Source organism: Silurus meridionalis, chromosome 15 (genome assembly GCF_014805685.1).
Source record: "Silurus meridionalis isolate SWU-2019-XX chromosome 15, ASM1480568v1, whole genome shotgun sequence".
In the NCBI taxonomy this organism is placed as follows: Eukaryota; Metazoa; Chordata; class Actinopteri; order Siluriformes; family Siluridae; genus Silurus; species Silurus meridionalis.
This window is the reverse complement of record NC_060898.1, coordinates 8,358,327-8,423,434: the sequence shown is the minus strand read 5'-3', so window position 1 is coordinate 8,423,434 and position 65,108 is coordinate 8,358,327. Positions and strand designations below refer to the sequence as shown.

Sequence of the window (65,108 nt, the reverse complement as noted above, 5' to 3'; positions counted from 1 at the left end):
GGAGATTGGAATGTAAAAAACTACATGGTTATTGTAGTCCAAAGCCATCGTATCAAACTATTCCGTCTCTATTTTCATCATTTGGCTCAAATGCATGCACAGAAATGTCCTTTGAAATGATCTTTATAAACATTGCTGCTCCTTTCAGTAAAGCTTAAATGTCTGACATAATTAACAAGCACCCAGCCATACTTCAGGATCCATAACATGACACATTTAACCTCCTGGCTCCTTACATATATATATATATATATATATATATATATATATATATATATATATATATATATATATATATATATATATATATATATACCACCGCACCCCCACCCACACAATCCTACTAATACTATCTATTTGTCTGCATACCATAATACACGTGAGCACAAATTAGTCGTGTACAAGGCGCTTTATTAGCTGTTCCTATGTGTTGCATAAACTCACTCCTTTTGTATATTACATTAGAAGTATAAATAATTCTCAATGTATTCCAGTAGTCACTACATCCATTACTTAATCGACTGCTTTTTGTTTGCATGTCCTTTCTGTATACGAAAGCTCAGTAAATCTCCTCCTGTGGGTTTTTTTTCTCAGCAGCTGTTGCCATCGTCAACTGAATTACATCCTCTAACATGATACAAAAAAAATATTCCTCTAATCTCAGCACTGCCTCAGGCTTCCCTTCTGGGGGCTCAGTGAAATATACTGTGTAACAGCTATTCAGCCATAAAACATGGCTCTTGAATAAAAGATAAATGTGTGTCGAATCTGTCTGGATAAACCAACAAATGCTGAGCAGGCACAAAGCAAATTGGAAATGGAGAGTCCAAAAGTGCACACAGTGTTTGTCATGTGTTAACAAGTTAGCTGTGGCTAATCTGTTAATGTCACAGGGTATTTGTTTTTCCTCTCCCAAATAATTAGATGCCCAAGAGTAGCATCTTGGAAATTTTGAGGCTTGAACCTCCAACTTTCTGATCAGTAATTCATTACACCTTAATCAGAGCTACCACTTCTCCATTTATTTATTTATTAATTAAAATGTCGAAGAATGTCGGCTAGCTAATAAATAGTAGCTGTCAGTATTATTCTACGATCTTTTTCTGATAATGGTAAAACAGTCACTGTGTAGCCAAAAGTATGTGAGCTTAAGAAAGCTAAGGTGTTTCAGACACACCCATTGCAAACATGATAGAGAGCTTAGCTCAAATCCTGAGAATATATCCTGAACACAAACACCAACATGACAAGCAGTAGTATAATGATCTATTTGGCGATAACAAACTATCATTGGATGCTGCATTTGCCAGTCAGTTTATTACATTTCTGCCCTGCTGGATGAATCCCAGTCACCTGTTAGTGTTGTTATTGTGAGATGGAAGTGTTTAAGAGCAGAGGTGGGAAGTAATGAAGTACAAATACTCCGTTACTTCATTTTAAATGTATTTTTCGCTTTTTACTTTTATTCAATACATGTTTTACACTCTCAAATTTACTTTAGGTATTATTTATTTGATGATCCGCTGTGGCGACTCCTAATGAGAGCAGCTGAAAGAAGAAGAAGAAGGTGGTCACAGGACCAATATTTTCTCTTCTCGTTGTGCACCGTTTTCAGCCCATCAACCTGTTTCCTTTCATTACGTGGCTTTTTCCTACCACTGGTGGATCCTTTCCTGGCTCTCACACATCACAGACGTAGGCTAGTTTACGAAGCTCACAATGAGGGCTATATGGGGCTAACGTAGATGAGGCCGACTGAAAGACATTCCTGATCACCTGTTTATCATCTTTGCTTTGCGTGTGTTCTACTGTGTGTTGTTTGATCAGCCTGGATACGTTTATTAGATAACAAATTTCTTTCTTTTTTTGTATTTACGTATATATTAATGAGATATGAGATCCAGTTACAACCATGACACTAACACAATTAGTAGTAATGGCTACTTATTATTTAAGTACATGTCAGAGCCCAAACTTCTTTACTTTAACCTGTCTCGTCAGTACTCCAACTATTGCCAGTGTATTTTAAAACATGGTTATCTGTATTTCTACTTGAGTAAAGGATGTGTGTACTTTTGCATGCAGCACATAAAAGTCTAGTACAGAGTTTTTAACCTCTCTAGTTCCACTAAAGGGTAATGGTAATGTTGCAGCACACATATATATTTTAGACAACTGTATACTTTGTCAAATTGTTGTCAAGATGATATGCCCTTGTGTACAAAGCAAGATCCATAAAGTTGTGGTTTGGCAAAGGTTTGCATAAAATACCTTTCAGAAATGCAGGTTATTTAAAGTTTATAGATGTATAAATGTGTAAACGTGGGAATTCTTTTCTTTCTATAACTGTGTAATATATGTCAAAAAAGGAGATTTATTGTATTTTCGACATTAATTGTAGTCTGTTTATTGATAGAGACGTGAGGGCAAAACTATCTATTGTAGCAATTTCAGTCTTATACTATCATAGCAAAACTGTTTGTCAATTGCAGTTCATGTCTCACAGTAAACTCGTGTCTTTAGAGGAGGCCGTGTGGATTGATCCTCAGCAGCAGTAGTGTTTATTTAATAAGAACTCCAACAAGAAGTAGGGCAGGAATGGTCAGGATCTGAGGACTGAGAGCAAAAGGGACCGACTTTGGGACACTTGACAGTCACATGCGGTCACATTTTTCCTGCACAGCTGATGACTATTTGTCCAAAACTTTTTTACTGAAAGAAATGTGTATTTTAATGAATCGTATTACTGAAGTACACTACAGTTATTTCTTGGATTCTTGACTGGTTGTTTAGACAGCTAACAGGTCGCAAGTGGTTACTATAGCAACTGTACAGTATTTTATTGATGGTGACCTCCAGTGGCGAAACGTGGAAATGTCAGATGAGGTCGTCAATGTCTTGTTTACCTATAAGAAAAACGTTCAACCCTTTAGCCTTTATTATACTGTACCTAAAGCCCATGTGCTATAGGTATAATAAATATTATACTAGATGGTCAAGATTGCAATGGGTTCTGTGTGTGTGTGTGTGTGTGTGTGTGTGTGCGCGAGATGCAGGATTTGTGAGAGGTGTTATAAACCAGTGAGGAACTGTGTGATGTACTGGGTTGTGCTCCTACACGTCAAATAACCTAGAGGTCAAATGTTATTGTACAGTATGTAAAAAAACAAAAACACAAACACTTCCTGCATACGTCTCTACTACAAGTCTTTCCAAGACTTGGGTTTTCAAGTTTCAACTAAGAGCAAAACAGTCTCTGTAATTTTCATCACAATACAAAGAACATCATTATAACATGCACTTATGAATACCACAAGCCATTAAAATCCAATATATACAAGTAGAAGTCATGCTTTTATTACATTTCTGCTCTTTGGCTTTTATTGCTTGTTATATTTTTTCAAAGGTGACAAAAATGATGACATTATATATTGTTTGAATGCATTCACATTATTATCCTTCATAGAAACAAACATTTGATTGCTAAAAGCTGCAATAAAACTCCATTTGATTACTGCAGTGCAATTTGTAATTGTTAAATAATAGGCTGACTAGAATGTATCCTAAAGATTGAGTGTTTTCTTCTCGCATTAAAACCTCCATTAAAGACCTAATGTCCCTCACTTGGTGCAAACACTTAAGTGCCATTCTGGCAGGTGTTTTATGAGCACCTGGGTTTTTTTTCCCCCTGCGAAAAACCAGAAAGTGCTGTAATGGCAAAAAAGCTAAGAGTACACTCTCTCTAGTGTCTTAATTAGTGGCTTATTGTGCATTGAGATGTCTGAACTGGCTCTATTGGAACCATAAAACATGGCTCAGTTTGTTTTTATCCAGTGGAGAAAAGCTCTAGTTGGTTAATTAAAGGTAAACAGACAAATGCATATATAGACCTTAATGTGTGTGTGTGTGCATGCGCACGTGGCCGTGTGCACACATGCTAGTGTAAATTGAGGGCTAAAAAGAGGAATCAAAGTGAGTTAATATGGATTAATGAACTGAAGGGCTTGAGCGCCGAGAGTGGATTTGGGTGACATGCTTGACTGGTCTATTCAACCCTAATTTGGCTGTGTAAAGGTCGCCCTCGTGGTACACACGCGCACACACATACACACAGCTGTGCGTATCTCCAAGTTTAAGCCTAACAAAGACCTGCATTAATGTGTCCTTCTTCTTAGCCACCATTTCTCTATCTGAAGGAAAAAGCAGGCATCCAGCATTAAAATCCCTATTTGCACTCATTCTCCAGTCTTGGCTTTTTACATTAAGGCCTCTTTCATAAACAATTAGGATGCCGTCACTGGCTTAATCAAGTGGGTGCTTTCGAGAGCAGGCTTGTGAGAGGACTTTTCTGAATGGATGATGGTTAAAAAGACCAGATGCAGATCAAGGCATACAGGATACATTATTAAAGAATTCATCTTATCTCTGTGTGTGTGTGTGTGTGTGTGTGTGTGTGTGTGTGTGTGTGTGTGTGTGTGTGTGAGAGAAATCCATGAAGTATAGCAGTCATATTAGATGTTATAAAAATAAAAAATAACTTCAAAACCATAACAGTATATCAGATTCTCCATACAAACTGTTTACAAAATAAATGTTTTCAAGAAACGCACTACTACTCCGTAATACTGTATGGTGACTGCAGTTTTGTTATAAGCAGATTGTTGTATTCTGGGTCTGTTTTCATAAAAAATCAAGTTGTTAGGTGGGTTACAAATGCAATAAACAAGTTCACAATAAAAAACTAGTGTTAACTGACCCCTGTGTCTTCAACCTATATGACAGTATATAAGACTATGAGCAAATCAGCAATGATTTAACAATTTATCGTGTTACTCATTGGATTCTTTATCAGATAGAGCTACAGTAGGCCGCTTTGTGGGCCTAAAGCTAATGCGTGTAGTGTGTGTGTGATGTGCGTCTGATGCACTGCAATGTGTAAATCCAGCACTTTTTCCAGATCCACCAGAGAAGCACTGCTAAGCAGGTATTACTTGCATGAAATCCTTAAAAATTAGAGTCGTACGAATAGAAAAGGAGGTAAAATGTCGAAAATATCTAGAATATCCTAAAAATAATCATACTGAAAATTACAAAGAGTGTGTGCGCAGGTGCGCGGATGGTGGCCGGTGCTGATAGGAGAATCTGGATGAACAGCATTCAAGAAGTGCTCACCATGATGGAGGGAGGAAAGGTGGAAAACAAAAGCAGGCACTCTGCCCCTCCTCGCAATATGGATTACAAATTGGCTATTTGTGTCACGGCTCTTTAGGGGCCCAGGAAGCAATAGACGGACACACACACACACACACACACACACACACACACACACAGCTATCCTGTCTCCCATGGGATTAACGGTCTATATGGTGTCCTGGTTCGGGACGGGGCGTAATGATGTCACGGGAATGCGCACGCCTCCTAACACTCCTTTTACTCCGATTTCCCCACGCGCTCTCATCAGCATGCTAATTTCTCCATTTAGAAACATCCCCCCCCCCGGTGTAATTTCCAATGGATTTAAAAAAAAAGAAAAAAGATGATCAGGCACTGAGCCTTCAAATAATTAAGTGTCGTGCTAAAGGTGGGCCGGTACGGTCACGCGCGTTTAAATGCGCATCTGATTTTGCGCCACTTTGATTTGGGCCACTTTGGGGGAAAAAAAGAAAGACGGGACGTTTTGCAACACGCCCTCTATATATTTCTCATCCAACACGTCCCTCTAGGCTTCACGTGTGACTTAATAGACTGAAAAGCATCGAATCTAAAAAAAGACGCATTTTAAACGTGCTCCTCTTTGTTCAGCTCGGTGGTCCCGCAGGCCGCCGCGTCAAATGGAGGGAGACTGAGGCTCTAATTGCGCAGTTAAATGGAGAAAGTTGGACGGAGATTAAGGAGCCACTTCACGCTAATCCACTCCGTTTTATAGCTTTAAGACGAACTAAGGGTGTGTGACCGATGGGTGTGTTTGGGGTGTGTGTGTGATTGAGTGGTGGAGTAAAACCAAGGATAACATTAAATGGGATACACTTATCTAATTAACATTTACGCGACTCTGTTTTGCATCTAAATGACGTCGTTTTTGGCGGAGCTGGACGCGTCTCGTGCCGCATGTCTAATGCCAGATTAGAAAAGAACAGCCTACATCCGGTATGGGCGGAAATAATCGCATAGCACTATGATATTTATTATTATTATTATTATTATTATTATTATTATTATTATTATTAGAAGAAGAAAAAAACGAGCGCAAAGCCATTATGATGTCGGAAATACAACTGTAAGCAGTCTGCATGCAAATCTTGTGTATAGCCAAGAATAATGAGTATGTAGCCAGCCCTCCACTGTGTGTGTGTGTGTGTACCTCTAGTTTATGGAGTGCTATAGAGGTGTCTGTGTTAAAAGCTGGTATAGGGGATGTGTGCGTGTGCGCGCGCGCGTGTGTAAATGGCTTCACTAATCACTGCGTTTGCGCAGCACTGATTTATAGCGGCTGCTGAATGCGGTCCATGATTAGAGGGGCCGGCACTAAGTGCATTCTGGGGCGTCTCAGCGTGACGGCGGAGAAAATAGGCGCTTTATTTATCGTCCTTTTTTTCCTCTTTGCCGGGCGAAGAAAGTCCTCTCCAAATTGAAATATAGCGCGAGTTTACTCTCCTGATTAGGGCCCAAGGCTATCATCAAAGCGGAGAGTTACACCTAATTGTGGCCGGATTGATGCGCTCCGAGTGACAGCAATAAACCTCGCGAACGACTGGTGGCCTATGCGCGCACACATACACACACGCGCGCGCACACACATACACAGACTCATACACGCGCGCGCGCACACGCACAGATTGGTTGCGCGTATGTATGGTTGTATAGTTAGACACAATGTATGGTTGCGTGAGGTCTGAAGTAATGAACGTAATCTTTGCAGAATACCTCGTCGATTTCAGATGTGGATTATAATGCAAAAATATAACCTTAAATTCATTCTCGTTATATTTGAGTATTCAGGGTGGTATGTGTTATAAGAGGCTCGGGCTTAGAATTGTGGCTTGCGCACATTTGCACACAAAATTAGCTACCAACGCAGAAATGAGAGCACGGTCAAATAAATAGTGCACATCTCTTAGATTTGGGATCTTAAATAGTAAAATGACAAACAGAGAGAGTCTAACAGAGTCAACATGGCTGCCCACCATACATGCTTGTTTTATAGTTCTCATAGACACCGGTGCATAAAACTATTTTTTGATTTTTATTGACATTATTGTTTTTCTGCCCTAAACGAATGATGCAGACCAAAAATTTACATGAAACTAGGTCAATAGGTAGGACTACATCGTGCCACTGAGGCAAGTCAGGTGGGATGATCGGACTGATGGTGGCACTGTAGTACAGTGATTCATTGTGTGAACCATATCTTGTTCTGCACCATGAAAATAATTATTCCTCCTTTAATTCACTGTCTTTTGCCAAACAACATATCAGGAACCACTGCCAATTGATATATTCTGAAAATTAATTGCATAAGAAAATCTAATCAGTAAGGAATGATACAGCCACTTTTTGTACTTTTATTTTCACAGGCACCCCAGTAAATTGAACACTTGCCTAATAAGCACTTTCATGGCTAGTTGTGGCCTGTTCCCTCCTTGATTCCTAAAAAAATAGGAGCTAAAATGTCTGAAGTTAATTCCATGTGTTAAATTTGCATTTGGTAGCTGTTCATGGTCCAAATTGATGCAGGTCGAGGAGGCCAACATTTGCATGAAAAATAGATCTATCAGAGAAATATCAGAAACAATAGAAGAGGCCAAATCAACATTCTTAAAAAAAAACTGAATGCACTGGCAAGCTCAACAGCAGCTAAAGGCCTGGAGAACCACATAAATAACTTAAGTGGATACTCACAGAATTTGTTTCTTGTTGAAGAAAAACCCCTTCACAACACTAGGCCAAGTCACAAACAGTATACAATCAAGAGACACCTTAAATGTAAATATAGAAGGATTACCTCAAGTTGCAATACATTTGTAAACTCAAGGAAAGAAAGCACATATTAGGCTACATCTGCAATAAACATATCAATAAAAAACTGTCCCAATTCTGCAACAAGACTCCTTAGACTGATTTACCAGTATTATAGGACAAGAGGAGTTTCGTGAAGGAAAGGAAGGGCTCATGATCCAAAGCATATCACATGAAGGTAGCATTGTGTCATCCGTTTGTATGACAATTTTTTCTCAATTACTTTCAAATCTGTGAAAATATATACCATAAATAGTTTGAAATCACCTAGCCTTTTTATCATTTTTTAGACACATGCATGCTTATCTTTCAATATGCAACAAACTAGGTAAAAGGCAACAGCTGGCAAAAAGCAACTAAAAAGAAACAGCTGGGGGAATATCCTCCAGCCTAATAGGTTAATGGGCAACAGATCAGAAAGATAATTGGTTATAAAAATGTATCTTAGATAGGCAGAGTCTCTGGAAATTGTAAAAGAGTTTCAGAATCATGTTCCTCTACATCAAATTGTAAAGACTTTTAATGTCTGATCATCTACAGTACATAATATCTTGAAAAGATTCCAAGAATTTGTAGGGATCACTGCGTGCAAGGGATAAGGGTGAAAATCAATATTGGATGGCCGTGATCTTAGTGCCCTCAGTAGGCACTGAAAAAAAAAATACAGGCCTGAATCTGTAATGGAATTTACTGGGTGGGTTTATAAAAACCTCCAGCATTGTTTACACAGTTTGCCATGTCATACACAAATGCAAGTCAAAGCTCTTCTTTGCAAAGACTGAAAATTTACTAAAGCAAAGTGGAAAACTGTTCTGTGGTCAGACAAAATTGGGAAGCCAAGTCCTCCAAACTAAAGAATGAAAAGTACATTCTTAGCATACAGTTGCATCCTGCATTTCTGATGGCATAGTGGTGCATTAGTGTGTCTGTAATGGGCAGCTTACACAGGAAATTGCACCAGCAATGCTAAAATGTATACAGGTTTTAACAGCATGGCTTCAAAAGAGTAGAAGAGAGCCTGCGTGCAGTTCAAAACTTTCACCATTTGTAAACATTTGTCGTATCATGAAATGAAAAATATGACAAAGAGACCCTAAACTGTTAAGACGCTACAATCCTATATCAGATCCAAATGGGACAACATTCCTCCCCCAGAACTCCAGCAACTGGTCTCCTCAGTTTCCAGAGGACTACAGACTGTTGTTAAAAGAAGAGCAGATGTTACCCAGTGAGATACAGGGGTGGTAGCTTAGTGGTTAAGGCATTCGACTTCGGCTCCAAAGGTATTGAGTTAAAATCCCAGCCAATTCTGGGCCCCAGAGCAAGACCCTTAACCCCATATTTGCTCATAATGTGATAATTGTAAGTCGCTCTGAAACTACAGCTGTAGTTACCCAATTCATGTCCCTTTTGCATTATGGCTCAAATAAAAAAGCTTTGCAGGCGCACAAAAAACAGAATACATCTGATGAAATGAAATTATAAAAAGCATTTAAAAAATCCTGCTTGCAAGTAATATGCAGGATTTAAATACGCTTATTTAGAAAAAGGAGGCACTTCAGAAAGCAATGAAAATTAAGCATAAATTCTCAATAAAAAGGCAATGATGTGCAGTTGTGTTGATAATCTAGGTGGAATATCATAGATAATGTAGATAATGTTAATTTCTACAACATACTTATCATGTTATCCACTTATTTATTGGATATTTCTGTTATTAAAATATGGATATTTGTTATTGCTAACTTTTATACATTTCAGCATTGTAAAACCTGCATATTATGTACTAACAAGTCCCACAGATTTCGAGATATAAAATCTGAAGTAATATCATATTGTTCAGACTGGTCAGGAAAGATCTGCTTGTACACAGCTTTTTGACTGGTCATTACTTACCATTTTTGTTACTAACCATTCTGCAATCACTATTAAATCAATATTAACCATTCTGCAATCACTATTAAATCAATATTAACCATTCTGCAATCACTATTAAATCAATATTAACCATTCTGCAATCACTATTAAATCACTATTAACCATTCTGCAATCACTATTAAATCACTATTAACCATTCTGCAATCACTATTAAATCACTATTAACCATTCTGCAATCACTATTAACCATTCTGCAATCACTATTAAATCACTATTAACCATTCTGCAATCACTATTAAATCACTATTAACCATTCTGCAATCACTATTAAAAAACAGCTAATGAGGGCTTAAGAAATAGTTTACCTTTCTCTATCAGCTCCTCCCCTGTAATATACTCATTTAAATTAATCTTTTTCATTTTTTTCCATCTACTATTCTCTAATTCAATTCAGTTCAATTTATTTTTTATTTATATATCACTTTTAACAATGGACATTTTCTCAATGCAGCTGTTCACAGATAATGCGGTGATAAAGAATAAATAAGATTGTTCTTTATGTGTATGTCTGTCGCTAATGAGCAATTCAGTGGCTATTGTGGCAAGGAAAAAGTATTTTCTTGTTTATATAATAATTTTCTAATTGTAGATAATTTATATTATAATATTAAATTATTATATAATATTATTTTAATGTAGTTTATTTTCTGTTTGATCTAATGTGCAGCACTATGGTCAATAGAGCATATTTATTTTATCTATTTAAAAATAAGCACTGCTAACGTTCTGGCCCCTTTAAATGCTTTTTGCTTTTCTTCTTACTGCAGTTATTATTATTATTATTATTATTATTATTATTATTATTATTATTAATAAAAAATAAAATAATAATAATAATAATAATAATAATAATAATAATAATAATAATGATAATAATACTAAACAATATTTTATAAAATGTAATTGCAATGCAATTGAAGATTAAGTAAAAATACTTCTGGTCTAAGATCTCCATCAAGATCATGAACTTTCTCTTAAGTCATGCAATTTCACCTTTAATGTCATTAAGGAATGTCTTTTGCAGTCTAAAAATGTCACAGGCTAAAGTGTGCATGAAAACATGTCAATGTTTTATGTTACGTAATTCTCTTAACACCCCGTTACGGGAATTGTGAGATGGATTGGAAAAGATCACAGTATCAAAAGATCAAAAGATCAAAGATCTTAATAGTGACCTTCTCACTCATGCTCGAGGAAAATAGTGGATATCATTAGTTATCCTATAAGTTATAGGATGTTGGATTAATCACAAAATGGAATGAATGTTTAAAATTTTAAATGCAGACATTAATGTCTTTGCCTACAATTTCATTTAGAATTCTATATTTAATAAGTGTCACAATATAACACGCGCTTACACACTCTGAAGCACACAAAGAGAGAACCTGAATATAAATATTGTGCTTACGCAAGGGAAGCATTGCTCTCACACTCCAGTTGTATCCATTAGACTCATTTATTAAGCACAATTTGCCTTGTGTCATGGTGATGAGTGAATGCTGGGATGTTAAGAACAAATAGCAAGACACATGGAGCTGACTTACGGAAATTAAAAGCCAATTAAAGACTGATGGTTCCTGGACAACTCATTGGCACTTGCAGACAGGGTGATGTCAACTTAATTGCTATTATCTGATCGATCTTTAATGGCACTTAAACACACAACACAAACTACAGGTTCCTATCTGAGACTGGGCAACTGTGAAATGTGTAGTTGCATAAAGATGCCATGAAATAATCAATGTGGTATTTACTCAAAGAAATATATTAATAAAAGCACATAGTCAACTTTACACTTCATATTACATCTTATTTGGATTGATTTTATTTGGAACCAAATTGTTAGTCATTTAATTATTTGAAAGAAACCAATTGTCTTAAATCATTTTAATTCTTTTTTTACTTTATTAGTGGAGCCTAATGTAGTAATAGATTGCTGCTTCACAAGCACATTAAGCCTCAATATAAGCCAAGTCAATTGATTTAGGTAAAGTAGCCTTATTGAGTGAATTTAACAAATAGGATTTTAAACTAATGTACTATTTTGGTCTTCCACAATGTTAACTTACAATATAAAATTAAATAATAATAATATAAAATATAAAAAATAAAAACAACACTTTGGGGCATGTAATAATTTGGGAATATTTATTGTTGTCACACAGTTGTTGTAATTTACCTCCATACAAAATCATTATAACAAAAATATAAAAGTAATATGATATATATGAAATAACATTTAAATTACTATTTCATTAATTTATAAAAGCAAATACATTTATAATAATAATTCATTGTAATAATAATAATAATAATAATAATAATTGCCCCTCTCAGATATGCAATTAATACCAATTAATAATGCTGAATCAATATTTCAGTTGAATTAATCCATTTTAAATTAAAAAACAGTGGTGAATTTTTCTGCGGATGTGGCCAGCAAATAACGCAAAACGTTAATCGCTCACACAAACAAGAAACTCACAGCAAATAATTTGAGAACCTTCTAATCTATTGTGGGAAAAAAAATCAGGTCAGCCTATGTTTTGGTGTTCCAAAACAAAGAATTTTCCAGCAATCACTGACTTTGTATTCGCTGATAATTTATTAATAAAGCCTCTTGAAATCCCTTGTTTGTCTTACAGTCTAACTGACAGTTAAACCCAGTGGCAGGCCATGAATTTCACACCTAGTCCTTGAGTGTGTTCTACCTGAAACAATCCACATCTTAATATCTTTATTAATACACCTTGGCTATTGAAACAATCAGAATTATAAAGAAATGCAGTCTAACAGAGCGCTGCATCACAAATAGGAATCTATTCTATTCATTCAATTCAACATCTCCTTTCATTGCAGCCACAACTGCACTGCCTGCATACATCATCTCTAGCAGAAGCATCAGTATTTCCCTAATAAAAGGACCCCAAGGTTTCCACAACATTTTGTTATGTTTTTTGGGGAAAATATGTATATATAAATATCTAAATCTTTGTCTGGTTGGTTAAAGCAAAAGCTTCAGGTAATATAGAGTTTACAATAAAAGAAAAACAAAGCTTGCAGTGCTGGCAATTTGTGATGTGTTGTGATGTGATGTGATGGCTAAAATCTGATTGGATAGAAACTCCAACATAAACCTAATCTCAGTGGTGCTGCAGGTGCACCCCACCCAAGATAAATGCTATGTAATGAAGAAAATGGACTATTAGTAGAAATTTAATACATATTTATGGACAAAATATAATACAACATTAGTAATGGATTCTGATTCTGAGCCTGCCACTGAGAAGGAACATATGCACATCTTACCCCTTTGTAACTGGTCTCCTAAATTCACAAAGTCTAATGCATTATAATCCTGTCACCTCGTAACTCACCAAGACTGACCACCTTTGACAGACAAATCTTTTGTCATTGCAGCTCCTCAGGGGCCACACCTTCACCTACATGCAGCAGTTAAAGGATTCCTGTCACTGGTGTTTGCTGGCAGAAGACATGGAGGCAGAACATCTGTGTCTCTGTGGCAAAGCTGATCAGCCAGTGGAAGACTGATTTGTAGAAGTCTTTGGTCCATGCATCACCTATTACTTCCTTAATCTCGGTTCTCCTACTCCCATCCCAGTTCCCAGGATACATGGTATGAGTCTCTATACTTTTCCTCCCCCTTTCTTCAGTTGTTCCCTCATGGAAGTGACAAATATATCTGTCTCCTTGAAATGCTGCAGGCCAATCAGTGTTTCACATGCCAGTGAGTATTCAAGTAAGTACACATCAGGCTTTGGTGGAATCAAGTTGTAACTAGAGCACTGTCCATCAAACCCTGATTTAATGTGGGACTTTTGTTTTAAAAGCATGCAACTCTATAACAGTGCTAAAGCATGACAAATCTGAAAATCCACAAAAATAGAGCAATAAATACACCTTAGACACCATAGAGATTTTAACTAGAATGTACCATAGACATTTTTATACATTATGATATGTAGTTGGAATAAAGTAGTATGCAATGTTATTTAACCTCGTGATTACAAAAGTGTAAGTCATGCCTCCATTCATATATTAAAATGAATGGAGACAAGGGGCACATGTCCTTCCCTTCCTGTAAATACATCGATCGATCGGGACAATTAATATTTCAGTTTATGGAATTTATCTTAATAATATTTTTTTTAAAGAACGCAGGCTATTTAAACCATTTGAACAAAATTGTCCATTTGCTTAACTTTGAGTAGCCAAACTCTTATGAAAGAAAAAATTGTCTCAGAAGTCAGAACTGCTAAAGTTAGTCATTTGATGATTCATATTTTTTTTTTTACAAAGAATAAGATAGGAATAAGAATAGGAATAGGAAAGAAAATTAAACTGTGATGACTGTGTTTTAACTTCCCTCAGACGTGACAAATATACATACTCTATTACTGTATGTGATTTTCTATGTGTTTTTCAGAAAAAATGATGGTCAAAAAAAATAAATATACTTTCTTTTCCATGGTGAAATATTATATGGCCATTGCCATAAAATGCTGTTATTAGGCAATTTGCTGTGTCACACTATGTATGTTTAAACAAGTAATTTAACTTTTAATCAAAGGTGTGTACTCAAATCAAAATGCACTTTTTCATCATGCACCTCCTCCATCGTGTCCCGGTTTCCAGAATGTCCTTGTATATGTTTGCTAAATCTTAGTGCTGCATTCGTCACTATAGATCATTATCTTCTCCTAGATTACTTAAAAAATTACATCGACATTCAGGAACAGGCATTATGCTGGTTTAAATCCTTTCTATCTGATTGTTACTATTTTGTAGACTTAAATGGAGAGATATCCAGGTTAATGCAAGTAAATTATGGGGTGCCACAAGGTTCAGTTCTAGGACCCCTCCTTTTCACAATATACATGCTTCCCTTAGGAAATATTATTAGAAGCCATGGGATTAGCTTCCACTGTTACGCTGATGATATCCAACTATATATCTCATCTAAACCAGACGATAAAGTTCAATTGGCTTGGATAACTGAGTGTGTTAAAGAATTAAAAGATTGGATGACTGATAACTTTCTATTATTAAATTCTGATAAGACAAAGCATAACACACATAACATATCATAGCCTTGTGCTCCAGTACATCTGATTACATGCACATTATCAAATTGTGCTTGTTAATATCATGAACAGCAGCTACACTAATTCCTCTCCACTGCTTCTCTTTTTCTATCCATCCCGAGGCTTTCTGAGGTTGCGCCAGCCCCAGCCACGTTCCACCTCATGAAGATTATGGACCTTTAAAGAAGTAGATGTCGACCCCGCAAACATCCTGGACCATCTAGAGACCTACCAGTGCTAATTGGATCCCACTTCATGTGGAGTTTGGACACTGGACCTCCTTGAGTGTTTAAAGGCTCTTGCATGGAGAAGCTGGTGTTGGATCTGTGATGATCGCAAATGTTGAGCTATTTTATGATTTTCTTAGTAGCTCCTGGTTCCATAATCTCGATGGACTGTATAAGACTGTAGAATGGACATTACTCATAATCTCTCTCAGATCACTCTTCAGCGTTCTGTATTATTTAAAGATTTATAATCACACTCTTGATATCACCCAAATGAGAATGGGTTCCCCTTTTGAGTCTGGTTCCTCTCAAGGTTTTTTTCTCATAACATCTAATGGAGTTTTCATTGACACAGTCACCATGGCTTGATCATCAGGGATAAATACACATCGTTTACCTTAACCTTAACTTAGACAATGTCCATGGTGAAAAGTGCTATAGAAATAAACTTGACTTGACTCCTAAACACCCCACCCTACTCTATCTAATTTTCTCTCTTGTTCTCTAGTAAGATCTCATCTTAATCTGAAGAGAAACAAACTCTGCAAGAGTGATCATTTGAAGGAACACTTTTCTCTCACTTGTTGAGCCATACATGTTACTTTTGAGATTCCAGTGATCCTGAATCCCTCTGCCCTCTGAACCTTCCTGATCCATGCTGATGCCCTACTTCTGTTTGGAGTCTCCTGCCTCCTGATAATCCTTCACTGTGGTTGAAGATGGCCATCATCAATACTCTAAAGACCACTATTAAATTGCTGTGGGTTCTAACCACACTGACACCTTAAAGATGGCTATGGGTGTTCTAAAATAGACAAAAAAACTCTAGTGAATTCATCAGTGATTCTTATGTTTAACACACTTAGCACAGTTTGACGCTGATGTAAATAGTTAGGGTTGGCTAACAATAGCTAATATGGCCTATCACTTGACAGGTGTTATTGTATAAAGATCAGTTCTCTTAGTTAATTTGATGGAAGCTAGAAAATAGGCAAATGGACTTTGACAAGGCCCATATTGAAACGATTAGATGACTGGGCCAGCGCATCCCCCCAAAATTGGAGGTCTTTTGGGCTGTTACTGGTTGGCAATGGTTAATATCAATCAAATGGTCAAAAGAAGGAGAACTGGTGAACTGGATACAGAATTCAAGACCTAATAATGTGCATCAGATGCAAAGGCTAGCCCATCTGGTACAAACCAAGCCTACCTTGTGCTAGCACCATGAAGTAGTGTTGGTATTCAGATTGCAGGCTGAATAAATTTAAAATCAAGCTTAGCATTCTAGTGTTTCAGCTCAGGACAATATGACACATGAATAACTTGTCCTGGAATTTCAAAAGGTAATTTTATTAAATCTTTTTGAGCCATGGGATGTTTATTCCTTGTTTAAATTATAAAAAACATAGTAATACACTGTTTAACATCGGGTTCAACAAGTGCAGAGTTTCTTATCTGTGCCAAATTGGTGGATGTGTAATCTCTTCCACAATTGTTCAGCTATCCATTCATCCACTGCTGGTGCACCCATTCCAGGGCAATAAAGTTGTCTGGTACCTAAAGCAAACTGAGGGATCAGACTGTTTTATGTATACTCAGTGAGTATGAATCTAAACAAATCGGTCTGACAATTATGGCAGTGGTTTGTAAGAATCCCCTGGTTGGTTCTCTTCTCCTTTTATTTGCATTCAGAGTGATTGCAGAATATTAGGCTACAGTAACGTGTTCAAACAGCACCTCAGCTATCTGAGTTGTAAGAATGTATGAAGAAGAGATTTACATGAGAGACAGTATTTTGAGCTACAGTTACTATGATAATGATAAGCCCAATAAAGGGTAACTTGGCAGGATTGTTTTAATTTAGCTATTGATCTACAGGGGAGAAATAATGATACTAGTTTTGTTGTGCTGCACGATCTGTGAAAGCATGTAATGCCTTAAATGAGTGTGGGCCACCAGCAGTCTTGCTGTAATTGTTGATATAGGTGTGAAATACCACAGTGTCTCATGCAACAGCAGTATGTGCTTACATCAGTAGTTGATTTCAGCTGATTAGCGGAGTGTAAACCTGCCCATGTGCGTATGCATAGGGGAGTAAGGTCTGTGTTGAACTTAATGGATCATTTTATTAACCTCAAAGATGATGGGGCTCACCATGCACACATCTGGAATTATAAAGCATTTTTTCACTCATAGAACACACCTTCTTGTAAATAGATGAAAATTCAAGAGTTTTTCCATTCTTTGATCCTGCACAACAGAAGATTGAAATGTTAATAGGGGAAAAGCACAGTGCCCACTTGCATTGTGAATTGCTGCTAAATTAGCTTAGAAACCAACAACAGAAATGAAACCCTAGCAATCAATGGAGTTCCTTTTCACTTAAGAGTTAAGGGTCATTCTAGCTTCTAGCTGCTTGGCAATACAGTTTGACACCTTATTTACTGATTAGATCAGAAAGGTAAGTGGAAGTTTGTTGGAATCTGCATTTATTTGCTTTTACAAACAATTCTCTGCAATATAATAGCTTACATTATCGCTTAGAAATGGTATCAAAGTGTAGCAGAGTATCATAAATATATTATATATGTCTGTCTTTTCAAAATGTTAAAGAAACCATTTTATAGAGACCATAATTGACAAATGCCTGTGTTTAGCCATGTTAAAAAGGCCCACACTGTATAAAGCTCATGGAAATAAAACCTTCTTGTAATGTGTAATACCTAACAGCATACTAATACAATGGGGTTGATTGATTATTGGTACCTTTTCTTTTGGACTGTTACTGACATAGACAAAATGGGGTGACTGCACAGAATTGTGATCAGGTAAACGCTCATGAATTTTCTGCTTTGAAAACTCTGCTAACTCTAAAACATGTGGATTTATATGATAAATATATGCAAGAAAAAAGCAATCAAACCATACACACCAGCAAGTAAACAATAGCATAGCAAAATATTTCTTAAATACCCCTAAATTACATTTACGGCAATAGGCAGATGCCCTTATGCAGAGCCATTTAAATGTATCTCATTCATACAACTGAGCAGCTATAGGGTTATGGGCCTTGCTCAGGGGCCCAGCAGTAACAAATTGGTGTGGCAGGGATTTTAACTCATGGCCTTTATATAGATACCACTTCCCCATACTTAAGGACTCGAGCTGCTATAGCTGTTTGGCAAAAATTATTTCTCAATCATGATTGACTATTGATGTACATCAAGTATAGATGTCAGGAAGTTTACCATCTCTATGTCTCATTGAGTGCAGCAGTAAATTCTCACAAAGCATATGCCTGTAGTGTCTGGACCCATTCAAAAGCCATCTCAGCTGACTGCTGCACTAGATATTTCAGATTCATTTACATAAATTGTAGGCACATAGCAAAATAAATTATTCATATAGAATAGTATGATGACCTATCTGTAATGCATTCTTAAATGGAAAATGAAAAAGTTGGGGTGTCTAAATTACAGTGATTTCTTGTAAGCACATTTGTTAGTGCACACCTTAGACACACACCTCCCTTATCACTTGCCATAACATCTCTTCTGCATGCCTCATCGTCAGCCTCATCTGACAAAATGCATTATTGCAACATCTGCAGTGGCAAATAAAATTTGTTTTAAAAAACATTTTGTGAATATTCTCACAAATTATTTGTTCTTATATATGGACTGGGTCAAATGTTATTAAAATAATGTCATTTTGCTTGGAAAATTGACCTAATCAAAAGTAGCCCTCCTTGTACTGATCAAGTTTGATTTTCTTATAGTACAGTATATTACAATAGTATATTAAAATTCGTATTCACTAAACTTGGGAAAGTTTTTGTTAAACAAACTAGAATATTGTGGTTGCAGAGACGATCAATCTTGCTGTTTACTAAACATTTTATTCAGACAATTTCTGTTGGTGCCAGACTCAATTTTTACAATAAACAGGTTAGCTCTCTGATAAATATTTATTTTAACTATAGCGTGAGAGCACCAACAAAAGATGGCTCAGCCATTTACTGCGAAGTAAACACTAAGCTCACCAAAACGCTAAGACCTCAAAACAATAAAAAGTGAATTCTTCCTTAGCCTTGATTTGTGGGTGACATTTCCTGGAACACTGACAGCACAAGCCCAATCACAAGAACAACCCAAACCAGAGTAATGCCTCTTGGAAAAAACATGTGCCCTCCCAAACTGGACAAAAACTAATCACCTGGGCTCATACATCCCACCACAGGATACCCAGGGGTCCATACTTCTGCACATGTCTGTAAACCTGCATGTAAGCAGTCTCACAGACATCAATAGGTTTGGCCTGCTGTGGCGTTTGACCTACCGAGTTTCTCCCATCTTCAAGCATGATCTCACTGTACTCTTGTGAACTTTTAATACAGCTTTTTTGTAGCTTTCTGCAGATCATATCTTATATTCTTAATATTGGATATACATATTTATATTGCTTTAGACTAAAATGTGCTATATGTCACCCAGATGTTGACAGCAGATCCTTTAAGTCCTGAAATTAGAGGCTCCATGGATCAGACTTTATTTATCCAGCACAATTCTCAGAGAAGATATGGGAAATATGCCAAAATAGATTCATGAATAGATTCATGAAGTCAGTGCACCTACTTTCTCTACCCAGCCTACCACCTGCCTTTACCACAGCTGAGAGTCTTTTCCAATAGAAGTTCAGAAACTTTGGTACCCTGGTCTAGTGGTGCACAGTTTACATCCAGAGTGTGGTCTCAGTATCAGTCAGCCTTACCTCAAGGAACCACCCACAATCCAACAACCAGGTCAAGTCAAGGTAGGTATCTGAGAAGCATGACCTGCCTGGATCTGCCATAACACTTGCCTTTCCAACCTAATCAACCTATCAACCTAAATCTACTATCGGACAATGTTTTCCCTGCCCCATTTCACATTTGGCTTAAATATTCAAGAAAATCCTGAATACTTAATCCTGTAAGAATCCTGTAAATCCCTAATCATGTAATAATCCGGTAAACTCCAGTGCTTCATTCAATAAAAGGGATACAGAGAGAATGTACTGTCCATATCCTCCAGACACTCCAGACCCTATCCTTGCCAATAGGTTCAATGACTTTCCTCCAGAACATGCCACTTTATGACTTAGAGTCAGTCTAAACAAAAGTTCAGTACCCAGTGAGTACTTAAGAGTGGAGCTTGTCACATCAGTTTCAACTTTAATGCTACACTGTATCTTACAAACCTGGCTACTCAAGAATAAACTGCCCACTGCCATTTTATTTGTGACATACACCTACATACAGAGTACGACATGCAGTGAAATGGTTTTATATGCCTGTCCAACATTTAAACATGAAAAAGAAATAGAATATAAGGATTAAAAAAAGTAGATAAATTAAAAAAAAGTATAAAGTATAGAAAAATATGTATATACATCAGTGGAAGCGCTTCCCCGAATGTAACAGAGAAAAGAGTTGATTGTTAGGATGGCTGAGGTCCTTCACAATCTTCCTGGCCCTGTTCTGTCACCGCGTGCTGTAGATGTCCTTCAGGTTAGGGAGCTCGGTATGGATGGTACGTTTAGCTGACCGCCCCACCCCATGAAGGGATCACCTGTCCTGCATGGTGCTGTTTCCAAACCAGGAAGTGATGCTACCCATCAGGACGGTCTCAACGGTGCAAATGTAAAAGGTCCTTAGCACCTGAAAGAGGGTAGTTTAAAGTCCCTTAGACGTCTCAGATGGTACAGACGCTGCCAGGCCTTCTTTACCAGGGTGTTTATGTGACAGGACTAAGACAGGTCCTGTGTGAACAGATAGGTACCGGAAACTATCCACTCTCTTCACTGGGGTTCCGTTGATGTTTAGCGGTTGGTATGTATAAATGGTATATGGTATGTGTTCTGATAAGACTGAGATTTTGCTCATCGGCCCAAAAACTAGTATACAGACGCTCCAGCATCTCAACCTGCATTTAGACGGATGTTCTGTAACCACTAGTTCAACGGTAAAAGACCTGGGTGTTATTTTAGACAGCGACTTGTCTTTCAAAAATCACATCAATCAAGTTACAAAAACAGCCTTCTTTCACCTTAGAAATATTTCTAAGTTAAGAAACATGTTATCTATATCTGATGCAGAGAAGCTCGTCCATGCGTTCATGACCTCCAGAATAGACTGCTGTAATGCGTTACTAGGTGGATGTCCTGCATCATTAATAAACAAGCTTCAGTAAGTCCAGAATGCAGCAGCCAGAGTTCTTACAAGGTCAAAAAATATGATCACATAACCCCGATCTTATCGTCCCTACATTGGCTTCCTGTTAAGTTTCAATAGACTACAAACTATTACTTCTCACTTATAAAGCACTAAATGGTTTGGCTCCCATGTATCTATCCAGTCTTTTAACACGCTACAATCCGCCACGCCCCTGAGATCTCAAAACTCTGGGCTTCTAGTAGTTCCTAGAATAGCAAAGTCCACTAAAGGTGGTAGAGCATTTTCACATTTAGCTCCTAAACTCTGGAATAGTCTTCCTGACGGTGTTCGGGGCTCAGACACACTCTCCCAGTTTAAGTGTAGATTAAAACATATCTTTTAGCAAAGCCTACACATAACACACATCACATCATAACCTTGTGCTCCAGAACATCTGATCACATGCACATTATCAACTTGTGCTGTTAATATCATGAACAGCAGCTACGCTAATTCCTCTCCACTGCTTCTCTTTCTCTCCCCATCCCGAGACACCCTGAGGTTTGGCCAGCTCCAGTCACCTCCCACCTCGTGATGATTACGGACCTTGAAGAAGTAGATGCCGAACTCACAAACATCCCGAACCATCTAGAGACGTACCAGTGCCATTTGGATCCCGCTACATGTGTGGAGTTTTGACATTGGACCTCCTGGAGTGTTTAAAGGCTCTGGCATGGAGAAGCTGATGCTGGATCTGTGGTGATCACAAATGCTGAGCTCATAAAACTCGGAGCTACTAACCATATAGACTGTATAAGACTGCAGAAAGAACATCACTTATAATCTTATACTCCAGTAATCATGTTAGTTCTCACTGTCCAGTGTTCTGTATTGTTGAAAGATTTATGATCAAACTCTTGATGTCACCCAGATGAGGATGGGTTCCCTTTTTGAGTCTGGTTCCTCTCAAGGTTTCTTCCTCATAACATCTAAGGGAGTTTTTCCTTGCCACAGTCGCCACGGCTTGCTCATCAGGGACAAATTCACACCATTCACCATCACTGTTGATTTGTGTAAAGCTGCTTTGAGACAATGTCTGTTGTGAAAAGCGCTTTACAAATAAACTTGACTTGACTTGACTTGACTATGTTGGTATGGTATATAATCTAATTCAAGTTTATCATGTCTAATCATGCACATCTGTTTTCAATTACGTTAAACACACATAAACAATATTAATGGATTTCTAACAACCATACAATTTGCCATTTATGTTGCCCTTCCTGACATGCCAAGCCTGTACATTGCTATGTATTCTTGGTTTTTGTAATTCCTTGGTTTCTTTTTGTGATTCTGTTGTTTCTAGTTTGCTTTATCTAAACTTTTTGCTTCTTTTCCTACCTAATTGGCTGCCTGCCTATTCCTGACTATTTTGCAACTTACACTCAAAACCCAATTTGGTTGTGGTGTTTTTGGCTGAAAACATTTTTTATTTTATTTTATTTTATTTTTTTTACGTTTTTACAGGAGATTCTATAACTCCAAAAATCACAAGCTTTCTTGTAAAGATGCTGATCACATTTCTTGCAAGCCTCAAAACCTAAATGTAAAAGTCTGAGATAGAGATGGGGAGAGAGAGAGAGAGAGAGAGAGAGAGAGAGAGAGAGAGAGAGAGAGAGAGAGAGAGAGAGAGAGAGAGAGAGAGAGAGAGAGAGAGTAAGAGGGAGAACATCCATAAAAACAAGTACGCACCCAAAAGAGAATCTCTATTTGTTAGCATGCTAAACAGCTTTGTGCCCTAACCAGAGTGTGTATGCGTCTGTATGTTTGTTCAGGCAGCTGGCTTGTTGCAGTAATAAAGAAAGAGAATCAATAGGGCATGCAGTGGAGTCGAGGGCTACTATTCATCATTGCTTCTCCTCGACTCCCATCATTCATCAAGCTCAATGAGGCAGCAAATAGGAAAATGACTATTTGTATCAAACACATCTGCACTCATCTACCCAGGTATTTTATTTCCATTAGTTCCTGCATTAAAATATGCATAGCATGAGTGTGTGTTTGTGAGTTTGCACAGGATACTTACAGAGAATCGTCTGAAGAAAATGCAAGAATATGTGTGTATTTGGGAGACATTTTTATGAGTGGACACACTTTTAGACATGCCCATTCCAGCCCCTTTCCCATGTTTTGTCCTCACCCCATAATTGTTTATTGGCTGTCATTTGAGGATTTTAGTGGATGTCTTTATCTAGCCATTCCTGTTCTGCCCTCCCTCTTTTCATTCTTTTATCTCTTTGTTTTTGCTCTAATCCACTATTCTTTCTCTGCTCTCTACCTTCTTGTCCTATATCTTCTTTATGTCTCTCAGTTTATTTTATTGTTATGCTGTCCATTCTCTATTCCATTCCCCCTTTCTTTTACTCTCTCTTGTTGCTTCTCCATCTCTCCATCTCTTCATCTTCTCTTTTAAAGTCTCTTTCCTTCATCTTTTATTTCATGGGTCTTTACAGATCTATGTTTTTATTTTGCATTCTCTCCATTCTCCTTTTTTATCTCGTCCTTTTTGGCCTGTCTTTTGGATCCTCTCTATATTCTCCTTCCACCACTCCCTACCATTGCATCTTTCTATCTCCTCTCTACAGCTTTCTCATTTCCCTCTTACCTCCAATTCTTCTCTTTATATTGCCATCCCTACTGTAAGTCTTGAATCTGCCTCAAGGTCTACATCCTGTGAGACATGCCAGATACGGCAGGGAGCATTTAATACAAAGTGCCTTAACCGCTTCTATTGTCTACTCTCAATATTAGAACCACTACAACATGGCTTTTCTAACTGCAGAGTTCCTTGTCCAAAAAACAGCTGTTTTATCAACCATTGAACATTTGTTCCATCACCATTAAACATGATGCCAAAGTTTCTTCTTTTTCTTAAAAGGAGCTTTTAACTCTTTCCCAAGAGAGAAATACAGCCACAGATTTGGGGGTACCCATTCTCATCTCACCTGCTTCACATTTAGTGGCAAAAGTGTGCGCCATGTTCCCATATTTTCACGAAAAGCTACTGAAGGACAAATTACTGAGAAGGGGCATTGCTCTGGGCAATATTCTGCTGTGAAACTTTGGGTCCTAGCATTGATGTGGATGTTACTTTGAAACATACTACCTGACTGAACATTATTGCAAATTAAGTACAGCCCTTCAAGGGAACAATATTGCCTAAGAACATGATAATATGCCTTGTCACCCTGCAAATTGTTCATAAATAGTTGGAGGAAAGTTGACAGAAAAGTACAAGGTGGTCATTTGAAAAAAATCCCCAGATCTTATCTGAGGATTGTAGTGGATAAACAAATCTGATCTATAGTGCTCCCACCTACTACTTTCAGGCTTTGCTGCCAATATCTTACTGCCATATACCATAGTACAACTTGGTCTAAAGCTATATCTATATTTACAGTATATCCGGTATTAGGTATGTAAGATAAGATCTTCAAAAAAAGATGCAAAAATATATACTGTATATACACATACAGTAATCCTCATTTATCGTGGTGGTTACGTTTCAAAACCGCCCGCGATAAACGAAAAACCGCGAAAATCAGTCGTTACTTTAATAATGCCATTTTATGTATACAGTATTGTACTGTATTAACATTTTACTTTATTTTATAATTAATAATTATATTTTTATTAATACATTACATTATTTCAACAAACTCCATAAAAACAAGTCCAATAAGTTTATATATATATATATATATATATATATATATATATATATATATATATATATATCTCCCACATTTCTTTCCCTCTTGCCCACTGGATTAGGAAGTAAATGCGGGAATAGTTACATCCACGACACACTGGTAATAATTGATGGAGGACAGTGCAGAAACAGCAGGATACAAAGTGTTTCTGGTGGGTAGAGCACCTGAGCACTGTCAGCAACATGAAAATAGGCCTTGCGAGATGGGAGGGAGCCGTCTGTGTTCCATTTGTATGAACAGTCAAAATTCAAACACACACACACACACACACACACACACACACACACACACACACACACACACACCCAAACACGCCTCCAATGTTGACTCACCGATTCCTCTCGAGGAGACAGGCCTATTGATGCTCAATGAATAAGCTGAATCCAGCACGCTCAACGAGCTGGAGGTTACAATAGGCCACGCAACACGCTCCCCTTCCCATATTCTTCCGGTAAAAATATTTATCACCATCAATTTAGCCACGTTCCTGCTGACATTAGAATAATTCGGTGTGGATAACCTTTAGCGACAGCTATTGATCGGGGTCCACTAAACCGGTGGCCACACAGACAGCTAAAATAAATTTTTGTGCACTGTTGGAATAAAAAAGAGGCATGAAGATACCACTCTAGGTAGCCCTATTAGAGAATCATGGAACTTCTCAGAAAGGCATGGAACAGGGTACCCTTAACTCTGACACTTTATATTTAACATTTAATAAGGTCAATTCAGGTATATTGGGACATTAGGTTGATGCATATAACATGGCTTAATTCGTGACACCATCTAAGGAGATTGACCACAACAAAATTTAGGATACAGGAAAAATAAAATGGAATAACTTTGGATAGGTTTTTCCTTATTTGCTTATTTAATTGCCGGACTAATCTATACAAAAGATAAACTATAGGAACGAAATAAGCACAAAGTTGCTTGAACCTATGTTGAGAATATATTAATTTTCAACGTTTCCCCAAATTTTTCAATGGCATGGTATGGCGCATGTTTAAAAACAGAATAAGGGCAAAAATATTGAAGGAATGTAATAGATGCATGAATACTGTTACCACAGTCATGAACATTTTTATATGTTTGGTTTGAGCATTTAAAATGTCATGTATTACACATTTAGCTCTGTTTACTTTTTAAATGGAGAGAGAGCAAAGGAACGAGATGCAGGTTTGACAGTGAGGATGCAAATCATAACGCAGACACAAACTCATTTTGGATTTGCTATTGAAATAGTCAGGTGTGTTTCGACGGACAGACATGTCCTCTCATTCACTCTCAAAAACCAGATTGTTTGATAATAAGGTGGTTCAGCCTTGATTTGTGCAATCTCTCTCTATCACACATTCACACGCACACCAGGAAAAGCCTGCACCTGCACAGTCATTAAAAGCAGGCTATTTTTAAAAAGGAATGGGCAAACGTGTTGCGGATAAGCATTGAAATGATAACGTTAAACATTTCTTTGAATATTAGGATAAGGCCCTTGAAAAACGCCACCTACACATTTGCACAACCAGGCACATCACATTAGAAAAATTCCAAAGTCATCCAATTTTGTTCTAATCACTACAATTAGTCCTAAATTATCACGGGGGTCTGACAGACGTTCCTTGTAACTGTCTCTCTCTTTTTCTCTCCACCGGGCGCTAATCAGCCACACTCATTACTGACGCTGATTAAACTGCAAATTAGCCAGCGGCGGCCCTGGTGCGCTTCGCTCAATATCAATTAAGGCGAGCAGCTTGTGTGCGCTCTTGGGAACGCTATCCAAATGCTTGATAGTGCTACTTATTAGTTTGGAAAACTAGGAAAATACCAATAATCAACAGTCAGGGGGATAAAAGACACAAAGTGGGTGAATGGCTTAGGATACGGTTTTCTCTCCTAGTTATTAGCATTAAACTAAACTATTACAGTGAGATGTGTGCAGTAGATGTACAACGTTAGCTTAATAATAATAATGGCCCTTAAATCACACCAGAATGTCTTATGTAGCCCACTGTTATTTGGTGTGTCAGCGAGTAAGAAAATGCATTATCTTTGGCTTTTTACATTCACTATTGGCTCTAATGAATCACATTAAGCCTTGACAAATCTGAAATCCTACATCATTAGGTCGTTCCAGTTAGCGATGGGACTGAACATTTTCTCCCTCTCTAACCTCTTTAGCCTTGAAGTTAATGGCAAGTGATTTTATTTATTTATTTAATTAGAGAGATCCCACGAATAATCCGGTGATTTGTCTCCCACGTCTCGTAGATTTGAAGTGACCAAGCAATAATAAATGTGAGAAACCTAAAACCTAAATCACTCAAAAGGCCCACTAATATGCAGATTAACAAAGTGTATAAGTAGAATTGCAGTTTATTTTCTTCCTAACTAAGTACTCTTCAGGACTGTACTGCAGTATATTAAGTGCAGTGTTTTCATTTTTATTATCCATTATTGTGCTAAATATTCGAAGGCAAAGCATACTAAGCAGCTAATTTAATCATTAATGTGACATTCCTAAATTTATTACCTCAGACCCAATTTATTATTGTACAGAAATAACTGAAACTGGGGCCTGGACATTTCTGCTTGTTTAGCACAACAATGCAATTGTGCTGGTTGTTCTTTTGCATTATGAATTTATATTTGAGATGTTTAGGAATGAAACACTCACACCAGACTGGATTCTAATGAGAGTTTTTAATGCTTAATGCTTGTGTAGTGAAACACAAAGACAGACAAGCATTAGCATCAGTAATGCTCATCCTCCCTTGAATTCAGTGGTAAGTTAGCTTGCTATCCACCAGATAAAGGACCAAACCTAACTTTTTGCTTTACATTTCCTTCAGGAATCTGGTGCAAAAGTGACAGCATGTGAAACCTGTCATTTCTGAGCAGAAAATCAGTAGAAAATATTGACTAGTGGTTGTGCTAGAAAATATCCAAAGAAGAATTTATCTGTGAAACAGATATTCTACAGGTATCCACCTGATTGTATATTTGACCATAACACCACCACCACCACCACCCTTATTATTTTGATACCCATATGTGAATGTGTTTTGTGCCACTGAATCAACAGTAAATATATTGTTCATGTTGTTTGTAAAAAACTGTATGTACTGTCTGGGGTTGTGCAAGCATTCCGCATGGAGAAATAAATATATGTGTATTTTTTGCTGTGGCAGCTGAAATCACTTAGGTGTAACCTTATGATCAGATACCCAGCACAAAGCAAGTCTTTTTTTTTTTTTTTTTTTTTTCTCTAGAGTCTCTCAAGTCTCTTAAGTATCTTAGATCCATGGTGTCAAGCAAGCTTTGAAGATTTGGTAAAAAAAAAAATCTACACCAATTTGGTGGATGAGATACAGTCTAAGTTATCAATGTTAGTCTTAAGAAGGACAGACTCAAGGTTAATAACACTGTGTATAATGTCAGGCACTGTCTGGCTTGGGCTTAAATTAGTTCTTTAGACTATATTGCCACACCATCTGTGACTTTCTTTAAAATCTCTGAATATGTTGCATAGGATATGTGTCAGTTGCAGGCAAAGATCATGTACTGTATCCTTTGAACTGAAGATGCAGTGGAAAGAGTAAACCAGACAAGTGCCTTTCTGTTATGCACAGGATATCAGAGAACAGCATTTCATGGTGGGATCTGATATCCTTAACGTGAGACGGCAGTCTTTGTACATTGTGATGAAAAAGTTTGAAAGTCTGAACATAGTTTGTCAGCCTGACATGCTGCTGAAGTGCTCTTCTCATGTTTTGGAGTGAAGCAGTTGTTTTAGGATCTGCATATCTTTTCTTTTTGTTGTCTGTTATATGCAGTCTGTGAAGTGAGGACATTCCTGGCTTGATAACATGCTTCAGTGAGACCACTGCCCACTGCAATGTCATCGTTAGAATTTACGTACACAGGACGAGTCCTTGGAGGAAGTCAGATCAGCTGCTCGTCTGCTACGGTCCTTAGAGGAGAGGTCTCCCTGCTAACATGCAGACCTTGAGCAGATGGATCCTTGATGCTATTGCATCCACTTATGAGTCCTCTGGTCTCCCCGCTCCTTTCAGGGTTTATAGCTCACTCTACCTGGAGTGTGGCAGCCTCTAAGGCTTGGTCCTCTGGACTGTCCCTCGAAGACATCTGCAATGCTGTGGGCTGGTCCATCCGCCTGACCTTTGTCAGGTTCTATAACTTTGACCTTAGTGCCACTCCTGGCCTCTTCGTTCTTTCAACCTAGCTATGCTCATACACACTAGTCAGGGACTAGTCAGTCTGGCGGTATTGGATACTCGTTCCCAAAAAAAAAGTGTTGCGATGCAGCTTGAGTTCCTGAAAGAGGACTTCTCTAGGTTACTTATGTAACCCCAGTTCCCTGAGGGAAGGAGACGCTGCGTCTATATGCCACACTGCCAAAAAATAGACATAAATACACAAAGAGCGCTTCACGAACAAACAGAAGCTAGCGACTGTTTGTTCCATGTGCTTTTTATAGCTTCCTGGTCCTGACGTCACCCCGGCGGTGATGCCACGCCTTCCATTGGACAGATTAAACACGCGATTCTGAGCGTGGACAGCACAAAAACATTCCCAAAGCGTTGCGACGCAGCGTCTCGTTCCCTTAGGGAACTAGGGTTACATACGTAACCTAGAGACAATATTTCAGGTTACCTGAGAGCTTAAATAAACTTAAATAAAGTTTCATCTCTGCTGTTCACTAGTTTCTACTTCTTCTATTTAACTTTTTAAAATTCTGTGCAAATCTTTAGTCACAGACAGATATTCTAGGCTTGTTCATTTCTTGTGACAAACTGCACGAAACTGCTTTTGCACAGGGTTCCCACGAAATCGTTAGTTGTCTAATATTTTACAAATGTATGGAATTACTTAAGGTATTAAAGTGTCTTGGATTCGAAATGGCATGATCTTTTTATGCTTTAGACAGATTTCTATAATTAACTTGTGTTTTTTATGTTTTATGTTTTAAGTGTTTTTTTATGTTAAAACTATACAATGTCACCATGTGCAGTTGAGCAAATGTTAATGTAGGCACGAATCATCAACATGGGTAAATCTTAACCTAACCCCAACATGGCTGGAGACAATCTAGTACCCTTGCAGGCTAAGAGCAGTGTGTGTGTAAATAGCTATGAAGACAACTACAGTACATGTTTTACAATAATGAGACACTTTACAATAGGATCAAAGTGAAGCAAAAAGCAAAAACTGTGAACAAAACAATAGTCAGGTTCTGTTGCTGACTTCACTAATATATATATATATATATATATATATATATATATATATATATATATATATATATATATATATATATATATATAGATCTGGCCATCTGTCAATGCCATGGAGAACATTCACACCTATCATCAGCCACAGCAGCTTATGATATTTGTTCTATTTGTGGTTAAACAGAAACACTGTAAAAATGGGTAATTTAGCTTTTAATAATCGGTTTGGGTTTTTAACTTAAGTTCATTACTCTTTTTTACTCTAAATGCTAGTATTTATTGTTACAGTTGTATTTCCACGCTTCACCACTAGAGGCAGACATACAGTTTGCCAAGCATGACAAGTTACCTATAACGTCACAGTGCACCGTTCTCCATCAAGAGTATAAAAGGCCTGAAAACAGAGCATTCGGTATCAAGCAACCTACTGAACAGCAGCTAGGAACTAACAGCAAGAATCACACACAATCAATTCTAAAGTTTGACCGTGTACCGTGTTTTTACTGACATGCTGGGGCAAAAGCAATCTCCTGATCAGCACACAGCAGATAGTGAAACTCCCTCATTTGGTCCTTCGAGCCAGATAAGAAACCTTCCTAACATTGGTAGATACTGCTATCCCTAGTAAATTTCCCATTAGGATGAATAAAACATCCATAGATAGATAGATAGCTGGATGCTTTATTCACTCTAATCAACATTGACATGGACAAATATGGAATGCTTTATGCAAATAAAGCAGATGATAGATAGATAGATAGATAGATAGATAGATAGATAGATAGATAGATAGATAGATAGATAGATAGACAGACAGACAGACAGACAGACAGACAGACAGACAGACAGACAGACAAACCTTCTTGCATGTCTTGCTTTACCACGTCCATGAACCTCCTCTTTGACCTTCCTCTTTTCCTTCTTCCTGGTGGCTCCATCGTCAGCATTCTTCTACCAATGGGTTTTGGTAGAACATATTAGTAACATTAACATAGATGTGATGGATATATATATATAGATAACATATATATATATATATATATATATATCCATCTAACACACCTTTATGGTCAATTTTATATGCAATCTAAAACGGTTCGGGGGGTAAACTATTCATACATTTGTTTAAGATCCTTTCATGACATTTCTGTTATCACACATGGAAATTGTACACCCTTTCTTTGACTTTCATGCATACACAGCATATAATTTAAATGATTTGTATGCATACATTTCTTTTTATTTAAATAATGTTGCATGTTCTTGAGGGCTTGAATGTTTTTATTCCACGTTACAGTACTTTCGCGCATACCTTTTTGGCCTCGTTTAATAGCCATTCCAACACAGCGCCAACCTGCGTCCGTCCCCAATACTGCGTTTTGTCACGCTCTGGTCAGGTGACGCAGCTTACGTAGCGCGCTGACCGCATTAAGTTCACGCATGCGCAGTCTGGCATTTTGGATATCAGCAAATTCTAGTTGTGTTTTCATTCTTATTTACGACTCTTTGCTTTTTTCCCCTTTACAGAAATCTCATCTATTATGGCTGATCCAAGAATACGCCAGATCAAAATAAAGACTGGAGTCGTCAAACGGTAAGTGTAGAAAAAGAACAACATTTGGGGTTTGATTTTACCGGTAGCATGGTAGCTAGGTGGCGGCTACACAGCTGCATTGTGGGACTTATGTCGCACTTGTATTCAGCCATAGAATTTACCGGCTTTATCTATTTAGTTTTCAGTGTAATTTTGGATTTATTTTTGTACTTTTTACCACTTAGTCTATTTCTTGTTGTCCACGTTGTTTTTTTGTCACTAGCATTCAAAACCTACAGTGGACAGGAACGACAAAACAGTAACAAATAGTGGACGTGAGAAAACGCCATCACATTGTCAATTTTTGTGATTATATGATGCAGTGTAAATTAATCTCCGTTTTCCTTTCCAGATATGACATTATATGAAATAACCTATAGGTAAAATAATCAAACAAAAATAAATAATATAATTTTTGGTGATTTTCCTGTTTTGTAGTCGGGTATATTTTCCCCTAAAAACGATTAATGAAAGATGAAGGCAACAAAAGCTCTGGGACTTTGTTTGTGTTCCTGGTTTGCTGAGTCATCATCTGCAACATGACTATGAATTCTGGCTGATGTCCCTTTTTCCCACCTTGAAACATTTACATGATAGTACCATTATTTCATTCTCACCCCTTTCAACTAACTGGACAATCACTGCACTATAATGTCAGTTTCTGTTATGGGCCAGTGTAATGTCTTCTATGCTTGGTAAGTTACATGTTGTATCTAGTTGTGTTGTGTTAATCTTGCATGTATTAGATCTTGTCTTGAGCGATCATATCGTTGTGCAGTATGATTTTTTTTTTAACAAACTTGACATTCACGAAACTGTTATACCATGTTCTGTCCCAGGCCAATGTGTTCTGGCTTCTATGTGTGGTCAAGTAAAGTGCTATTTGTTAATATGTTACATTGGCCTGGTTTCAGTCCAACACTAGTGTACAGGACCTGTATGTTAATTGTGCACTGTTGGTTTACACAAAACCAGAAACAAATTCCATGTATGCTCATCAAAAAAAGATGATTCTTAATAGTAGTGAGGATCTAATCCCAGGTTGACATTAATACAGTGATCCATTATTTAGTATATTCCTGTTGTTTGGTACTGAAAAGAAGTGACTTTAAACACCTTTCTAAAGGCAGTAAGATAAAAGATGAAGATTATTTGGGTCATTTACATGGTTCTGGACAATTAACAGTGGAGAAAAAAATTCATAATTACCTGTCCATCTAGAACAATGGAGTTATGAGCAATTAGTCGTAAAATAGGCCTTTACTGTCATTTCAACAGTGTCAAGTCATGTAGCTTTTATTGTCATTTTAACCATATATAGCTGACTCAGTACACAGTGAAATGAAACAATGTTCCTCCAGAACCCTGGTGATACTTTCACAACATAAAGCTACATCACAGAAAACACAGAGATAAGGACTAGTAAGTGTCCTCGCCACATAAAGTGCATAGTGTGCAAGACAACACAGCGCAAGACGGTGCAAGACAAGACGGCGCAAGACGGCGCAAGACAAGACGGCAAGACAAGACAAGCGCAGCGCAAGGCAAGACAAGACGGCGCAAGACAAGACGGCGCAAGACAAGACGGGCAAGACAAGACGGCGCAAGACGGGGCAAGACGGGGCAAGACAAGACAGCGCAGCAGCGCAAGACGGGTAAGACAAGACAGCGCAGCGCAGCGCAAGACAAGACAGCGCAGCGCAAGACGGGGCAAGACAAGACAGCGCAGCGCAGCGCAAGACGGGGCAAGACAAGACAGCGCAGCGCAGCGCAAGACGGGGCAAGACAAGACAGCGCAGCGCAGCGCAGCGCAAGACGGGGCAAGACAAGACAGCGCAGCGCAGCGCAGCGCAAGACGGGGCAAGACAAGACAGCGCAGCGCAGCGCAAGACGGGGCAAGACAAGACAGCGCAGCGCAGCGCAGCGCAAGACGGGCAAGACAAGACAGCGAGCGCAGCGCAAGACGGGCAAGACAAGACAGCGAGCGCAGCGCAGCGCAAGACGGGCAAGACAAGACAGCGCAGCGCAGCGCAGCGCAAGACGGGGCAAGACAAGACAGCGCAGCGCAAGACGGGGCAAGACAAGACAGACAGCGCAGCGCAGCGCAAGACGGGTAAGACAAGACAGCGCAGCGCAGCGCAAGACGGGGCAAGACAAGACAAGACAGCGCAGCGCAAGACGGGGCAAGACAAGACAGCGCAGCGCAAGACGGGCAAGACAAGACAGCGCAGCGCAGCGCAAGACGGGCAAGATAAGACAAGACAGCGCAGCGCAGCGCAGCGCAAGACGGGGCAAGACAAGACAGCGCAGCGCAGCGCAGCGCAAGACGGGGCAAGACAAGACAGCGCAGCGCAGCGCAGCGCAAGACGGGGCAAGACAAGACAGCGCAGCGCAGCGCAGCGCAAGACGGGCAAGACAAGACAGCGCAGCGCAGCGCAGCGCAAGACGGGCAAGACAAGACAGCGCAGCGCAGCGCAAGACGGGGCAAGACAAGACAAGACAGCGCAGCGCAGCGCAAGACGGGCAAGACAAGACAGCGCAGCGCAGCGCAGCGCAAGACGGGCAAGACAAGACAGCGCAGCGCAGCGCAAGCGCAAGACAAGACAAGAGCGCAGCGCAGCGCAAGGCGAGCAAGACAAGACAGACAGCGCAGCGCAAGACGGGTAAGACAAGACAAGAGCGCAGCGCAAGACAAGACAGCGCAGCAGCGCAAGACGGCAAGACAAGACAAGACAGCGCAGCGCAGCGCAGCGCAAGACAAGACAAGACAGCAGCGCAGCGCAAGGCGGCAAGACAAGACAGCGCAGCGCAAGGCGGCAAGACAAGACGGCAAGACAAGACAGCGCAGCGCAGGCGGGGCAAGACAAGACAAGACAGCGCAGCGCGCAGCGCAAGGCGGGCAAGACAAGACAGCGCAGCGCAAGGCGGGCAAGACAAGACAAGACAGCGCAGCGCAGCGCAAGACGGGCAAGACAAGACAAGACAGCGCGCGCAGCGCAAGGCGAGCAAGACAAGACAAGACAGCGCAGCGCAGCGCAGCGCAAGACGGGCAAGACAAGACAGCGCAGCGCAAGGCGAGGCAAGACAAGACAAGACAGCGCGCGCAGCGCAGCGCAAGGCGAAGACAAGACAAGACAGCGCAGCGCAGCGCAGCGCAAGGCGGGCAAGACAAGACAGCGCAGCGCAGCGCAAGACAAGACAGCGCAAGACGGGGCAAGACAAGACAAGACAGCGCAGCGCAAGACGGGGCAAGACAAGACAAGACAGCGCAGCGCAAGACGGGGCAAGACAAGACAGCGCAGCGCAAGACGGGGCAAGACAAGACAAGACAGCGCAGCGCAAGACGGGGCAAGACAAGACAAGACAGCGCAGCGCAAGACGGGGCAAGACAAGACAAGACAGCGCAGCGCAAGGCAAGACAAGACAAGACAAGACAGCGCAGCGCAAGACGGGGCAAGACAAGACAGCGCAGCGCAAGACGGGGCAAGACAACACAACACAAGACGGGGCAAGACAACACAACACAAGACGGGGCAAGACAACACAACACAAGACGGTGTAGGACAAATAGACAAAACACAAAGTAGAGCCGCCAGTAAACCTACTGTATATTGCACAGTGCGGTGTGTAAATGAGAACTGAGTACAGAAGTGTACATGTAATTAAACAAAATGGTTTGTGCAAAAAAGCAAATGCTGCAGTCAAAAAGATGTGCAAAACAGCACGTAAACAGTTTGTAGTAATGAGGTGATATAATTTGGGTGGTGCTGCGTAAGGCGGGCTACAAAGTGAAAGTAGCACCATTTTGTGTCTGGAGCGGCCGCTGTGAGCTTCTGCTGTGCCGCCATCTTGGACCAATGTCTAATAACCAATATTGATTAGATCCTCACTGTATCAGAGTCAGCTTTATTTGATGAGCAGAATTTGTTTCTGGTTTTTAAACAACACAATTTAATTGACCACACATAGAAGCCAGAACACATTGGCCTGGGACAGAACATGGTATAACAGTGTCGTGAATGTCAAGTTCTTCAAAAAAATCATACTGCACAACGATATGATCGTTCAAGACAAGATCTAATACAAGCAAGATTAACATAACACTTATACTAGAACATAACTAGATACTAGAAGTAACTGACCAAGCATAGAAGACGTTACACTGGCCCATAACAGAAACTGACATTATAGTGCAGTGATTGTCCAGTTAGTTGAAAGGGGTGAGAAGGTAATAATGGTACTATCATGTAAATGTTTTAAGGTGGGGAAAAAAGGGACATCAACCAGAATTCACCGTCATGTTGCAGATGATGACTCAGCAAACCAGGAACACAAAGAAAGTCCCAGAGCTTTCATTAATCGTTTTAGGGGGAAAATATACCAGACTACAAAACAGGAAAATCAAAAAGTGCAAATAGCTTGTCCATATAATTTTATATATATATATATATATATATATATATATATATATATATAAAATTATAATGTACATATACAGTCAGACCTCGACCTATGACCACTCGACTTACAACGTTCACCTCAAAAAGGGGGAAAAATAAAATTCATCTAAATCTTTCCATGAAAACCTTTAAAATCCGCACACGATAAGTGAATTTGACAATGCCGCAAACAGTGTGGGAAAGAAGTTTGCCTGGCAGGCATGCATTGAGGGTATCAGAGATGCTCTAGTTGGCATGACTTCGCATAGTTCAGACGTGTTCAGAGTGATTTCGTGCGTTCTCGTATTTTGTGAAGTGATTTTACCCTTTTCTGCTTTATTTGCTTTGTACTATGTATTAAAAAAAAAAAGGAAACATTTTAAATGTGTTCACAGTGCCTCTTTATGTCTGTTTCGGAACGCATCTGTGTGTCAGTTCAGTCCCTTTGTATTAAGTATAATTATTGATGATTATTATTCTAGTATATCCATAAATGCAGTTTGAAACCAGTATGAAGGGGGAAAAAACACAGCTTTCTTTACCTGATAAACAGTTTCTACAGTCTGTGCTAATCCCAAACACTGCATGCTTAGATTAAAAAAGCATGCCAAGATAAAAATGCAGCAACAGCCCATAGCAACAAAAGGTTCAGATATCACTTCAGGGATGTGGAATTGGATATCGGAGTTGAGAAGGATATTGCAAATTCGGATGATTCTTTGAACCAGTCCTGTAGTGTGTGTGTCTGAATTCAATATCCTGCTTTATACATTTTCCTATTTACAGTTTAATTTCTATAAAGCACAAGAAAATCTTATTTACAAGAAAAATAAAGTTTATTTGTGCCTCTGTTGACTGTATATAGCTAATACAGGATTTTCTAATCCAGCAGTGAAGCCTAACATGTAACATTTAAACCATTTATCCAGTTTTTTCACTGATTTGTGCATTATTCAATATGTGATTAACTAGTTAATCCTAGAAGCTAAATACAGTTAGTACTGTTTGAGTTTGCCTATAAAAACACTCAAACCACACAAGTGACCTCCTGTTGTTGCTGCAGGACTTTAATTTTTGACACTATAACTATATAAACCCCTAATTCAGGGTATTTATGTATAAACGTGTACTTTAAAAAAATGCAAAAGCCACATTGAGTTAATTTTGACATTTTAAAACTTAAAGTCGCTGCTTGTTGAGGAGTGTATGGGGCCTTTCTCCTTTGAACAAATTCCCTCATGCTGAGTTGTTTCTGTACAAAATTAAAAAAAAAAGTCAGCAATTTGTGTAAAACGACATTTGTATTGTGTTTTGTAGATGGCAAGTTGACAACCATGTTTACAAAAATCAATATAGAATTTAATAACATTGTTTTGACAATTTTTGTTCAGTTGTAAAGATTTAAGCATTTAGAATATATAATGAATACATTTTGTATTATAATTAAATGATATCTGCATAAATTAAATATACAAACATTGGAAACAAGCATTTGAGCGTATAGTAAAGAGTAAATCATGTTCGAAATCAGAAGTTAACTGTTGTAGCAAACAAATGCTAAAAAAAAGTTGTGACCAAAAAGTTGAATAATTTTCTGCTGCTGTTATTTGCTGCATTTAGATTTAGTGTTTGTTCGCACTGGTTTAATAGAATCCATCACTATGTCATGAGAGAGGTGATTACGCAATCTGACGCTCGCGAGTCACGACAGAACAGATCCATTGCGACTTTCCCAAAGTTAGCAAACAGTTTACACAATAGCACGTCATTAAATTATACAATTTTCACATGATTAGGATTATACAGTTTTTGCTCACCGTGATGTTTCACCTTCATCCATGACACCAGTGTGTTTTCACTGTGGTTCCTCCATGCCACACAAGCTCAGCATTGCAGAACTTGCAGGTTTTACAGTCTTGCAGCATTTTTCTATAACATGCTCCCATGCCTTAGATGACTTCGGATGCACACATTTTCCAGCTGCCGGTCGAACTGCACTCTGCAATTTCGCAAGCGGCGTTGTTATTTTGCCGTCACACTAACCTGTAACTTGAGCAGCTCATCTAATCGATAACGGCATTGGTGGACAACGAATTTTATTATCAATTACTACTGATTTTATCAATTAGCCTTGCTTGACACACACCTATAATTTTCATACTGCTGCACATATTGCCAGATTATTTTTCCCCACAAATATTGTTTTCTAGGAACTGAGTAACACAGCTCAGTATGCTTGGGAGCCATACAATTATTATTCATTATACTTGTTTACTTATTATACTATGCTATGAATCGAATAATTCATTAAACAAATGTTATTTTTTGGATTTCGGCACTGCTAATTACTAGTGTGATACAGTGCCTTTTGGCTTCTCATGAACTGGCTCTTGTTTTAATTTAATATGCCTCTGAGTAGGACATCATATTTGTCAGGTGTTGTATTTGAAATAATCAAAACTGAGCTCCTCTGAACTGACTGGTGCATGAGAGCAAAGAAAACAATCCCTGCTTAAATTCACAGTCTGCATTAATAGTAATTATTAAATTAAAAGTAATTAAATCCCCCTTGAAATTATTTGTGAAAATTATTAAAATTGGCTGGTTTTAGGTTTTCGAATTTTTCTTTCGCTTAAAATTTCCTTTTTTGTATATATATATATATATATATATATATATATATATATATATATATATATATATATATATATATATATTATTATTATTATTTTTTTTTATTATATTTTTATTTATTTATTTTATAAATAAATTTTACTTTTGTGGCAGTAAAAAAGGCAAATTTGTATTTATCCTGAAATAGATTGTACTGCAGTGTCACGTTTCAGATTTCTGTAAAATTAACTTAAAAAAAAATTATTAACCCTGAAACACCACCACTACCACCCCCACCCCCTTGCCTTTTCCACCTGTCTTTGTTCACTGTTGTACTTCACTTGAAAACCAAAGTGTTTCCAAACAGGAGACCTTGATGATGACAGAGGGTCTTTAAGCTCTGGCTTCTAATTCACTTTGCCTGTGATGACGTTCACCAGCCTAAACTAGGCAAAGCATGCTGTTTGTGTGCTCAAAGTGTGAGGTGGAGACTAAGCAAACGTGTGGTCTGCCACCTAATATGTTGGTGAGGGAACTCAGATTTGAACTGTCATCCTACCGAAAGTCCTGTACAAATATGTGTACTGTTACACCCCTACCACATGCAGTGTAATTATGGCTCAGATATTCCATTTAATAGAGAAATCTGATATTAAACAAATATATGAACTTGTGCTTCAATTTTGGATTTTGTAGTAACAGTGCACAAACCCTTTTTCGTCAAACAGATTTGATTGTTTTAATACCTGTGATATTGTATGTTGTGGATGGAAAGAGAAATGGTATAGGGGTGATTCTGAAGGAAGTGTACAGTAACAGTGTAGTGGAAGCGAAGAGAGTTTCTGATAGGGTGATGAACGTGAAGCTGGAAGTTGAAGGGGTGATATTAAATGTCATCAGTGCTTATGCTCCACAGGTGGGTTGTGAGATGGAGGAGAAAGGAAAAATTCTGGAGAGAGTTAGATGAAGTGGTAGAAAGTGTACCTGGGAATGAAAGATTGGTGATTTGGGGCAGACTTTCATGGGCATGTAGGTGAAGGGAACAGAGGTGTTGAGGTGGTGATGGTAGAGGAATGTGGAATTGCAGATGGTGGTAGATTTTGCTAGAAGGATAGAAATGGCAGTGGTGAATACATATTTTAAGAAGGAGGAGGATCATAGAGTGACTTATACAAGTGGAGGAAGGTGCACACAGGGGGACTTTGTTCTATGTAAGAGATGCAACCTGGAGGAGATTGGAGACTGTGTTGGCAGGGCACAGTGTAGCTAGACAGGATCAAATGGTGGTCTGTATGATGGTTTTGGAGGTGAAAAGAAGAGGAGGAGAGTGAGGACTGAAAGAAGAATAAGATGGTGGAAACTGAAGGAGGAAGACTATAGTGTGAGGTTCAGGGGAGAGGTCGGACAGGGGCTTGGTGGTGGTGAAGAGGTGCTGGATGATTGGGCAACTACTGCAGAAGTGATGAAGGATATTTTATTTTATTGCATTTTTTAAAATGTATTTATTTCTTTATTTAGGCTTGTTATAATAAAGATGATGATGAGGTACCGGATTTTGCACAGTTTAAATTAAATGGCAGACTGGAAGATCACGTTAACCTTTGAATTTATTTTTAATTGTTTAATTGTAACATAATTGTAACATTTTTTTTGTATTAGAGAATTATCATTAGAGTCACTCTAAAGGAGAACAACATGAAGTAAAATATTACTTCTATATTTCTACTTGTTTTATCATTTACAATCCTTGTTTAAGCCAACTGGCTGACCGGTCGTGATAATGTTCATTTTTTGCACTTTAGATATAGCTAGTGCCTTAATAATGCAGGTTTCTTTAAACTTAATGCTCAGCAAGCTGTAACTCTTAGTAAACCTCATTGTAAGATTACAGTAAACAGTTTTATAAGAGCAAAGGCAGACTATACTAGATGTGTTGATAGGAGTCTTGGTATATGCACAGTAGAGTATTTAATTAATCAGCAGTAGAGAAGAGTTTCACTCTTTAGCTTAGCAATAATCTAAACACACCTCTAAATCTAAATCAGCAAATGAATGTCTTCACCAACACATTTTCTTTTTTTTTTTTTTTTTTTCTTTTGCCATTTCTGGTCCAGAGATAACTCTAGTTCAATCCAGTTCTTCAGTTGTGAGCTGAAGAAACTGAAGGCAGGAGATGCCCATCCAATTTGACAAGAGTTGCAAGGAAAAAAATTGCTAGGGCAATATGAACTAAGTATTATGCTGTACAAAATTCTTTAATTAACTAGTTATTGAAGCAGAATGGCCAGACTGTTAACTAGATAACCGCTCTGTGTAGTTGTGGTGAGCAGAAAAGTGTGATAAATTTCAGTTTGTACTGAGGCAGGTGGCAACATCATGAATTCATGGACCCAATCTGTTTTTTGTCAATAATGTAGGTTGGTGGAGGTGAAGTAATGATGTGGGGGAATGTTACCCAAATATATAATAAATATATGATATTTTTTAATATATAATAAATCTTCATTTGAAAATTCCTGTAAAAAAATCTGCTTTAGTACAGTGCACTCAAAAAGTCTCTCTGCAGCGGCCGCGCACAGTAGTAGTTCATTGACACACACTGTTTGGCGCCACCAGTCTGTTGTAGGTATCCGAGGAGCTCTATGCTTAACATCGGCCGTGTAATTTTGTGTTAAAATGTTAACAATCGAAAAACGTGTTTTTCTATTGGAGCACGTTTTTAAAAACTGGTGATAAATACACAGATTTAGTTTGTGGAAAATTTCAAGCAGCTTCCGAGTCAAGAAAACCATATCGTGATCCTGTGCGAGTTTTAATAAATACATACATTTTAAAGTACGGAATCTGTGGCAGATGCACCGAGAACTGGTCAGCCTAGTCTTTTGTGTGAGGATAAACTTCCTGATATTTCTGATAAGATGATAAGTCCATTTAAAATCACTGAGAAAATTGGCACAGGAAAGGGACATTCAAAGTGACACTCTTTCAATAATTAAAAGTAACAGATTGCGTTAAGACTGCGGTACTTAATTAAAGCTTTTTTAGTGATGAAGCTTAGTTTCATCTATCAGGATACATAAACGGGGCAAAATTCGCATCTGTGGCACACAGAAAATCCCCATGCTAATCACGAGGAACCACTTTACTCCGCGAAAATCGGAGTTTAGATTGCAATTCCAGACATCAGATTGTGGGTCCCATATTTTTTTTAAAACACAACAAACTCAGACAATACTCTTCTGAAATTCTGTATCTGTTCATCTGAAATACTGAATGGTTATTTTCAACAAGATGGTGCTACTACCCATACAGCTCGCATTTCGATCTTACTACTCGAAGACGTCTTCGGGGACCTCCACAGTCACCTGACCCAACACCACCTGACTTTTACTTATTATTTTATTTTAGAGTTTTGTGTAAAACACTTTTTATACATTTAGTCATCTAAAGTACAGTGGCAAATAGAAAAATGTATGAAATTGGACTTATTGTTTAGTATAAACGTTTACCCATTAGACATACATTTTATTCATTGGAGCCTCATTACAGTGCTTTCAAATATGTTTGCCAGTTAAACAAAATGATATTAAGCTGTTTTCCACAAGTCATTTGTATATCCATTTGCACAAGAATTTTTTCTTTTCATAATAATCTATGATCATATTCCTCTTAATTTAGTCATTTGATTAAGAATGTTGTATAAAAAGCAGGAAGACATGCTGCAACACCTCAGTGTGGGTGTTGCTTCTGTTTGCCAAGATTTAGCTTTTAATGCTGTTCAACACATTAGCACTAAATTACCAATTTAGTACGTTTCAAACTGCAACGTGCCATGTAGTCCCTTGTGTGCCATGTGACTTACTGTGAGAGAGGAAGAATGAACACAGAGTGCTATTCTTGTGCTTTAATTTGGAAAAACATGAATATGAAGCATACATTATTGATGTAACCATGGTTGTCAATGCAATTGTACTAAAAACACAGCCAGTAGCAATTTCCAAGTTCTGCAGCATAACACATTTCATGCAGGCACAGCATAACTCCAGCAATGGATAGGATTATGCACTTTTAGGAGCAGAAATGATTAGATATATTTTTTAATTATTGTTTGTATTAATGATACATTTAATTAATTAATAAAAATAATAATTTCACTTTAATTTAACAGTTAAAGAAGCAGTGAGCAAAAGCCAAATTTATTATTATACATTTTTTTATTATTATTATTTATTTTTGTCTTGTGTTTGTTTCTTATCCTGAAACTTAAAAAAAAAAGTCTTGTTTATTTATTGTGTGTCTGTATGTGTTGGACTGCTGCAATCCAGTTGCTCGTTTCTGGGACTAGTTCAGTAGATAGACCTTAATAAACTGACCACTGTAATTTGCTGTTTGTCAGTGGGCACTGGCACCTCAAAACTACAGTATTAAAGGCAGTGGAATGTGTGTCACCTCCGATTCTTTTTTTTCCCTCTTGATTTTCCAGTACAATCCGTTTTTCTTTTAGAGCTCAGTAAAAATTGCACTGGCAGCACCGTTTTAAAGAAGTTGAGGACCACCATGAGAAATTAACATGAGTACGACACTTCCATTAGTCTGTCTTTCAGCTTTGTGGGAATTATTTGCACCTTTTGCCTTTGAGACAGTCCCCTTGTCCATTTCTGTATCCATCACATATTGTTCTTTTCTCCATCTTTCAGCCCCAGCCATCTTATTTTCTTCTTAAGTAGTCCCCTATAGGCCCTGTGCCTCAAAAAACTAACAGAAATTGGCCCGATCTTTGATCTGGATGGCTTTGGTTCCTGCTCAAGATCAGCCCCAACAACAATTGTGTTTGGGGATTTAAATGATCAGCAGTGTTCAGTGTCGTTTGGTTTTTCATACATCATTAAACAATATGCGACATGGACTGATAACGAGATTTATATGCCTGTTACTTTTTGAAATGATTGAGGCCATTTTGCTGGCCTTAATGGTCATTTAGTCAATCTAGTTACTGGAAACACCCACCATTTTACCTGAGCATATGTTGAGTATTAAAGACGTGTGTGTGTGTGTGTGTGTGTGTGTGTGTGTGTGTGTGTGTGTGTGTGTGTGTGTGTGTGTGTGTGTGTGTGTGTGTGTTTTAATAAAGTAATCTAGTATAATTGATGGAAAAAATAAGTGTAAGAGATGTGGTGATCACCAACATTTGACGATCTGATTTATAGAACCCGAACCTTTTATACAGCTTAGAATCATAATTACAGACAAGTGGCATAATTGTGCAGATGGAAAAAGCCCATTATCTGGAATCATTCCCAATGTGATGTTTTTAAACTCCATTACAGCTACAGCCTTAGAATTGCAGATTTTCGTTTTTGGCAAAAATTGATAAATAATTAAAATCAGTGTTCCTAATGCATGTTTTCAGTACCATTCAAGTAAAAATAGTATATTTATCAATTGACTTACACTAAATTAAGGGCTGTGTGTGTGTGTGTGTGTGTGTGTGTGTGTGTCTTGGGATTTAGCACTGACTTTTAAAACTTTTGGTTATGACAGGGACTATTTTAATGATAGACAAAAAAAACTTTATTTTTAGTGGCTTTATAAATAGTGTTTGGATTATTGGATAATTATAATCAGTCCCATCAGTAAAACAATGTTGGATTCACATTTAAACTATACATGAAATGTACAAAAAATTATAATAATAAAAAGAAATAACCTGGGTCATGGCATATAGGATTGTTTTTCTCACTTTTTTAATGCTGTGAAGTTGACTGGTATATATTGTAATATGAGGAACAAATTTAAATATTGTATATATGTTTAACACACCTGAATGCTCCAGACAAGCAAACTGCAGAAACGTTTATAGACATTTAATTAGAAGATCTGACTGTACACCCTTACTGTTTCTATCGGATTTAAGAGGCTTAATATCAGTCAACCCTTCGCTGCTCGGAAAATTTGCGGGTTCTCATTTGGAACCTAACTAACAGCAAGTTGAGGACCATCTTAAAATTTGTGGGAATCTGCAGCGGGGCCGAATGTTCAGGAACGTTAGGAAAAACATTTTAAACTATGTTTTCACTAACAAATTTTTTTAAAAACACTGTATTAAAGTGTCACAATGTCTAGATGAATTCACTAAGGTACCATCGGGGTGTCCAAAATTCACGGATTTTTGGAACTTGGGGGGTCTTATTATTTGAGTTGATCTCTGATTTAAGATTTATTGATTTTCGGGCTGTACACCACATCAATGTTAACATCCATTATTCTTTTATACTTCATAAACTTCTCTGGTTCCAGATAGACACTTTAAATTTGTTGAGTTAAATATTGTTGCTTGCAAGACAATAAGCGAATATTTTCTGAAATTTACTTTCATATATCGCCAACTTGACAGTAAAATGTACTTTTATATTTGAAGTATATAAAGTACGTATATAAAATATATGAATATACAAAACATTTTACAACATTTTTGAAGTCTGTCAGATCGGCTACCAATTTTTTAGCCCAAAGTTCAAAAGTGCAAAACTTTTCTAATATTACACAGGTGTCCTCATAGCTGGTTTCAGTTATGATTGATGTCAATTTATTCTTCTGTAAAATATGAACATTCCAGGGGTTTTTTTTTGTACAAATATTTTGGGTTATTTTTGCACCATCTACACTTATTGATGTTTATACCTGTTAATAGTAGTCCACTGACCACTCACACTAGTTCAAATGATGTCACCACCATTCATATCCTAGAGTCCAAAAGACAAAATTGGCCATGGTGCCTGGTGTATAAGGAATGGTTCAATGTCTGTTGATCAAAGCCACACTAGTAATTTGTGGACATGATCATTGTAAACATGTATAAGGTTAGTTAGGGCTTTTCTGCATGGGTCAATGATGTATCACCTGAGAGACACTATTTAAAGTGCTGTTTCTGACATAGATACAGAATTATTGATGAGTATTTGTGGTCTGCTAAACAGCTTTTATGTTTCAATCTCACTTTGGGTCCCTGGGCCCCTTTCACCAAACCGCTCTCCACCATGTGAAGGAGCCATGTGTGGTGACTGCCTCTCTGATTGAGCTTGCTGAAATGAGGACACATATATGTCTTTTGTATTTAGCTAGGTAGTGTCGATTCTAGCACTTGCCACGGAGGTCCCACATATTAACAGGTCTGAATCCAGATAAAAAGTGAAAGTGTCTGCTACATGCTCAACTGACTGGCTAGCTAGGATTTTTACTGAATTAAGCAAAACTGATTATATATATATTAAAGCCTTCTGTTGTGGTTGGGTTCCTGCATTGTGTGACCTCTCTTTTGCTTTCTTTTTTGTTTTGAAGGCTGGCTAAGGAAGAGGTGTCGTACATAAAGGAGGCAAAACAACAGGAGGAGAAAGTTGAACGCCTAAAAGCTGAGGCTGGGGACGAATACGTGATCAAGAAACAGGCAAGTACTAAATACAAAAAGCAATAATAATAGTAATAAATGGTCAGCCAGACCAAATAAAAGTTTTAGCAGGACATTGGTCTTAATGCATACCTTCATAGTTGTAACAAAATGCCATAAAGAAGGAATTTGAACATTTTGGTTTGCCATTACAAAGCCCGAATTCCATTATTCGAATTGTGAAGTTAACTGAAAGTGTCTGAGTAAGTAGACACACAAACCAGACTAGGTGGTTGTTGTTTTTTTTTTCAGGACAAATGAACAGCAGTTCTGGCAAAGTCGTGTGAAAATTTGGGGGAAGCCTACCTTAAGCTTTCCAGTCAACTTTACCAAATACTACATACACTATATTGCCAAAAGTATTTGCTCCTCTGCCTTGACATGCAGATGAACTTGAGTAACATCCGATTCTTAATCCATAGCGTTTATTGTGATGTTGACCTTTTGCAGCCAAAACAGCTTTAACACTTTTGGGAAGGCTTTCCACAAGGTTTAGGCGTGTGTTAATGGGAATTTTTGACCATTCTTCCAGAAGTGCATGTGTGATGGACAAAAAGGCCTGGATTGCAGTCTCTGCTCTAAATTTATCCCAAAGGTGTTCTGTTGGGTTGAGGTCAGGACCCTGTCTCTGCCAGTCAAGTTCTTCCAGACCATACTCACTAATCCTTGTCTTATTGGACCTTGCTTTGTGCACTGGTCTGCAGTCATGTTGGAACATGAATGGGCCGTCCCCAAACTGTACCCACAAAGTTGGGAGCATGAAATTGTTCAAAATGTCTTGGTATACTGAAATACTATACCCTCCCCCAAACTTTAGACTTGGCACCATGCAGTCAGACAAGTACCGTTCACCTGGCAACCACCATTGGATTGCTAGACAGTGAAGCGTGATTCGTCACTCCAGAAAACACGTCTCCACTGCTCTAGAGTCTAGTGCTTTAAATTGCACTTGGTGATGTAAGGCTTCGATGCATCTGCTCAAGCATGGAAACCCATTCCATGAAGCTCTCTTGTTGAGCCAATCTGAAGGCCACGTGAAGTTTAGAGATCTATAGCTATAGACTCGGCAGAAGGTTGGCACCCTCTTTGCACTACGCGTCTCAGCATCCGTTGACACGCTCTGTGATTTTACGTGGTCTAACATTTCTTAGCTGAGTTGCTGTCGTTCCCAAACGCTTCCACTTTGTAATAATACCACTAACAGTTGACTGTGGAATATTTAGTAGTGAGGAAATTTTACGACTGGATTATTGCACAGGTGGCATCCTGTCACGGTACCATGCTGGAATTCACGGAGCTACTGAGAGCAACCCATTCTTTCACAAATGTTTGTAGAAGCGGTCTACAAGCCCAGGTGCTTGATTTTATACACCTGTAACCATGGAAGTGATTGTAACACCTGAATTCAATGATTTGGATGGGTGAGTGAATACTTTTGGCAGTATCGTGTATGTAAGGTAATGCCTTTTTTGTCTTTTGACTTTCTAAAAATCTATTTTGAATTTTGTTAGATGAATTTACTCTAGAGACTGTTAAGCATGAAGATGCCATGAGATTAGCAGTTATAGAATTACTCAAACCAGCTTGTCACAAAAATCATGCCATGTCAACACCACTGAGATAACATTTCACATACCCCATTCTGATGGTTGATATGAAGATTATTTTCATATCAGCTGCAAACCATATCTGGATGATTGTATTCATTGCACTGCTGCTACACAATAGATAATTGCATATTGCATATATGGGTAGGCAGTGCAGGCACTTCTAATAAACTGCTCCACCACTACATATGTGCAGACGCACTCATTTACCAGCAACTTACCCCTCCCTCCTCTACTCATGTAGACCACCTGTACCCCATCTGTGACAGGATGGTTACAGTAGCTTAAAGAACATTTTTATTTTTTTTTTACAACCGTGTTGATGAAAAGAAGAGCATTGTAAAACACACAAGGTGACAAATCCTGGAATAGATGGCTGCAACAGCCATAAATAAGGTAAATGGTGGCTTTAGATGCAGCACTAAATTAATTTAACATACAAAGCCCTGGTATTGGCAAGCTGTCACTCGTGGGCACTTGAGAAAGGCCCTTAACCCTCTCTGCACCAGGGGCGCTGTATCATGACTGACCCTGCACTCTAAGCCCAGGTTCCGAACAGGCTGGAATATGCAAAGAAAGAATTTCACTGTGCTGTAATGTATATGTGACAAATAAAGGCTATTCTATCACACACATTTGCAGCATTTCGCAGCTTCATACACCTTCATTAGATTTTTTTCTAGAGTGAGAGAAAGGGGCTAAAAGCAAGTTCAAGCTCAGTTTCATCTGAAATGGACACAGAAAATGCCCTGGCTTTGATATGTGTGTCTGATGATAACCAAGGTGTCTGCTTGTGTAACAGCTGGAGGTGTTGCAGGAGTCGAGAATGATGATTCCAGACTGTCACCGCCGTTTAGCCATGGCTCATGCTGATCTGCAGCAGCTGTTGGTGAGCATGAACAAACACGGCTTCCTCACTCTGACGACCAAATCAGCCACTTGTGTGTATTCTCCAAATCACATAGTTTAATTAAAAAATATTATTTGTATAGTGCTTTTAACAATAAATATTGTCCCAATGCTGGGACACAAAATACACATTTGTTGTGTGCACGTCTGTGCATGTGTAATATCCTGAGGTTACAATCACATTATTAATGACCAGACTCGTGTGGTTTTATGTATTTAAAATTGACACATTTTGTATTATTACAGAAACACATTTGCCATAATCTAAGACAATACTGTGTGGCAGTGCTTAGTGCCAAATAGGGGCCATAGGGGCCAAATTCCTCAACAATCCATTTTTATGGACTTTCCAAAATATTCAGATTATGCCCTCTGTTTTTACTCGTGGTGTTTTTTATTGAGGGATCACGTGGCGACTAAGGCTATATGATCATCAGTAACACCCTGAAACTGAGTTACAGTACAGGCATCACATGGGCCAATCAAAGAAGTTGAGTCTTAGTGCTGTGCGTCAGGTGCAGAAGCTGGCTTCAAAAAATATACGCATGAGTGCTGCAAGCATTACTTTAGAGGTTGCAGAAGCGGAAGGTCTGATTGTCAGTGCTTAGACCACATTGCAACAAGTCTGTTTGCATGATCGTTGTCCTAGAAAAAAGACTATATTGAAACTGGCTCACAAGAAAGCCTGCCAAGAGTTTGCTGAACACAACCTGTCCAAGAGCATGAATTACCGGAACCATATCCCGTGGTCTGATGAGACTAAGATAAACTTGTTTGGCTCAGATGGTGTCCAGCATGTGTGGTGACATGCCCTTGTAAAAGTACCAAGAAAATTGTGTTTTGCCTATAGTCAAGCATGGTGGTGGTAGCATCATGGTCTGGGGCTGCATGAGTGCTGCTGGTACTGTGGAACTGCAGTTCATTGAGGTAAACATGGATCCCAATATGTACTGTGACATTCTTAAGCAGAACATGATGCTCTCCCTTCAGAAACTGGGACGAATGGCAGTTTTTCAACATTATAATGACCCCAAACACCAGGTGTCTAACATCCAGCAGCTCCGTTATGTCAAGAAGAGGATCCCAACAACAACCTGTGCAGCTCTGGTGAATTCCATGCCCAGCAGGTTTAAGGCAGTGCTAGATATCAATGGTGCTCACACAAAATATTGACACTTTGGACACAGATTTGACTCGTTCACTTAGGGTGTGCTCACTTTTGTTGCCACTTTTACTTTTATTTTCTTGAAACAAACATTATGTAAAAAAACAGACATCAGAAATTCAAAAAGAGTTCAAGATGAATGCTGAGGAAGGAGGATATAGGATTTGTGCCAAACTGCCCTGATTTAGAGAATATTTATACTTTTGCAGTAAAATCTGAAGAATTGCTTGGGGTTTTTGCATTAAGAGGTTGAATTATAACAACACTATGATGTAGTATTTTTGGTGATATATTTTTTTGTATTTCAGGATGTGGAAGAGGATCTTGAAGAATCAGAGGAATACAAGGAGGCCAGAAGTGTTTTGGACTCTGTCAAACTGGAGGGCTGATGTAAACACGCATAAGCAGCAAGTGTCCATTCCATTCCGTTAGTCAGAACTTCTAACAAATGTTGAAACAGACATAAATCTGATCGTTTTTTGTTTTTTTTTATTTAATTTTTTTTTTTTTGGTATTTAGTAACAGAATTATATAAAATTATATAATTTAGAAAAGTGAAGATTTTTCTAAATTATATAATCTTACTGTACAACCCTGAATGTTTTTATTTTTTATTTTATACCCTGATATTGCGATTAAGTTCTACAAAACAGTTCTAGCCCTAGCTGTAAATGTGCAGTAAAGGTTGGCTTGGCTTGATCTTTTTGCATCCCCTTATAAAAAAAACCACACAAGTTGCTCTGGTAATTGATTTCGACGACATCGTTAATGATATTAATCTGTTCATTTCAGCATGATTGTGTATTTTGATGTAAACTTATAATAGCAGTTGGTGTATCAAAAAGGGTTACATGACACATTTGTTTATGCCATGTGTGTTTGCTTTTTGGTTGATATTTGAGTAAGTAAGCAGCAGCTTGTTTCGTTCTTGTATTGTTTGAGTAACTTTTAGACAATTGTCACACAATAGCTTTTACCCAGTATTACCAGCTTGATAAAAGGGGACATAATAAAATAAAGAGGTAAAAACACATGTACATCCTTCTTTCACTTTTTTTTTTTTTTACTTATCCTATCAATTCATGCACACCCACTGTCTATAAACCATATAAACACCCTTCTTTTTTCTTTTTCTTTTTTTTTTTTTTTTTTGCAATGAGACATCTGGGGTTAACAGGAAGTGCATGTATATGATATGTGATATGTGGCCATGGAATGTTCCTGGTCCCCCAACCGCCCACCCCCCCGCCATAATAGTGATCAAATATTCAGCGCCAGAAACACAGCGTGCGAGTTTGATCTAGTCACTGGTGTGTGTAATGTAGATTAGATTAAACGTTAAAAATAAACAATTAAATGATATTGACTCGTAGTGCTGATGGCCTGTTCTTTTTGTACGGTGATATCTCTTTATTCTTATTTAATCATTCAAGCATGACGATCTTGGAAGCCTTCCTGGAAATGCTGATATTAATAACTGATAACTCTCTGTGTTGATTGTCTTTCTTCGAAATCATATAGACTTGAAGCTTAGCCAGAAATTTTAGAATAAAAATTTCTATTTTCATATTTTTTTGTTGCAACCACAAATATAATCCGCAAATGTTTTTCAAGGAACACTTTCATGCTGCAAACCTCTTGTTCAACCACATCTTGAAGCTGATTCAATTATATTATATTTAGCACCAGATAGGACTTGATATGAGGCATGTTGGGTCAGTGAATTTATTTATTTATGATGTTTGTGCCAAATTCTAACCCAACCATCTGTGTACCATGTTTTCTTCCAGTCTTCTAGTGTACATTTTTGGTAAGCATTCAGTTTTTGCCCCCCCAGCTTGGCTGACAGAAGTGGAATATGACATGACCCTTTGAACTTGCTTAAGGCGTTTCTGCCTACCACAGGTGTACAAAGTGGTTATCTGACTTAATGTAGCTTTTCTGTCAGCTCAAATCAGTTTCCATTGAACTCTCATGAACAGGGAATTTCTGTCTGAAGATCTGTTCTGTCTAATTTAATGCCTAACAATGTTTCTCAAACACTTCCTAATTAGGTTGCCAAATTACATACTTTTTACATGACAGTATTAAAATGCTGGGATAGACAGACAGCCTAGCATGAAGACGAAGAAGAAGAAGAAGAAGGGGTAAATCTGCCAGCAGCATTTTCTTGGGGCAAACACCTAGACCTTTACACATTCACAGACTTGCTAGAACTTTTACAAATGCAATTGCAGAAATGCAGTCATATAAATTAAGGCAATTTGTATTTTGGATTCACTTTGTAAACAAATAGATTTGTAGTTTCAAAAATCTTTTGTGAGGCTACCCTTGGTTTTGGCATGTGCCAAATTAGAGAGAGAAAGAAAGAAAGAACGAACATATGGAAATGTTTTTTTGTTTTGTTTTTTGTTATTGCTGTTGATGCCACCTAGGTTTATTTGTTTGTTTGTAAAACGAAAGTAGAATTAAATATAGACTAAAATAAATTATAGCACAATCAATTTAATCTAATGAATAAAAACATTAAACTGATTGGGCTATAATTTATTTTTCTTATGGCTAAAGAGTGATTGCATTGGCTTTCTGGCTAGTATATTAGTTATTTGTAAGGTAGTAATAAGCCTTGATTAGTCATTATGGAACGTGATCTACTGCAATTATTGCATTGAAATAATAGGGGGTAGTAATGTTAGTGCAGCAATTTATATAAAATCTAGGGAAAGAAAGCAAGAGGAAACTCCACATTCATCTTAATGACATTTTTTAAAACTACTCTTTCTGATTACACTTGTATTTTCAGGTGTAAAATTATTCTGCAGAATATTACTAATTTGAATGTGTCTATAGTCTGAATTTAACCCCAAGCAATTTTTATAAAAATGTTAGCATGTAAGATCGGTCTTCAAAATTAATTCTAAGACAATTAAGTAATTGAATGAACCACTTGTTATTAATTATGTTATGTGGGGACCCCTGTGCTGCACAAAGTAAATTAGATTTTTTAAAAGCTTGAACCGTTACTTGTTAATGAAGGTGCCTCAAACCCTGCAATATAAGAAACTATAATAAAGTGATAATTATTTTAATACACTATAAAATGTATATAATCAAGAGGCTGTTTTAATAAATGTCATGGGGTATATTATGTTACACTTCTTTTATTAAATTTTTTGGGGTTTTGCTGACTGTGTGAACGCATGTTTGAGTTTGAATTACTTTTTATGCACATAAAGAGGAATATTATTAAATTGTTTATACATTTTTTTTAATTATCATTAAAAAAAAAACAGTTGTGCATGTCAAAATAAATTAATTTGTCATTGTTTATCCATATCCATATACTAAACGGATCATCTGTGTCCATATCAGCCTGTCCACTCTGTCCTTTCAAACCACTCACCTGTATGTCTTCCCTCACTACATCCATAATCCTCCTCCCTGGCCTTCCTCTTTTCCTCACACCTGGCTGTAGCATTCCTCTACCAATCTACTCCATTTCCTTCCTCCGCACATTATCAAACGATCTCAATCATGCCACTCTCATATTGTCTCCAAAACATACTACCGACATGACCCCTCTAATAAACTCATTTCTAATCAACAAATGCTCCTCTATCTGAAATTGGCATGTGCAGGTGCATCTCAATAAATTAGAATATCATTAAAAAGTTAATTTATTTTAGTTATTCAATACAAAAAGTGAAACTCATATTATATAGATTCATCACACAGACTGATATATTTCAAGTGTTTATTTCTTTTCATTTTGATGATTTTGGCTTACATTTAACAAAAACCCATCTAAAAAAATTTTAATACTTCATAAGACCAATCAAAAACATTTTTAGTGAATTGTTGGCCTTCTGGAAAGTATGTTAATTTACTGTATATGTACTCAATACTTGGTCGGGGCTCCTTTTGCTTTAATTACTGCCTCAATTCGCCGTGGCATGCAGGTGATCAGTCTGTGGCACTGCTGAAGTGGTGTGGAAGCCCAGGTTTCTTTGATGGTGGCCTTCAGCTCATCTGCATTTTTTGGTCTCTTGGTTTTTATTTTCCTCTTGACAATACCACATAGATTCTTTATAGGGTTCAGGTCTGGTGAGTTTTCTGGCCAGTCAAGCACACCAACACCATGGTCATTTAATTAACTTTTGGTGCTTTTGGCAGTGTGGGCAGGTGCCAAATCATGCTGAAAAATGAAACCAGCATCTCCATAAAGCTGGGCAGCAGAAGGAAGCATGAAGTGCTCTATAAGTTCCTGGTAGACCCTGACTCCAGCTGCAGTCGACTCTTCGTGAATCTCCCCCAAATTCACTTCGTTTCTTTTTTTTTCTACCACATTTTTTCCTGTCAATCAACTTTCCATTAATATGCTTGGAAACAGCACTCTGTGAACAGCAGCTTCTTTAGCAATGAACTTTTGTGTCTTTCCCTCCATGTGCAGGGTGTCACTGATCGTCTTTTGCACAACTGTCAAGTCAGCAGTATTCCACCATGACATTGGACATTGAACTTTTTCACAATATTCTAATTTTCTGAGATACTGAATTTTGGGTTTTCATTAGCTATAAGCGATAATCATCAAAATTAAAATAAATAAATACTTGAAATATATCAGTCTGTGTGTGATGAATTCATATAATATACGTTTTATTTTTTTTGTATTGAATTACTAAAATAAATCAACTTTTTAATGATATTCTAATTGATTGAGATACACCTGTAGACAGATGTTGCTGATTGCAATAATAATAATAATAAAAAAACAAGTTATTCAGACATTTGTTACATTTATTCAGACAGTATTTGATGATTATTTCTCATATATATATATATATATATATATATATATATATATATATATATATATATATGATCCTATGAAATGCTTTTTAGTTAAATATATTTCTTAATAAAAGTTAACATTTTGTATTTAGTGGTTTTGAAGGGTCAATAGAGAGAGGAATTCACATTTAGAACCCCTGAAAGGATTGTTAACTGAACGATGCACTGGGAGTGAGTTCAATGTGGTTTTAATGAAATTGGTTTGAAGAATTTGTTGAACAATCATTACACAACTGGTGATAATGATTGTCTTAAGGCCATAAACAACTTACTAATAGATAGAAAAGTGGTAGCTCAGTGGTTAAGGCTTTGGGTTTTCTGATCGGAAGATGGTGCTTTAAGCTCCAAAACCGCCAAGCTGCCACTGTTGGGCCCTTGAGAAAGGCCCCCAACCCTCTCTGCTCCAGGCCTGCTGTATCATGGCTGACCATGTGCTCTGCCCCTAGCTTCCTAATATGTGAAGAAAAATACATTAATCTAGATGGATATGACAAATGCTGTTTTGAAAAAGAAGACTGTATTAAGCTAATATTTTTCTGCTCTTAAATGTGATGGGTGGAGTAATAGTTTGTGCATCTGTGGATTTATAGAGGAAAATATTTTTAAACACCGATTAAAACACTTTATATTTATTTACTTAAACAACTGGAATCAAATGACAGCTGTTGTATTACATTAATAGTATAACCTACTTTGAGTTGCATTTTATTTCGGTATTATTTTTACTGGTCTAAATGGTATAATTGTGAGGTCAAAGTATGATTGTTTTTGTTGTTCTGCTGTAGGCCTGTAACGCACGCAAACAGAAGCCGGAGTGTCCGCGGACTGTCCAACAGCTCCAAGTGTCCTAATGAAATTAATCTCAAACGATTTAGCGCCATTGATTCATTTATCAATTCACCCGTGAATTCCTTTCTACAAATGTAACTTTATGGCTCGTCGCGTGTGATACGAGCTCCAATTGATTGCTAGATTGCAGATTCTGGAGCAGATTAATTCGGTTTTGGCTCGTTCTTCACCATCCCGATTTCGATGATTTATCAAACCCCCGTCCACCCCCACAGGCTCATTACGGCGCTAATGAGGCGCCGCCGCTCCGTGACACCCGGCCTCTGCGTCTCGTTAAGGAAATAGCTCTTCAAATGCTGATTATTTTATTTGGAATCATAATTATATTGCTTTGGGCCGAATCACGGTCTAATCGAGGCCCCGTTCCGAGGGCAGCGCTCCTAATTGAGGCATGAGCATGCGCTACCTGTATCTCACTCTTTCTCTTTTCCCCACGAGCTCAGCACACACAGAGACACACACACGCACGCACACGCGCACACATACACCCACCACCCAATCCCCCTGCACGAGCGCGCGAATCTAATTTGTTAAACTGACGTTTCTGCAGGGGCACGATCGATTTGCTCTTTAGAAATTCTCAAATTGAGTGCTTCGCAAATGACTTGCGCTTGCAGGGAGTTGGAGAGAAAAGGATGCCACATGCATGCATCCATGCATGCGTGCATATATGCATGCACACATACATACACACATACATACATTCATACATACATGCATGTATGCATACATCGTCAACAATAAACAATAATTAAAAAAAAGGTTCTCCGCCCTTAATTGTTTGTGCAAAAAAATAAACCTTGATTTTTTTCTTGGCTCTGGCAAGACGGAAATTCTCTCAGCTCTGAAGCGTGTCCTGTGTTTTACTTGTGCGACTTTATTAAAAGTCATTCGTCATCTCTAGGGTGCGTGAAAATGTCTACTTTCCACCCAGATGCGCTGCATTGACTTGCATGCCGCGAGTTTGTTTGTCTGTTTTTGGCTTTTTTTATTATTATTTATAGGCTGTGCGAGATTGATGTGCTCTTGTGCGAGGAGAAGTGTGACTCAGCTCTGATTCACTACCAATTACACTTTCCTTATCCACACACACACACACACACCCACACACAAGGCGATATAATTTATGTGCGGCTTTATTAAATCGTTAACTATTGTTGAAATAATAATAATAATAATAATAATAATAATAATAATAATAATAAATCTTGATAGCCTCGTAGGCTCTTTATTGCAGTGTGTATGGAGTCTACCAATGTTATCGCAGTTTTGAACGTTAATGTCATTTGCCGGATTTGGAAGACCTATTACTATTTTATTGTTATTATTGTTATTATTATTATTATTATTATTATTATTATTAATTTATTTTTATGTCGTAATTACTAGATAAATATGTATGAAGGCATTATTGGTAAGATTTGTTTTCCCAGTTCGGCTGCAGGAGCCCAAACCCTTTTCATTCTCATTATGTGCAAAGCGATAAAAAGTTTATTTTTTCCCCCTTTTCTCCCACAAAACGTTTAATGATTTTTTTTCCACTTTCTTTTACTTTGCGCTTTACAAAGAAAGCCGGTAATCTCCGTGCAGCTTTCAGGTTCTGGCATCGTGTGCAGAAATCCAATCTGTAGAATTTTGCACGAGGTAAACACACAGAAAATGAATTGCATTAGAGGCAGCCAGTGTTTTCACCGCGAGGCTGCTGTGTTCCTGCTCCCGACTGCGCGCATCCATTTAAACCCTATTTATTAGGGAAAAATCACTTGAACCGCTACAGAAAATCCTTTACTGCTGAATAAAGATAACAAAAAAAGAAAAAAGGGTCGAGAAGACTGGCAAATTCAACACGAGGGGGTCGGGCGCGGTTTGTTTCTGATTTATAGTTTTGTCCTCTGTGTAATATTTCTGTGCGCGCGGTTCTCGCGTGCGCCGTTAAGCGTCTGTCGTCGCGTGTTTTTTTCTCCCACCGCCGGATAATTATGACCCGCACTGAGAGCAATTCACTTTGTACAGCTTTAAAAGAAATAAAGAAATAAAATAAGAGGCGCGAAAAGTCGTAAAAAACCAAGTGTACCATCAATCAAGCGACGATTTGGGGGCGCCTCGACAATGCGATGATTTAAAATCACTCAACGCGCTTTTTTTATTCCTTTTTAACACATAAAATGTCAGACCATCGCGCTAACATCTGCATAAAACCTCGCGTTTCGCTTTATTGCGCTTTTAACAAACACCAAATGCTCCTGCATGCCATATTTATTCCTCGTTCCTTCTACTGAGTGCAACATTGTGGGGAGAGAAAACAAGCACATACCCACAACTCTGCCATCACATACAGTCTCTGTCGCTTCGCTGACATTTTGCTTTATAATCACACCGTATCTCATTTTCTCCTCCATTTTTCCATGTTTGTTTTTGGTGTCATGACTCCTGACAAACTGTGAGACTAATTCACGCTTGGACGCCTTCATTGTGCTGCAATAAGAGGCGCAATTCAGAAAGCATCTCTCTGTTCCTCTCGGCGTTTCTTGGCTTATATTTTATAGTGTTTCTCAGAACATTTCAGACTCAGTGCATCGCTTTGCATGAAAGGAATAACTTTATTTCCGGTCTATTTAACGGGGCAAACAAAATAAGTGAAGTAGTGTGTTTCAATTTCGGGCTATTTTAAGTATAATTCGCTTCTCTTTCATTTAAACTGAGCTCAGCTGATTTACGCAGTACATTATTATAATTAGTAGATTGGGCACTAATGAAATAAAAAGCCTGATGATCTTGAAAATCACTTCATTCCAGGAAGTTCCAGAGGTGTCGAAAAGTCGGATATCTGGCTATATGAATTGAAACAAAAAAAGAAGAAGAAGAAAGAAAGAAAGAAAGAAAGAAAGAAAGAAAGAAAGAAAGAAAGAAAGAAAGAAACTGAAAATATTGAACGCGTTTGTGAACATGTGCTTGTGTTATTTGCGCCTGATATGCAGACTAGGAGGATGATAATAATAATAATAATAATAATAATAATAATAATAATAATAATAATAATTATAATAATAATAATTTTCTTCTTTCGGCTTCTCCCATTAGGGGTCGCCACAGGGGATCATCCGTCTCCATTTCCACCCTGTCCTCTGCATCTGCCTCTTTCAACCCAATAATAATAATAATGATAATAATAATAATAATAATAATAATAATAATAATAATCATATTAATAATAATAATAATAATAATAATAATAATCTGATCAAACGAATCACGCGGAGGTAAAAGGACACTTGTTTACTATTTCTGTCTGAAACAACCGTAACAATGGTGTGTGTTTTGAAAGAGGTCGAAGCTTTTCCGGAACCCCAAATCGCTCTGGAATTTGGAAGTTGGGATAAAAACCTAATAATAACCTTGGGTGAGAAATGAGAAATGAACGCATGTGAGTGGCTGACACGGGTCGGCTTCAAAAAGCTGATTGGCTCTCATTTGAAGCCTCTTACGGGGCTATACAACTATTAAGCACCTCCCCGTTGCTCTAAAGGGCATTATAATGCAGGGGACCTCCTTTTTAAAACCCCAATATATATATACATATATTAAATAGGTTAAAATCTCAGAGTGATTTTTTTTTCAGGAAAATAAAACATCAACCTTGGAGCGGAGCATGATGCTCTCGCACGTCGACCTGCTGGACGCTCGGCTTGGTGAGTATCCATCGCTCGGTGTGCAGACTGAACGCGCTCAGGACGTTCTCTCTCTCCACCTTGCTCTCTCCATCGCTCTGTCTACTCCAGTCAGTGAAAACTGACAATTTGTTCCTGACTCTAATACGGTTTAAAGTGATCTAATTTACTTAAAGAAAAAGGTAATCATCATTATTAGATTACGAAGTCATTTAAATATATTGATGTCATTGAATAGACACTTTTATCATGCGTAATTGAGGGGTGTGTGTGCGCTCCTCTCGTATTATTCCTGTTCTGCAACAGCGTAACAGCAATTGGGATGCTTTCGACACACTTCAGTGTGCACTTTTGCGCTAAAATTGTGAGCTTTACCGTTACCCGTCTCTTTGAATATGATTGGAGGAGATCATTCTATCTTCGGAGCAGGCGAGAAACAGGAGTTTGACCTGGTTGCATGTATGGGGGCATGTGTGTATCTTGCAGGGATGAAGGATGCTGCGGTGGAGCTCCTGGGACACAGAGAGGCACTAAAGTGCAGACTGGGGGTCGGTGTCGGGGTGTCTGAGCCCGGACATACCGGAGAACTACGCCCGAGTACAGAAACCCTGGAAGGCGCGACTCATCTTCCCGGGGACGAGCTCGGCAACGTTGGATCCAATCCTCCGAACGGCAAAGAGCAAGACAAGCAGCAGCAGCAGCAACAAAACCAAAACTCAGCGCAGGCCGTAAGTCAACAAACGCAGAAACAGAAACGCCACCGGACCCGCTTTACGCCTGCGCAACTCAACGAGCTGGAACGCAGTTTTGCTAAAACGCACTATCCGGACATCTTCATGAGAGAGGAGCTCGCGCTACGCATCGGTTTGACGGAATCGCGCGTGCAGGTCAGTCTAGAAATGGACATAACTTTTTTTTTACCTTAAAGTTATATTTAATTGCAATAACTAATATCACAAAAATAACACCACCAATAATAATAATAATAATAATAATAATATTGTTTATCATAACATCGTCGTATTATTATTATTATTATTATTATTATTATTATTATTATTATTATCGTAAGCAGAAGTAGTAGTAGTAAAGATCAATCAATTATATACGAAAATGTCGCCACAATATTTCCAAAATGTAACTAACATTAAAACACAGCAATAATCCGGGCCTTCTTTAAACGCTTAAATTCATTTTTGATAATATTCTAGCTGGGAGCTATAAATCAGATCGTGATGTATGCAATTTTAGATAGTAGCTTTAAAAGGGCAAAATACATGCACAAGAAAGAAAAGGGTCATATTTGTAGACATTTTGTCCAGAAGTTTCTTGGTACCCGGTGGCAACACTTTCAAGGCTCTAATTCAATCGGAAATATTGAATAATAATAAAGGTCTATAAATGAAATGCACTGATGCTTTGCTATCAATAGGTGAAAAAGATATGTTATGCTAATTCGCAATATATTTCTGCGATTTAGTTTGCAATAACTGGCTGGAGGCTTCGTGCTTATTTTTATTCTTCGTTTGTGGAACATAACATTCAGAGTCATTCCATAAACACTATAATAACATTGTGCTTTTGGCATTATTGTATTGCATATGACATACCGCAATTGTTTGTATTGTTTCCCAGTTAAGAATTGAATTGCATTTCAATAAATGTAAAAAAAAATAATAATACTCAGGCCAGAGATGATAAATTGTATATGCCTGTGAGTTATTAATCCGGTTATGTTTGGTTATCGTTTAGCCCAGGGTTGTGTTAAATAAGGCGCTCGTACAGCTTTATTAAAATGTGACATAAGCAGTACGGCGTGAAATCCTTCGCGTTAACTATAAAAACACAACCTTGTATTATACACTAATTCAACAATATTCATTACGCATGCGCCTATTAATCTCATTGTGAGACCATGCAGCCATATAATAGCTTATATAATACATTACAGGCGTATTTTGTAATGTTGTGAATTTTTATAAACATCTATAAATTTAGAATTACAAAATTATTATTATCAAAATCGCCAAAAACGTTCTAAGGTGCACGTAATTTTTTAACCCAATAGAAAGCTATTTGCAAGAGCTATGATGCACCTCAATTATTTAATCTCCATAAACAGTGATTCTGCAGCATTCGCTAAAATAAAGTGTAGCAGGTCTCAGGTCGAATTTACCGGATCACTGAGCGAGTGGTATATTAATCTGATAGCCTACATTTATCCTTACACACACACTCATTTTTAATCCACTGAACGGCCAAAAACGGTGAGTGTAATTTGTAATTTTCTCTTTTCCAAACCATTAAGCTCCCATTAATCACTGCTCGTGAATGAGGTCTCTATAAACCTCGAGTGTCTGGGAAATAAACACAGAGCAAAACCATAAACTGTTAATGACAGTGCTTTTAGACACACGAGACATTAATGAATGGCCTCGGTGTCAGGGTGCATAAAGGATATCTACAGATATCAAAGGATATCTACATCTTCAGATGGTCCAAAGTGCTTTGCAAAAAATGTTTCAGGACATGTTCACAAGTCCATAATGTCCGAGATTCAAGAGTCTGTCACTTCCAAAGTCGGTTGTTATGAAATATACCGGGGGCACATAAAGGACTTTTGGGTTGAATAGTGTTTATTTATTTTGGGGGTAATTTGTATCAATTAAAAAGCAATTCATAAAATCAATTTAGGTTGGAAATTGTTTTATTTAAGTCTATGGGTAAAGTAATTCAAATAACTGAATTTACATTGCTCTAATAATTTAATACATTTAAAACCGTACACTGTTTTAATATAGGCCACTGTACACATTACATTTTGCGAACATTTTACTTTTTAAAATAAAAATGATTATATTTACAGAATGTTAATCTAATAAATGAATACATTAAACTAGCTACATTGCAAACCCGGAAAATGTGTGTGTCTGTGTGTGTGTGTGTGTGTGTGTGTTTGTTTGTTTGTTTGTTTGTTCGTTCGTTCATTAAATTATGTAGTATATATGTATAGTATATTATGCAGTATACATATTATGTACTTAAAAAATGTATACTACATAACCAACTAAATACAAATTAAATCGTATTTAACAAAAAAAAAAAATGTACAAGGCTTTATGATAACGCATTCAAGATTTAAGATTATTATAAAGTTATTCTAAAGCCGAATTCTTATATATATATATATATATATATATATATATATATATATATATATATATATATATATATATATATAAAGCACATCATGCAACTAAAAAATATAAACCTGAAACTCTTAATCATACTCATTGCAAGGTATCGCAGTAAAATGTGCATTGCATTCCAATATTACAGAAATACAGGAAAAAAAGAAAGAAAGAAAGAAAGAAAGAAAGAAAGAAAGAAAGAAAGAAAGAAAGAAAGAAAGAAATTCCTGAATTTTCTGAATTTCCTGAGTTGCTTCGTGTGTATCTATAAAAGGTTGCAGATGTGACAGTATTGGACTTAGCAGTAATATCAGGTGTGTGGTTTTTGAATGTCGCAGGTTTGGTTCCAGAATCGACGTGCCAAGTGGAAGAAGCGCAAGAAGACCACAAACGTGTTCCGCGCGCCAGGCACCTTACTCCCGACTCATCACGGTTTACCGCAGTTTCCTTCTGCGGCTATTAACGACAGCCTATGCTCGTTTCACGCAAACGACACGCGCTGGGCTGCGGCCGGGATGCCCAGTGTCTCTCAGCTACAGCTTCCCCCTGCGCTCGGACGTCAGCCTGGCATGGCGCAGTCTCTGTCGCAGTGCAGCCTGGGAGGCGCGGGCCCGGCGGGTCCTGGCTCCATGGGTCTGTCTAACATGGCGTCTAACGGCTCGGCCCTGCAGTCGCATCATCTATACCAGCCCACGTTCCCAGGCATGGTGCCCGCGTCACTCGCGGGCCCGACAAGCGCCAGTGCCTCCACGCAACTGTGCAACTCGTCATCGACAGATAGTGACGTGTGGCGCGGCACGAGCATCGCGTCACTGCGTCGCAAAGCGCTCGAGCACACAGTCTCCATGAGTTTCACTTAATGGGTTCCGAAAGCGATCCTTTGTCGATTTCTTTTTTCTTCTTTTACACAATTTGTTTCTCTCTCAAAGCCCTGACATTAAATTTGTTGACCTACTGAAATCTAAAGCATATGGACCCGGGTGTTAATTTAACACTTCCCTCCACACAACACACACACACACACACACACACACACACACACACACACATCTATCTATCTATCTATCTATCTATCTATCTATCTATCTATCTATCTATCTATCTATCTATCTATCTATCTATCTATCTATCTATCTATCTATCTAGCAGGCCCGTTATTTGAGACTTGTACACCAAACACGCTGCACATTACAGACAGAATGCAAAGCGCATATTTGCAATATTCACGGGACGCTACCTGCCTTGTGAGTTTTTAATTAATGGACACAAATACTTGCATATTGCGGACCACGAATCTTTTTTGTTTGTTTGTTTTTACAGTAAATAAACAGAAGTATTTAAAGGGCAAATGATGTAAAAAGAGAGAAAGAGAAAAAAAATCACAATAATAAACGTCGAATGCATGTGTGGACGCCAGTATCCGATAAGGGCCAACTGACCATTTATTCTATTTATTATTTATTTTAATAAAAAAAAATGATTTTACTGTTTTAGGGTATGCTGTTCTACAGGATGTTTTGTGTAGACAAAGCATTCTTACATTGCTTTTGATTTGTGATATGTTCTAAGTTTGTCTGTGCGTATACAATACAGATTTCTTACATTTCTTAATCGTTATATGCTTTCCTGGACATATTTATATCGATTAAATGTAATGTCAAATAAAATAATTTTGAATGTCATCTCGTGAACGTAAAGCCTACTTTATAATTTGTCCACAGGAAACGAGAAATAGGCACAAATACATTTTGTATAGTTTTAAGTTTTAAATGTATCAGCATAGTTACTATGTATATATGTGTGTGTGTGTGTGTGTGTTGGGTTGCGACAATCGGCCTATTTTTATGTAAACTAGGTGATGCTGGGTAATGGCTTTTCAAATGATAAAAGTTTATCAATTTTCAAAAGTTACGAAAGCGCTTGTGCATTTAGTTTAACCTTTAACAATAATTGTAAATTATACAGAAACAACTTATTGCATATATATAACTGAATCAATTACCTCAATTTGAAAAACGATTCTTCCAAATGACTAAATTTGTACAGTAGAAAAAAACATTAACAATAAATAATACGTTAACAGCGTTGATAAAAAGCTCTTACCCATTCCCTTCTGAGAAACAAAATTATAATACATCCAAAGTAAACACATCATAATATCATAATAATACAGTAATTTTATGTTGCACTCTTTTAATTAAGCATTTAAATACAGATTAACTTTAAGTTATATACTATTTACATTGTATCATTTGTGGATTTTTTAATGCT

General features: G+C 37.9%; 2 protein-coding genes and 1 long non-coding RNA gene across 5 annotated transcripts; all 3 read left to right on the top strand.

Moving 5' to 3' along the window:
* The first annotated feature begins 31,928 nt into the window (after nucleotides 1-31,928).
* On the top strand, nucleotides 31,929-51,311 carry tbca (tubulin cofactor a). The gene is made up of 4 exons (XM_046868365.1): nucleotides 31,929-32,101; nucleotides 46,492-46,597; nucleotides 49,007-49,093; nucleotides 50,587-51,311. Exons 1-4 carry the CDS (start codon nucleotides 32,049-32,051, stop codon nucleotides 50,665-50,667), a joined length of 327 nt encoding a protein of 108 aa, XP_046724321.1. The 5' UTR covers nucleotides 31,929-32,048; the 3' UTR covers nucleotides 50,668-51,311.
* On the top strand, nucleotides 32,113-32,998 carry LOC124398271. 2 transcript variants are annotated; one of them, XR_006928037.1, is made up of 2 exons: nucleotides 32,113-32,376; nucleotides 32,540-32,998. It is a non-coding gene; the product is annotated as an uncharacterized LOC124398271 (long non-coding RNA). The 2 variants fall into 2 exon arrangements; XR_006928036.1 differs by having other exon boundaries at nucleotides 32,113-32,425.
* A 7,908-nt stretch (nucleotides 51,312-59,219) lies between the features above and the next one.
* Nucleotides 59,220-64,551, top strand: otpa (orthopedia homeobox a). 2 transcript variants are annotated; one of them, XM_046868077.1, is made up of 3 exons: nucleotides 59,220-59,667; nucleotides 60,133-60,533; nucleotides 63,176-64,551. In XM_046868077.1, exons 1-3 carry the CDS (start codon nucleotides 59,628-59,630, stop codon nucleotides 63,695-63,697), a joined length of 963 nt encoding a protein of 320 aa, XP_046724033.1. In that variant the 5' UTR covers nucleotides 59,220-59,627; the 3' UTR covers nucleotides 63,698-64,551. The 2 variants fall into 2 exon arrangements, with proteins under 2 accessions (XP_046724033.1, XP_046724032.1); XM_046868076.1 differs by having other exon boundaries at nucleotides 59,220-60,533.
* The last annotated feature ends 557 nt before the right edge of the window (nucleotides 64,552-65,108 follow it).

Bases quoted from the DNA above. Each gene is read 5' to 3' on its own strand.
- tbca (XM_046868365.1), top strand. From the start codon at position 32,049: ATGGCTGATCCAAGAATACGCCAGATCAAAATAAAGACTGGAGTCGTC. The intron at 32,102-46,491 runs GTAAGTGTAGAA...TTTGTTTTGAAG, and splicing joins AAGACTGGAGTCGTCAAACG to GCTGGCTAAGGAAGAGGTGT. The intron at 46,598-49,006 runs GCAAGTACTAAA...CTTGTGTAACAG, and splicing joins AATACGTGATCAAGAAACAG to CTGGAGGTGTTGCAGGAGTC.
- otpa (XM_046868076.1), top strand. From the start codon at position 60,042: ATGATTGGAGGAGATCATTCTATCTTCGGAGCAGGCGAGAAACAGGAG. The intron at 60,534-63,175 runs GTCAGTCTAGAA...TGAATGTCGCAG, and splicing joins TGACGGAATCGCGCGTGCAG to GTTTGGTTCCAGAATCGACG.